Source organism: Panicum virgatum, chromosome 9N, assembly GCF_016808335.1.
Source record: "Panicum virgatum strain AP13 chromosome 9N, P.virgatum_v5, whole genome shotgun sequence".
NCBI classification, from domain to species: Eukaryota; Viridiplantae; Streptophyta; class Magnoliopsida; order Poales; family Poaceae; genus Panicum; species Panicum virgatum.
The window spans coordinates 74,927,815-74,997,488 of NC_053153.1; the positions used below are offsets into that span (position 1 = coordinate 74,927,815).

At 51.3% G+C, this 69,674-nt stretch overlaps 5 protein-coding genes and 1 long non-coding RNA gene across 12 annotated transcripts in view; 5 read left to right on the top strand and 1 right to left on the bottom strand.

The window, feature by feature from the left end:
* Positions 1–217: 217 nt before the first annotated feature.
* On the top strand, positions 218–3,052 carry LOC120690733 (FAD-linked sulfhydryl oxidase ERV1-like). Of its 2 annotated transcripts, XR_005681889.1 has the most exons (7): positions 218–608; positions 708–791; positions 1,073–1,120; positions 1,609–1,673; positions 2,213–2,290; positions 2,379–2,475; positions 2,618–3,045. XR_005681889.1 is itself a non-coding variant. In XM_039973519.1 (6 exons), exons 1-6 carry the CDS (start codon positions 435–437, stop codon positions 2,727–2,729), a joined length of 561 nt encoding a protein of 186 aa, XP_039829453.1. In that variant the 5' UTR covers positions 218–434; the 3' UTR covers positions 2,730–3,052. The 2 variants fall into 2 exon arrangements, 1 of the variants encoding a protein (XP_039829453.1); XM_039973519.1 differs by lacking the exon at positions 2,379–2,475 and having other exon boundaries at positions 2,618–3,052.
* Positions 3,053–6,016: 2,964 nt separating this feature from the next.
* On the top strand, positions 6,017–7,042 carry LOC120690734. Its single transcript, XR_005681890.1, has 2 exons — positions 6,017–6,422; positions 6,591–7,042. It is a non-coding gene; the product is annotated as an uncharacterized LOC120690734 (long non-coding RNA).
* Positions 7,043–25,099: 18,057 nt separating this feature from the next.
* Positions 25,100–26,746, top strand: LOC120693370 (BTB/POZ and MATH domain-containing protein 1-like). Its single transcript, XM_039976788.1, has one exon. The coding sequence runs from the start codon at positions 25,405–25,407 to the stop codon at positions 26,431–26,433; it is 1,029 nt and encodes a 342-aa protein (XP_039832722.1). The 5' UTR covers positions 25,100–25,404; the 3' UTR covers positions 26,434–26,746.
* A 3,741-nt stretch (positions 26,747–30,487) lies between these two features.
* LOC120690380 (QWRF motif-containing protein 2-like) lies at positions 30,488–44,119 on the top strand. 2 transcript variants are annotated; one of them, XM_039973016.1, is made up of 7 exons: positions 30,488–30,591; positions 39,296–40,621; positions 42,070–42,189; positions 42,299–42,415; positions 42,495–42,584; positions 43,418–43,525; positions 43,617–44,119. In XM_039973016.1, the coding sequence occupies exons 2-7, from the start codon at positions 39,458–39,460 to the stop codon at positions 43,683–43,685; spliced, it is 1,668 nt and encodes a 555-aa protein (XP_039828950.1). In that variant the 5' UTR covers positions 30,488–30,591; positions 39,296–39,457; the 3' UTR covers positions 43,686–44,119. The 2 variants fall into 2 exon arrangements, with proteins under 2 accessions (XP_039828950.1, XP_039828949.1); XM_039973015.1 differs by lacking the exon at positions 30,488–30,591 and having other exon boundaries at positions 35,958–40,621.
* An 11,364-nt stretch (positions 44,120–55,483) lies between these two features.
* LOC120687294 (probable N-acetyltransferase HLS1) lies at positions 55,484–57,510 on the top strand. Its single transcript, XM_039969279.1, has 3 exons — positions 55,484–55,930; positions 56,182–56,330; positions 56,439–57,510. Exons 1-3 carry the CDS (start codon positions 55,748–55,750, stop codon positions 57,289–57,291), a joined length of 1,185 nt encoding a protein of 394 aa, XP_039825213.1. The 5' UTR covers positions 55,484–55,747; the 3' UTR covers positions 57,292–57,510.
* Positions 57,511–67,300: 9,790 nt separating this feature from the next.
* Positions 67,301–69,674, bottom strand: part of LOC120690786 (BTB/POZ domain-containing protein NPY4-like) — a 5,535-nt gene continuing 3,161 nt past the window's right edge. For all 5 annotated transcript variants that reach the window (XM_039973593.1, XM_039973596.1, XM_039973592.1 and 2 more), the window contains exons 4-5: positions 68,447–69,607; positions 67,301–68,096 (exon numbers count right to left, since the gene is read on the bottom strand). In XM_039973593.1, the coding sequence (XP_039829527.1) occupies positions 67,560–68,096; positions 68,447–69,607 (1,698 nt within the window). In that variant the 3' untranslated portion in view covers positions 67,301–67,559. The remainder of the gene's footprint in view (positions 68,097–68,446; positions 69,608–69,674) is intronic.

The following is a 69,674-nucleotide window of genomic DNA, read 5'->3' on the forward strand; positions in this document are numbered from 1 at the left end:
CTATAGCGAAACAGCTTCAAAACCATACGAGGGAGGAAAAATGCCACGGTTTGAAAAGTTAAGAGAGGTGAAGTGTCTGATTTCCTAGTTGCAGGAAGAAAATCAAATTTTCGTGATAATTGAAGAAGGTAAAACAGACTATTTCCTTTTCCGTTTTACCCTCAGCCCAAGGCCCCAATCTGAGACAGACACTGGTGGAAATCTGTGATGCCCCCCCCCCCCCCCCCCCCCGATTTTGCCGTGCTCCTCTGCTGCTCATCCGCTCCCCTGCCTGCTTCGCACAATCGCGCACCGTCTGACGGTGGCCGTCGTGCCTGCGGACGCCGCGCGCGCACCACCTCTCCGCTCTCCCCATCCATCACCCAGCGCCTTCGCGCGATTGCGCTTGCAACTCCGGGTGGCCGCGCGCACGCGAGCCCGCGCCGGGCGCCTCGATGCCGCTGCCGGGCTGGAACCCGCTGGCGCCCGTCCTCCAGACCGTCGCCGCCTTCTCCCGCCATCTCCTCATCGCCCCGGACGCTGGCCCTGACGACCACCGCCTCCGCCCGCTCCTCTCCCTCTCCCTCTCCCCGCCGCCGCCCCCATCGCCGCCGCCGGAGATAGCGAAGGCAAGTTGTTTCCCTCCGTGCTCGCCCGTTTGTCCTTTTCCGTCTGGCTGGAGCCGGAGGTGGGTTGTTAACTCGTAAGGTTTTCGAGTGAATGCGCAGGAGAAGGATGCCAAGGCGGCGCCGCTGACGAAGGAGGAGGTCGGGCGGGCCACGTGGATGCTGCTCCACACCATTGCAGCGCAGGTGCTCGATCTCTTGCCTCCGTGAGTAGCACAACGAGGCACAGAATCAGTTCGTCATTTGCTTTTGAAGATGCTTTCTGGTTCACATTATGGATTGTGGACAAACTGTAAATGGAGGGCACAAATTATTCATGTATCATAACACAGCCTTTGACACATATTGAATTATTGATCTGTGTACCTGAGGGATGTGGAAGGGAACAACTTGTTTGATTTATGAGTTTCTTTTGGATCTCATTAACTATCAAATTCGATTCCTACTAAATATTTGACTTGTTTCAGTTCCCTGATGAACCAACGAGGCAGCAAAAACGAGATGCAAAGGAGCTGGTAAGCACGACAGTCAACCCTACTAATTTGAGTTGGAGTACTCTGGAAACCTCTGCCATTGTTTTGGAAGAGGTGTAAAGATATGAATGTAACAAGTAATTTACTCTCATGGTCGAGCAATAGTTGTTTTAATTCAGAAATGGGGCTTTTTTGAGTTATAGCCTGAAAAATCTAGAGGATAGGTTTCATGATGATTTGTGTACATTTACAACATCCTCCAGGCTCAATCCTTTTCATTCCTAGCTTAGACTTGCTTTCATAGACATGCGCTCTTGGTTTAGCATGATTCAGATGTCGCATTTAGAAATAAAATATCATAAGCCATGTATTACTAGACTATCACTAAATTTCCATCAAGAACAGTAAATCGGAAACATTCTTTTTTAGGAGGGACAAAGATGACATTCATATGGCGCGTTTCTATGCTGCATTGCCTGTTTACTTGATTTACACAGAAATATAACATTGCTACTGGTTTGCATGTTCAGATGCATATAATCTCAAGACTATATCCTTGCAAAGAATGTGCTGAACACTTCAAGGAAGTTTTGAAGTAAGCAATCCTCACCAACATCTTGGATAAATTGCAATAGCTATTTAATAGTTTTTTATTCCTTGCATTACATGTTTATTCCTTTCGAAATATTTTCACTTGATTCCTTGGCAGCCTGTCATTTTATGATGCAATCCAAAAACAGCACATAATAACTGTGAACCTGTGGTACTGCAATACGAAAAATGTGTTTGAGTCTTAGATTCTGACGCTCTAAATCTATTGTTTTGGCTGAAAATTGTTCCTTCAGTGTTTAATGATGCACATGATGATTAAACTCTTGTACACACACTAAATTGGCATCTTATAGGTGACACTGGTGTTTATATCTATGATAGCTGACATCAAACATGGCTGTGTTGTCTTTATTTTTTGCTGTTTGAATGTTTTAGTAGATGAGGGCCATTCATCACAGCTGGGCTGCTGGATATGTTCTTATCCTGTTTTCTTTATCCCATTACTTTCTTCTTCTTTGTTCTTTGATAAAAGTTATGTTGAACATTAAACTGACTTAATTATTATGTGTTTTATTTTTTTAGAGCAAACCCTGTTCAGGCAGGATCTCAGGCTGAATTCTCCCAGTGGTTATGTTATGTGCACAACGTGGTAAATCGAAGGTAAGTCCATTCAGTCCTCTCCGAGCTGTTGCTTGGTGTTGCCTTCAAAATCATCTAAGGCTTTGTAGTGTTGAATCTGTTTCTATAGAATCATAGGAAAAATAAGGTCTCAGGGCCAAAAGGAGGAAAATTGATGCGCTATACCTATTTGGCACCCTTTTACTCCTACGGTCCTACCATTAGGGGTATGTCAGTATGCGGTTTAAGAGTAGATGTTTCCATTCTAATATTGTCATGATTTTGCAAAAGTTTCCGGTGTTCTGGCCGCTACTGTTCAGACTGTTCTTATTTGTTTCTCATCTGAGCGTTTGTGGTTATCTCTTGCAGCCTTGGAAAACCAATATTTCCCTGCCAAAGAGTAACTGCACGATGGGGTAAGCTGGATTGTCCTGAACGCTCGTGTGACCTAGAAGGCACCAGCGACATCATGGCAAGTTGATGACGCAAACAAGAAATCCTCTGGAATATATACTTTGATGAGGATTCTTAAACAAACTAATGTATGAGCACTACTACCAGGGAGATGAGGAAATAGAATTCAGGGCGCCATGCCGAGTTGCCGACATTTTAGAGCCTCTACCAGAATTTTTGTATCCTTGTCAGTGATAGTAGTAGTAGAGTACGTTGGATATGAATCAGGCGATGTTTGTACTTTGTACAGTTTTGCCATGTTAACAGTAATCGGATTCCTGCATTTATTTTTGGCTAGGTTCTGTGTACTAGTATGTTCCCTAGTCTGAAGTCTGCTTCTTCTATCTACCAGACCATAGCAGTCCGTATAGATTTTTGTGCAGCTGTGAACTAGTGTATCACAGGAGTCAGGAGTGTACTTTTTATAGAAATAGAAGAGAGAACCGATATTAGAAAGTCTGGACCAACAACGCCTGCAAGCATGGCCATCAATGCATGGAGGAATGCATGTAGGCCACCTTCCTCGCTTTCCCCGGCCATTTTTCTGCAGCTCAGCTCCTCGTTGTTGACGATGACATAAATTCTGCCGTCTTATCACATCACTATTTTAATCCCATGCAGCCATGCTGACATCTAGCAGTACTGCGAATGAAATTCAGAAACTGCATCACGCATGGACCTCTAGCTATCTTAAGAAGAGGAGTCACAGGAAGCCAAAGGAAACGAATTGCATGCGCATAAGCGTTTGAAACTCTGAAGGGATTGTGCTTGCGCAAGGGTAGGAGATGAGGCATCCTTCTCCGTTGATTTTACTGATATTTGCATTTGTTGGCGGAAATCTGCTCATGGCCATCTCCTCTAATGCAAGAAGAGCCAAGAACACCACAGGTACATTCAGCAAACCATCCTGATCTTGGCTTTGGCAATCTTCCTGTATTCTCTCCTGTCACTTTGTTCATACGGTTCCTGTTCGTTTCCATCTTTCTCCAGCAATTATCTTACCTTGAGTTCACGGTTTAATGATGGATATTTTAAAAGATCGTTGATGGATCTGATGCTATTTTCTCAAAATTACAAAGAAAAGAAAATAAGATCTGAATCATCTGACCATATTGATAGCTCAACATGACAAGAAGTTTGATTCTTCCCTTCTCCATTATGTGGTCTTCTCATGAAGCAACAATACCATTGAAGCATATGCTTGGTGGAACCTGTATAGAACTTAGTAACTTAATTGTCTCAGGAGTTAACTTTACCAATTACTGACAAAACTATATTTTGCAAAGCTCCATGTATATATTCATATTATCCGTGAAAAACGCTTGCTACTCCCTAACTCCCATCTTTTCAAAATGCAAGGCTGCTCTCTCCAAAGGTCATTTTGTTTAGGGATCTCCAAAGGTCATTTTGATTGTCAATATCTCATATATTATACTGTTCGAGACTATGAAATCGACATCATATGAAAGTGCATTCAAATCGAATCCATTGTAATGAATGTGTATTATTCAACTTGAATCCATGTTAATATTCTACAACTTATTAGGCTAATTGTTTAAAGATTAAATTTGAGTCTTGAAATGCATGTGCCTCTTAAAAAGGAAAAGGTGGGACTAGTTAGTATGAACCAATTTTGGCTGCCCTCTAAATGTATGGACTTCCGACAGTTGTGGGTGCAGTCCTGGTTATTTATGCCCTAGATGCTGTTTTGACTGGTTGGTTCTGTTTTTTTCTCCCAGCATCATTGTTATTCTGAATCATTGAGATTGTATATAGGCCATATATGGCCTATCGCTGACATTTAATTGCATTCATTGCAGATCCTGGTTATGGTAGCATTGAGTTAAACGGCAGGAGACTAAAGGTGTATGCTCATACAACATGGAACATGTCCGGCATTCATAGATCACTAGAAACATAGACCACCAATGATAGTCTGATACATTCAGTTTTTACATGACTTTCCTTAATGCTCTCTCTCTCTCTCTCTCTCTCTCTCTCTCTCTCTCTCTCTCTCTCTCTCTCTCTCTCTTCAAATTTGAATATTTATCAGAGCATATCTCCTCAACTTCTAGTGTTGACATGCTAACTTATTACTATTAGTAATCAAATATAACGTGTTCTTCTTGATATATTTTTCTTGAGGCGCAGTTATATTTATATTCCATTACTAATCTTAACAGGGAAACCAAGTTCTTACAGACGATTCTTGTATCATTTGCAGGAACGATACTCTTTTACTATCCGAAAGACAAGGGAGCTGGAAAATATTAGGACGGATGATTACCAACCTATGGATCCGAGCCCAAGTTCCAAAGCCACTATCAGACCAGGTCCAATTGAGCATGGCACACCTATTCTTCCTTATGTGCCACGGTACCCACCACCTTCTGGTCACCCTAAGGATGTGCCTGCTGCTGAATCCCCTGGATCCCCATCAACTTAGATGAACGCTGAAATTATCCAAATCTGCTATAACACCCCAATGTGGTCAAAGTCTGCTTTTGTTATGATGTTATTATGGTTTACTACTGTACCATACTACCATATGTCTGAAATGTAAGTGTTTTTGGTTTACTACCTAATGCTTGAGTGACGCAATATGTTCTGGGCTGTTCGTGAAACAGCTAGTAAGAGCCAGCGGTAACTTGTGCATTGCAGCTTTAGTATGGAGTTGATCTTTTAATTAGTTTTATTTTATTTTTGCTGTGGTGATTTAGGTTACGGCTAAAATCCGGAGTACATGCTTGTAGGAGTATTTTGTACTTGGACGACATGGCAATTGCACTGAAACCGTGTGTCCGCCTTGTCTAAGATAAGGCACTACATTAAGCTTTTTACGGTCAATGTTAGGTAGATTTAGATTTAAGCTGAATCGGTGCTGAATTCTCATGTGGCCATGCATCGGTTGGAAAGCCAACATGCTCCTTGGGGTTTTCTCGTCTGCTCCTGCGAGGCTGCGACGTCCTTCCTCGTAACGAGGGCGACGGCCAGGGCGCCGGCGGGAGCCGGCCTGTAAGTCGCCGAGGTGATCGAGACGGACCCCGAGAGGACCATGTCCGTGAAGCTGGCGCACATGGGCGGCGGCGCGTTCTGCCTCGTGGAGCACCGGAGCAGGAGAGGCGCGCCCGGGTGCGCGCACGACTGGCGATGCCTGCTCCACGCGGCCACGTTACGCCTCCGATACGGCAAGGACGGGGATCCGCAGAGCGCCGGGCGCCCTGCTACGCTGTCCTTGGGGTTTTCTCGTCTGCTTCTGCGAGGCTGCGACCTACTTCCTCGTGTCCGAGCCCAGATTAGTGGTAGTCGGCCCATTTAGAAAAAAAAAATCCAACTTAGATATCTCTTGCTGGGATTCATAGGAGTTATCTGCCAGCTAAAAAGCCCTGCAAAGTACTCCTCCCGTCCCTTTCCTCTCGCCACAGTAGCTTCCAGGCGATTCCCAGGCGATTTCGCGTTTCCTCCGCCGATTCGCCGTCAACCTCGCCTCTGGCGCCCTCGTCGGCGTCGGAGGAGGGTGACCGGTTGAATAGGTGGTGGATCGACTCCCCTGCATATATTAACTATATAGTAGGGTTAGGGTTACCGGTGGGGTTTGCTAGGTCGCCGGTTCTTTTGATTCCCTGGATCAGCATCGGAAGAGGCGGATGCGGCGGACCCGGCTACGGTGTTGGCGAAGCTGAAGCTCTTTCCTTTTGCGTTGGTCCATGGAGAATAAAAGGTAACCTTGCTACTTTTGGGGTCTTGTGGGGGCTCTGGTTGTTGGCAAGGTTGTGCTACCTGTGCTGCTGTGGCCGTTTTGCTCAACGATGGCGTGGATGTGGTGAAGCCAGATCGAATTACGGTGCGGCCTTCTCCGGTATCTTTGCCGGCTTCCCTGTTTATGCAGATGGCGGTGGCATCAGCATCAGGTTCTTTCTACCAATTTGGGAACTAGGTTAGTTTTAGCTCCCACCTCTTCTGGTGGTTTCCTCCCCCTCCGGGGTGTTCTGTTGGCCGGTCTGCCGGGGTGGTTGATGGTTGTGGCGCCAGGCTTCCTGTGGTCCGGCGATGTGAGGGCCATTGGCCTTCTTTTTTGGCATGTGCGTTCAGCGGGTAAAAAGCATGTCAGTGATACTGGTGTTCTGCTCTTGATGCCGTTTAAAACCTTTGAATCATCTTCGTCGAAGGGGTGGTCGGCTTCAACGCGACTGTTCCGGCCGCCGGCAACGAGGATGACCGGGAAAAACTTACAAAGACTGGAATGTAATTTTCTTTTTTCACAAGGATATCTTTGTAAGAGTGGGGTTGTAAACCATCAAAAATATTTGTGAAATGCAAGCCCGGTTTCTCCACAAAAAAAAAATCTGCCAGCTTCCTGTTTTACCAAAAATGTTGCTCTTTGTATTTTGGTCAAACGCTGAATCGAATTGACTGTTCTTTGTATTTTGGTCTAATGCTAATCGAATTGACTGTCTTAACGCTTAAGCTATATGTTACTTAAAACCAATTATCACATTATTCGAGTTGGGTTTTCGAATGACTTGCAATGCAGGGTTTGATAAACAACGGTTTGATAGGTTTATCATCTTAGAAGGGCTTGATCACGTAGAGAGACTGATCCAAAAAAGAAAATATGAGGGGAGGAAGGATTAGGAGGACGTGCATAGGAACATTGAGAGGGAATTCTTTTTGTTTTTACTATAGAACTAATTTTGGACTTAATGTGGTCCGTAGTGTTAGAATGAATAATATACTAGTCCGACCAAATACTGCACTTTTAATCCGACGGTGTATAATTCATGTACGAATCACAAACATTTTTTTTGGCAGGGAATACGAATCACAAACTTTTTTTTTTGGAATAGAGGGGGGCGGCGGCGGCGGCTGGTACACATGATCGTCGACCCGCACAATGGATAGGGGCCTCGTACGGCCCACTGGGAAGGCCCCCGGCCCATCCGGTCGATGACTTTCGACTTGACCTTGCTCCCGTTCCCGTTCGTTCCCGTCGTCGTCCCCGTCCCCGAGAAATTTGCGATTTCGCCATCACCAAAACTGGGCTTCGCTGGAATGTCATCAAGTAAATGGACTTCGCCGGAATGCCATTATGAAGTTAGGTCAAAACGCTGCAATGCCTTTTCATCCTTTTCCAATTTGTTTCTCATTTTCTTGATGATTTGGCTATGTGATTGGACCATTCTACCCTTGGACTACACAGCCATCCTTTCCCGTCGACAACTCGACATCCTCCTCAGGCTCGTTGTTCTTTCCCGCACAGTCAGGCAGCGGCGGCGCCAGCAGCTCGCCGGCAGCGGCCGGCACGGCTCGCAGCTGGGCCAGGGTAGCACGCGTGCACGATTGAGAGGGAGAGGGGGACCGCGAGGCCGGGGGCAAGGAGAGGGGCAGCGGCCGGTGGCGGAACGGGAGGTAGGATGCGGCTGGAGCTAGGGAATAAAGGAGCCAATTTGGTCGTTTTTCGTTACATCGATTTGAGATGAAATTGAGGGGCCGCGGGAGCTTCATTGGAGTGCGCTGGTTCCGTTTTGAGGGCTAGTTCGGCCAGGGAAGGCTTGGTGGTGACCGGCGGCCATGGTGGTTCCGTGGTGGCGCGCAGGGCTGGGCCAAATGGAGCACGGGAAGGCGCAATAGAGAGGTCTAGGAGAAAGAGGGAGGTATGCAGGTGCTCACCGACGTGTTGGTTGGGCTCTAGGTCGACCAATGGAGCTTGCTTGGGAACAATGGTGGTCACTGTTTTTTGGATGGAGAAGAACAGAGAAGAAAGAAGAAAGGGTGCTGGGAAGCTCAGTGGAGAAGAAAGAAGATAGCGTCTTCGCCAACGGGAGCGGCGGCGAGTGCCGCCTCACCGCCATGGCATCGCTGCTCGTGGATGTGTGGGGCCGCCATGGCCAGACCAGTGCCGGAGATGCCGCTGCAATACTACACGGCCGCGTGCTCCGGCCGGAGAGGAGTTGTCGGGTACCACGATTAGGGACACCCTAATCGAGGTACTAAGATCACTCTAAAACGCAAACACATGATTAAGGCAATTGGGCCCACGAAGGCCCACGGCCTCCTTCCAATCTGGAAGAAAGGAAAGGATTCAAAGAAGCCCAGCATGCGGCCCATTCGCACCCCTCTCGGGCCCACGGGACGATCTCCGCCTCGCTCGAGGGCTCCCATCGGGACCCTCGACTGTGCCCCATATCTCCGTCTCGCTCGAGGGCAGCGAACCCCCCTCGAGCAGGTAACTCATCTCCGCCTCGCTCGAGGCCACCCCTTGGCGTAAGGGACAAACGACCCCGCCGCTCAACCGCCCGCCGTACGAAGGCACTAAATGCCAACTACTCCTCCACAGTGCTCAGGACAGACGGCGTCAGGCCGCCATTCCCCACAGTGGCTGTGACCGGAGTCCCATCCGCCAACTCCTGTAATTGCTCCACCATCCCAGTCTCTGTGGCAGCACTGTGGGACCTACGACGCGGGACGCAGCGTGCTCGGCACTGCTCCCCGCACTATTCTGCCAACTCCAGCCGACCGGACTCTACCTCATCACACGTATGGCCCCGGGCCCACCTCCTGCTTGGGAAGGGGTCCGACGACGCCACGTGCCCCTCCAAGAGGGACACACAGCACACGCAGCCGAAGTCCCGGACCTCCCCCCTCGAGGGGTTCGGGACCTCCACGTGTCTCCCGGACCTCCTGATGTGCACGCCAGCACTCCGTCCTGGAGGGTCCGGGATCGCCGCGTGCCCCGCCACCGCTGGAGCACGCAAGGCCCTGACCTGCAGGACCCACGGAACGCCACGTCTGGAGGACTGAACATCCTACAGCGACGATCACGCCGCCTGCTGGGGTTGACAGGAGGCTGGCGCGATCTCCGCAAGGTCAAGGACGACGCCCAGGACGACCACCATGCCCGACGCCATGCCCCACAGTGTACTTTTTACAGTGTTTGACCACTGCACCCCCGTGATTCGGGGGAAGACGACGACTTCCACGTTCCCCCACTCATGTACATCGCCCCTCCTTGTGACTATAAAAGGAGGAGGCAGGCTTCCTTTAAAGGGAGACGTTCTGGACATCAGCAACCACGGTCACCCACACTCGCGATTATTCTCAGCACCACTGAGCTCTCACCTCAACCAACTCCTCTTCTAGTGGAGACTTGGGAGCCTCCCTCCCTCTCTCACCTCGCTTGTACCCCCCTACTACAAGCAATCCGGGTGCAAGATAATACATCGCCCTCGCACACCCCTTTGCTGGACGTACGGCCCCGTGGTCGGAACCAGGATAAACCCGTGCGTTATTGTGTTTCTTCTTGCATTAACATCTGGGACGAGGAAACACGCGGCATTTACTAGTTGGGATCCGGACCCCCGGGTCAGGACGCTGACAGTTGGCGCGCCAGGTAGGGGTCGGCTGCGTGACATTTTCTTTTTTGTTCCCATTTGATCTCCAGGGATGGCGGGTAGATCCAACCCATACCCCATGGGCGTTTCGGATCCACTCCCCGCGGGGTGCGTGATCTGGTTCGGGAGTCTCGAGTTCAAAGCAACCGGCAATGGTTACCTCATGCAGCTCCTCTCGCCCGGATGCAACCCCATCCCTCCGACTTCACCAGCCCAGCGCGACAGGCGCTCGGGCCACAGCTCCCCCGCGTGGGTTGAGGCTGGCCTGTCGCAGCTCAGCATCGCGCCCAACGGGGCCACCGCTTCGACATCACGTGCATCGATGTCGTCTATGTCGGCACCATCAGCTGCTGCAGTACCAGTGCCTCCCAGGGGGGGCTCGACCTCGCCATCGTCCTTCCCCTTCGGGATGCGCAATACTGCGACCTACACTTCTTCGATCAGTTCTAACTTCACCGAGTATGAGGATCTGCCGGGTCATCATCTTCTGTCGATCTGCAACCTCATCACATCGTCCCCTGACGAATCCTACCCTGAAACGGCGAGCTCAGTCACCGACGACATCCATTTCTTCATGAACAACTTCACGGGCGAGGAGGCCGAGGACTACTCCGGGGTCCGCGACCCCGACGCATTCCGCTCGTTCTAGCTTGCGACGGCTTATTGCCTCGCCTGCTCTGAGGACTCCAGTGAGGGGGAGTACAATCCCACTCGGGAGTGCTTCATGGCTGATCTTGCGGACGAGCAAAACGACAACACCCTGGGTGACGACGGGGACGGTGGGGCGGATGCACAGGCGAACCAACCGGTGGTGCCGCCTGCGGCCCCTTCTTCTTCGTCAAGCTCGGCGGCACGGCAAGCACAGCTCGCACAGCTCAAAGAGCTCCAAGCCAAGCTCGACGAGCAGCGTCAGCAGACCCAGGAGCTGCGCATCGCGCTCGAGCAGCAGCGCTCCGCACGTGGTGCACATGCCCAGGCGGCGGCGCGCGTTGCCCGGGAGCGCATCCTGGCCGACGACAACGTCGACAAACCTTCGGAACTGAAGACGGCCAGCGAAAAACTCGGCGCTGCGGCCTACCTACTCCAAGCCATGCCCGAGCCATCGACGCTTTAGGGCCGCAACCTGCGCCGCGAGGCACAGGCACTCATCGAGGAAGCTGCCGTGCAGCAAGCCGAGAGCTCTGCGTCTCGAATGCGCTCGAAAGCTCTGGAGCAGCCCGGTGGGACTGCGCACCAGGACCACGAGGCTTCTGTGCACACTCCACCGGCAGGGAAGGGCAAGGCAGCCGTAGCACCCGGTTTGAAGGCACCCTCGGTGCACGACCGCATCGGAAGGCCTCCCGCGAGGGAACGGCTCCACGACACACGCGGGCACACCGAGGACGGCGACGCCCGCTACATCGTCGGTGGCAGGAAGTACACCCCTTGGCGGGGTGGACGCTTCGACCCCGAGCATGACAGGGATGAGTCACCGGAGCCTCCGGGCACCTGGGTGTTCAGCCGGGAGATTCGAACTGCTTCTTTTCCCCCCATGCTTTCGACAACCCACCACCCTCGTCAAGTACTCGGGCGAGACTGATCCTGCAGTCTGGCTTAATGATTACCGCCTAGCGTGCCAGCTAGGCGGCGCGACGGAAGATGCGGTCATCACCCGCAACCTTCCTCTTCACCTTGCTGATGCCACACGAACGTGGCTCGAGCACTTGCCCGCGGACCAGATCCACAACTGGGCCGACTTAGTCAAGATCTTCGTGGGCAACTTCCAGGGCACATACGTGCGCCCTGGGAACTCCTGGGACCTCAAAGGGTGTCGCCAGAAGCTCAACGAGTCCCTGTGCAACTACGTGCGGCGCTTCTCCAAGCAATGCACCGAGCTCCCCAGCGTCACCCACGTCGAGGTCATCAACGCCTTCCTCGAGGGTACGACATGCAGGAACCTATTGCACGAGCTTGCGAGAAGCCGACCCGCCAACACCAACGAGTTGTTCGATGCCGCCACCAACTACGCCGCCGGCGAGGAGGCTGTTGGTGCCATCTTCGACGACAAGCCGAGCAAGCGCAAGGACGATGCGCCCGCGGAGGGCAGCAACGTCAAGCCCAACGCCCCCACCAAGAAATAGAAGCGGGGGAGGAAGGGAATGAAGCCGGTCCCACCGAACCAGTGTGCATCGGGGCGGGCAGAGGACTCCGAAGAGGCCTTCGCTATCGCCCCGGACCGCAAAGGACCTTGAGGCGGTGGTGGCCTATTCGACGACATGCTTAAGAAGCCGTGTCCTTACCACAAGGGCTAGGTCAACCACACCCTCGAGCAATGCGAAATGCTCAAGAAGTACTACAACCGCGTTGCGCATCGCGACGAGGATAGGAAAAAGGATGCTGGCGACAAAGGTGGAGATGACGAGTTCCCCCCGGTGGAGAACGCCTTCTTCATCTTTGGTGGACCAACGACGAACATGACCTCTCGGCAGCGCAAGCGTGAGCGTCGGGAAGTTTTCTCCGTCACCAAAGCCACGCCATCCTACCTCGATTGGTCGAAGGATACCATTTCCTTTGGCCGCGAGGATCACCCCGACTACGTCCCACACCCGGGACGGTATTCGCTCATTGTCGACCCCATCATCGGCAACACCCGCTTCTCCAAGGTACTCATGGACGGAGGCAGCAGCCTGAACATCATGTACGCCCACACCTTGGAGCTCATGGGGATTTGACTGAACAAGCTTCGTCCCAGCAAGTCGCCATTTCATGGCGTTACGCCGGGGAAGCGCGTCCAACCCCTCGGCCAGATTGAACTACATGTCTGCTTCGGCAGGGCAGCCAACTTCCGCAAGGAAGTACTCACCTTCGATGTGGTGGGGTTTCGGGGATCCTATCATGCCATTCTTGGTCGTCCCTGCTACACCAAGTTCATGGCCATCCCCAACTACACCTACCTCAAGCTGAAGATGCCGGGTCCGAAGGGCGTCATCACCGTCGGCTCTTCGTTCGAGCACGCTTACGAGTGCGACGTTGAGTGCGTCGAGCACGCGAAGGCTCAAGCGGAGGACGAGGCCCTCGCAGCCACCCTCGACAAAATGGCAAGCGAGGCCTTGGACCCCACTCACCGACACGCGGGAAGCTTCGAGCCCGTCGAGGGTATCAAGAAGGTGCCCCTTGACCCGAGCCACCCCGATGACAAGGCGTTACAGATCAGCGCCACCCTCGACGGCAAATAGGAAGTGGTGCTCGTCGACTTTCTCCGCGCCAACGCGAACATCTTTGCGTGGAGCCCCTCGGATATGCCTGGCATACCGAGGGAGGTCGCCGAGCACTCCCTTGATATCCGACTCAACTCCAAGCCGGTGAAGCAGCGCCTGCGACGCTTTGACGAGCTCAAGTGTCGGGCGATCGGCGTGGAGTTGCAGAAACTTCTGGCGGCCGGGTTCATCAAGGAGGTATTCCATCCCGAGTGGCTAGCTAATCTTGTATTAGTGAAGAAAAAGAATGGAAACTGGAGGATGTGTGTAGATTACACTAGTTTAAATAAAACATGTCCGAAGGTTCCCTTTCATTTGCCATGAATTGATCAGATTGTAGACTCTACTGCGGGGTGTGAACTTTATCCTTTCTTGATGCTTATTCCGGCTATCACCAAATCAAGATGAAAGAGTCCGACCAGTTCGCGACTTCTTTTATCACACCATTTGGCATGTACTGCTACGTTACGATGCCCTTTGGCCTCAGAAATGCCGGAGCCACGTATCAGCGGTGTATGCTCCACGTTTTCGGAGACCATCTCGGGCGAAACGTAGAGGCATATGTCGACGATATCGTTGTAAAATCCAGAAAGGCGGACGACCTGGTTGCCGATCTCAGGATCGCATTCAATTGCCTATGGGCCAAAGGGGTAAAACTCAACCCCGAGAAGTGCGTGTTCGGGGTGCCTCGAGGCATGCTCTTGGGCTTCATTGTCTCCCAGCGGGGCATCGAACCCAACCCTGACAAAGTCTCGGCCATCACACGGATGGGACCGATCCGAGACCTAAAAGGGGTACAAAGGGTCATGGGATGCCTAGCGTCCCTTAGCCGGTTCATCTCGCGTCTCGGCGAGAAAGGCTTACCCTTGTATCGACTCTTGAGGAAAACCGAGCGCTTCACGTGGACCCCCGAAGCCCAAGAAGCCCTCGACAGGCTGAAGGCATCACTCACTCATGCCCCTATTCTCACACCACCCACGGACGGCGAGCCCCTCTTTCTGTACGTAGCCATAACGACTCAAGTGGTCAGCGCGGTGGTCGTTGTCGAAAGACAAGAGGAGGGCCATGCTCTGTCCGTCCAACGGTCGGTGTACTACATCAGTGAGGTGCTGTCTGAAACTAAGACGCGCTATCCGCAAATTCAGAAGCTACTCTACGCGGTGGTTTTGGCTCGGCGCAAGTTGCGCCACTACTTCGAGGCCCATCCCGTCACCGTGGTCTCGTCTTTCCCTTTGGGAGAGATAGTCCGCAACCGGGAAGCCGAGGGTAGAATCGCCAAATGGTATGTGGAGCTGATGGGCGAAACTCTCACCTACGCCCCCCGCAAGGCGATCAAGTCCCAAATCTTGGCTGACTTCGTGGCTGAATGGACGGACACTCAGCTACCCCCACCGCAAATCCAGGCCGAATGCTGGACCATGTACTTCGACGGGTCGGTGATGAAAACCGGTGCCGGCGCCGGCCTCCTTTTCATCTCACCCCTCGGGGAACACATGCGGTATGTGATACGCTTGCATTTCCCTGCGTTGAACAATATGGCAGAGTACGAGGCCCTCCTCAGTGGCCTCCGCATCGCCATCGAGCTCGGCGTCAAATGCCTCGATGTGCGCGGTGACTCTCAACTCGTCATCGACCAAGTAATGAAAGAGTCTAGCTGCCACGACCCGAAGATGGAGGCATATTGCAATGCAGTGCGCCGCCTCGAAGACAGGTTCGACGGCCTAGAACTCAATCATGTCCCGCACAAGTTCAATGAGGATGCCGGCGAACTAGCCAAGACTGCGTCGGGGCGGACCACCGTCCCCCCAAACATCTTCGCTCGCGACATCACCAAGCCCTCCATCGAATTCAAGAATCCGGCGGAGCCGGGCGCCTCGACCGCCGGGCCCTCCGGCGGGAGTCCCCCGGCGGACGAGGCCGAGCCCATGGACATTGACTTTGGGACCACCTCCGCGGACGAGGCCGAAGCAATGGAAGTCGATGAGGCCCCCACCTCGCAAGATTGGCGCGTCCAGTACCTTGACTGGATGATTCGAGGGGTTCTACCCTCGAACCATGCTCAGGCACGGCGCCTCGCTAGGCGGCCAAGTCCTTCGTCCTGATCGACAACGAACTATATAAGCGCAGTCCCTCGGGTGTCTTGCGGCGATGCATCCCCATCCCCGAGGGCAAGGAGCTGATCCGCGACATCGACGCTGGCGTCTGCGGCCATCATGCTGCACCGCGCACCCTCGTGGGTAACGCGTTTCGGCAAGGTTTCTACTGGCCCACAGCAGTCGCCGACGCCACCGACGTCGTGTGGACCTACGAGGGTTGCCAGTTCTATGCTCGAAAAACACACCTCCCCACGCACGTTCTGCAGACCATCCCCATTACATGGCCCTTCGCTGTGTGGGGGCTGGACCTCGTTGGTCCGCTGCAGAAGGCACCCGGGGGCTTCACCCATTTGCTGGTGGCGATCGACAAATTCTCCAAGTGGATCGAGGCTCGACCCATTGGCAAGATCAAATCCGAGCAAGCGGTTTTATTCTTCACCGACATCGTCTTCAGGTTCGGGGTCCCGAACTCGATCATCACCGACAACGGCACTCAGTTCACAGGCAAGAAGTTCTTAGTGTTCTGCAACAGTTTCCACATACGTGTGGACTGGTCGGCTGTGGCACACCCACAGACGAATGGGCAAATGGAGCGTGCCAATGGCATGATCCTCCAAGGACTAATGCCAAGAATCTTCAACAAGTTGAGCAGATTTGGCCGGAGGTGGCTCACGGAGCTACCCTCGGTCATTTGGAGCCTGAGGACGACCCAAGCAGAGCCACGGGCTTTACCCCGTTCTTCCTCATCTATAGCGCCGAGGCTATACTCCCCGCGGACTTGGAGTACGGGTCGCCGTGGCTCAAGGCATACCAAGAGCAGCAGAACCAGCGAGCCCGCGAGGACTCGCTGGACCAAGTGGACGAGGCTCGAGACGCTCCTACACTCTACGCGCTACCAGCAGTCTCTACGAAGGTATCAGGCGCAGAGAGTCCGACGCCGAGACCTCAACAAGGGGGACTTGGTGCTGAGGCTTCGACAGGACAGCAGGGGCCGCCACAAGCTCTCACCGCCATGGGAAGGCCTGTACATAATCGCCGAGGTGCTCAAACTCGGCACGTACAAGCTGGCGAACGAAAACGGCGAAGTCCTCACCAACGCTTGGAACATACAACAGCTACATCGCTTCTACCCTTAGAATTCCGAGCTATTTGTACATCGTTTGTACTCGCATTTTCTATTTCCTGAAATAATAAAGAAGTACGCTTTACTTGTTTATTTTTGGGAACCTTCCGGACCCTCAAAGGCTCGGATGCGCACGAACACTGAGGTACGCTCGGCTTTACCCTCGGCAAAGCCAAGCCTCCCTCGGGGGCTACTACAGGGGGAACCCCCGAACGTCCCCAAAAATCGCCAATATTTTTTCGAAATATTTCCGTCTCGACCCTAAGCTTCTCGTATACTTGGAAAAAACGGGCGCGAGGCATAAGCAACTACGATACGGGGCCGGCCGAGTCGTGGGGCCGCCTATGCCTCCGGGATATGGCACCCCCCTCACCACTCCACGCCTACGTTGCTTATGAACACGAAGTCCCTCGCAGATGTTTATCTAAGTCACATACGAGAACACGGAAATAAAGTAAAGAAAACATAGGCTCGAACGCACAAGGCCTCGATGGGCCACACAGTCGATTTAACGGAATGAATTTCTTATACTCATAAGATACGATTACAAAGTGTGATTACGACAAACACTAATCTATTACATGGGCTTCGAGGCCCAGATTTTGTACAGGCTACCAGCCCCCCTTGCGGGTCTTCAGTGGCGTCGAATTCAGCAATGGGAGGGATGTCGGCTTCGAGCTTCTCGGCGAGGATTGTGGCGAACTCCTCCGCGGCTGCGTCGGCTTCGTCCATGATGGCCGACGCGGCGTCCGCATCAGCGTCATCGTGAACGACGTACCCCAACGACACCCTCTGGAGATCCATGAGGTAGTGTGTCGAGGCCACGGTGAGGGCCTGCAGGACACCGAGGCGGAAGGTGCTCTTGGCGTGTTCGGCAATCCGACCGCCTAGCGCACGCAGGCGGCTGATCACCGAACTGCCCGAGACGGCACCCTCTACCTCGAGCCCTTGGCACACGCTCACGGCGGTTTGCTCCAGCTCAGCAAATTCCGCCTGTGCCTCCGTGAGCGCGGTGTGAACTGCTTCCTTCGCCGCGGACTCGTCCGCCACCTTATGCCTCAGCTCTGAGCAAAAGAAATCAATGTAAGCTACGAAAAGAAACAAACCAACGAAAATTCGAAGGTACTTACCCATGATGCTCTTCTGCGCTTCCTCCCTCTGGACTCGGGCGGCCTCTTCGAGCGAGGATAAGGAGTTTTCCTTCTCCTTGAGGGTGGTCCCCACGTTCTGGAGGGCCACCTCCTTCTCCTCGAGGGCCTCGCCCTTTTCCCGAAGGGTTCCGGTGAGCGCGACAACGGCCACCTCCTTGTGGAGGAGCTCGGTCCCCTGTCGCTCGAGCGATGTCCTGAGGCGCCGTAGCTCGGCGCTCTGTGCCTCGGCTTCCCGAGCCTTCTCCTCGAGCGCTGTTCGGAGGCGTTGCAGCTCGGCAGCCTGCGCTTCGGCCTCCCGAGCCTTCTGCTCCGCTGCGACCCTCTGGACATCCCGCTCACCAGTAGCCCGCGCCAAATCCTCCTCCAACGCCTGCTGACGCGCTCCCAGATCCGTCATCTTAGTGTTCGCCTCGATGTTCTTGAGCACTAGCTCGGCGTTGTGTTGCCCGAGCTGGCTCATCTGGGAGTACATCTGGGTCATCTCGGCGCTCTTTTCGCGTGAGATTTCCCTCAGCTGCTGCAAGTGGAAGAGTGGGGGTAAAAGCATGTTAAAGCCGAAATCGAATCCGAGTAATTTTCAGGGGAAAGTATTTACCTGGCTGACCTGGTAATCCGTTCTCTGATGGAGCTGGAAGGCGCGATCGAGGGCTTGTAGGATCTCGCGGCCGACGTCGAGCTGCGCGTTCAAGGCCTCCTCCTCCTCTTGCTCTTTGCGGAGAAACTTCGAGGGGAGCCCGGACGGGACGATTGCCCCATGATGAGGCCCCTCGGATGTCCCCGCCTCGAGCACATCCGCGTTGGCCGATGCGAACTCGGCGATGTGCGCGGCGGCGCTTGCCGCAGCAGCAGGGTCGATGTCCATCGAATCCCCATATTCCTCGCTGCTGTCCGGCAGCTCCACCACCGCCACCATGCTCCCTTGCGCCGTTGGCACTGGCACCACCGCGACGATACCCTCGTCCCGGGCCTCGGTGGGCTCCGAGACGGGGGGCTTCGTCCACCCCCGGCGCCCCTAGCGCCGTCTCCTCCTCTGCGACGCCCTCGGCCTCAGCCCTCGGGGGCTCGAGAATGAGGGTCTCCTCCTCCGCATGGTCGGCGGGGCGCTCCTGCGCACCCCCACCAGTTTCTCCTTCTGTAACCGGCCGGGCGGCGCTGGCCGCGTCGCCCTGACTGGCCTCAACTTCAATGTCCGGCCGGGCGGCGCCATCCGCACCGCCCCGACCAGTCTCCTCGACGTCGTCGGCTTGGGCGGCTGCTTCAGCACCGCTCTGGCCGACATCGCCCTCCTCCTCTTGAGCTCGAGCTTGCTGGGCCGCTTGGGCCCCTCGAGCCATCGCCTCCCGCGGCTTCGCCGCCTCCGCCGCCTCCGCCACAAGGTCCACGGCAGGCAGGGGCTGCAGCGCCGTGTGCGGCGTACTGCGTGCCCCGGTCTTAAGGGCCTTGGTCGGGGCGAGCTGGACCGCATCCTTGGCGACGGCCCCAGGGCTGGAAATCGAGGAACAAAGGTTGAGGACAACGAGATCGAGAAATGGACCAAACACACAACAGAGATGAAGTCTAAGACACATACCCGGATCGAGCACTCATGCTCCGCTTCCTAGTGGTGCTTCTTCGGGCCCGCGGCACCGCGCCGCCCCTCGAAGACTGCCCCGAGGGCGCCCCCTCGTGTTGGCCTGGTGCCTCGAGGCTGCCAGCACGGACGACTCCGCGCCCGCCGCAGACTCGTCGCCACGGATCAGCACCTGGGGCGCGGGCGTCTCCTCACCCGCCGCCGGAGGGGACGACTCCCGCTCCGTCCCCTCGAGGGACAGATCCGCTGATGACTCCGCCACGGCCCTTGTCTCTTCCGGTGCCGCCGGCGCCCCCTCGCCGTCATCCCACCGGTAGGTCGGCGGGGAACTCGCACCCGCTGCCGCCCCGTCGTCCCCCAGAAGGTGGCCCTCGGCGTCCGAGGCCTCCTCCTCCTCCTCGTCCGTGGACTCGGGCGTGGCAGGCCGCGGCTTCCCCTCCGCGCGAGCGATCTTGCACGCCTTGTCGTGCTTTGCCTTCCTCCTCCTCTTCCTCTCGGCCTTCGCCTCCGCCGCGTCTTCCGCCTCTTCAACTTCTCTGCGTGCAGGCGGTTGATCTGGTGTTCTTCAGGGACCGGGGGCCTCGAGGAGTGGTACTTTAACCCCTGCAAAGTACAACCGAGACAGAGTCAAGGGCAAGGAATGGGGCTGCACAAGACATAACGAATTCGGAATCAAAACTCACCAGTGAAATGTACCCCGCCTCAGGGCGCATCTTGATCCTCCAAAGATCCTCGGGGTCGTGGGGGAAATCCGCCACCGCGTACCTCGCCCTCCGGGCGGCGGTGGTGTGGGAAAGCAGCTCGAACGCCGTCCTCGAGCCCTCAGCCTGGCTCCCGGGGGTGAGCTTGAATATCGGCAGGGCCCTCTCCATGAGAGGGATCACCCTCTGCCGATGAAAGTTTGCGTTGACGGCCACCGCCGTCAACCCCTTCTTCGTCAGATGTGCCAGCGCGTCGGTGAGGACTCCGAGCTTGGCTTGTTGCGCCGGGGGCGACACCCCCCAGTCCCACTTCGGTGGTCGCTCCTGGAGCACCCTGTTGGTGAATGCCGGGAGTGCGCCGCTGTAGTTCCGAAGGTAGAACCACCCTCGACTCCACCCGGCGTTGTTCGTCGTCATCTTGCTGGGGATGTAGAGGTTCTTCCGGTTTGGGCGCACGTGCAGCGTCAAGCCACCGGCACGCGCGAACCGCTTCGGCTGGCCCCGCGCGTTCTCGACGAAGAGTTTGCCGCGGAACAAGTGGATCCATAGATCCCAGTGGGCTTCGATGTCGAGGTACCCCTCGCAGACGGCGACGAAGACCGCCGCCTACGAGATGGAGTTGGGGCTGAAGTTATGCAGCTTCGCTCCGTAGTACTCGCACAAAGCCCGCATGAACCTGCCGACGGGGACGCCGAAGCCTTGCTCGTGAAGGCGCACGAAGCTCACAACGTAACCCTGCGGAGGCTTCGGCTCGGTCTCCTCCGGCCGCAGGGAAATCCACGCCTGCGCCCCCGAGTCGGGGTTCCGCGACAGCAGCCGGTCGGCGACCAACTGCTCCAGAACCACCATGGTGGCGGAGGATTTCCCCCACGGCAGGGGCTCCTAGATATCCGACATCTCTTCGATTCAAGGGGGAATGTGGGAATGAAGGCTCCGGAATGGCTAAGGTGCGCGCTCTCTCTCTCTCCTTCCTCTTCCTCCTTTCGTTCTTGACTGCGGGCTCAGGATGCAGGGGAGGCGGAGAAGGCAAACTGAGACGAAGGCAAACAGCCAGGTGAGCCCAAACAACCCCCTTCTCTTCGTTTTTATTCACCGCGATGGGCGGACCCGCCGCCACAGCCCGAATCTACCGCATTGAATGCGGTAGATTTTGCTGTCGCTGATGGCTGGGCCCCACGACCGCGGAGTCCCACGTGTGCACATAGCAATAACTGTGGCGCGGTAACCGGCGGGCGCGGCGCGACTGTTGCACTATCCCATCCGTCAGCCACCGCCCACGCCGCTTCGTCTGCCCGAGGCTGCTGCCTGAAAAGGCGCGCCCGCACCGCACCACACGAATCAGGCCACGTCGCCCACAACCAGCAAAAGACCCGCGCGCGTTACTCGCGACTCCACGCCATTCTCGAATCATGACGGAATATTCCTTCCGGGGTCTCGTTACCCTCGAAGGAATCGCATTCCGAGGCCTTACTGATCAGGGGTTCGAAGCCTGGCCCGTCCGGGGTACGACAGGCACCCTAGATCGCCAGAGTCAGGGACTGCATGGATGTGCCGTATAAGCTACCCTCAAATGCGGAGTTCGAGACATCCTGCGCAGTGTTCAAGGCCAGTCGAGGGTGCCTAGAAGGGGGATCCCATCGAGGGAGAGCATCGAGCCCTCGGACCCTATCGAATGGGTCCGAGCCCCGCCTAGCGAACCATAGCAAGCGCTTTATGAGACGTGTCCATGGACCACGAGCCGACCCTTATCGAACGGGGCACGGACGTCCACTTGAATTACCCGCTAATAGCTCACCGAAGTAGCCATAGCTCGCGGCCCGGGCATGGGTAGCATGGTGCGCTTCACCCCTCCTCCCTGCGGAAGGGCGACGAGGGTCGTAATCAAAGTCGAGGGTTCCCCTGAACGCCTTCACACGGGCCTGGGCTCGGGGGCTCCCCGCACACCACGGTTCAGACCGCACCCTCGAATAAGTCGACGACCGTCAATTGCGAAGCTCCACGTGTATAACCAAATCCCCCGCTATTAACGCGCGCTCTCCATATGGTTAAGGTTAACGCCGGGTCACTGTACCAGCACAAAGAATGACGAGGGCGGCTGAAAGAGTGCCGTTGCCGGCTGAAAAAGACGCTGGACGGCCACCCCGGTGAGGCAACCCAGTGGGGCAACGTTTATAGCCCTTGGACGAGCACAAACTCTCCTCCAAGGCCTCGGGGGCTACACCCGCGGGTGCGCTGACGCGCCCCCACGAAGGAGACTTCACACATATTCGAGGACTGTAACCCTCTGTATATCCCTATACCCTTGGTCATCCTCCCCGTGAAGGAGAAAGGGACTTTATTGCTCCATGCAAATAAATGTTACAAAGGGTTACCGGCGCGAAGCCATCGAAAAGTACAAACACGTTGCCACCTGTGTGGCAATTTTCCCTGTCTTGGGGAGGAGCGAGCGACGAAGAAAGGCACCGAGCCCCTGGCTGACGCGATAGCCAGACTGCTAGGGATGCGAGCAACAGCCCCCAGACCGCACGGGTCCGGCGGGATGCTCTCCTCGCAAGCTTTCTTCTAGCATCTCCTCCACCGAAGACTATGCGGGGGGTCGAGCTGGCGGACAGCACCCTCCGCACTGTCTCCCCGAGAGCAACCTTGTTGCCGGGGGGGACGATGCGAAGAACAGCCACTAGACCTGGCACTAACGCCATGGTCAGGCGGCTCCATCCCCCTTTAGGCTAGGGGACATCGCAGGAGCAGGACCCCTCGGGCCCAATGCTCTTCTGCTGATCCCACTGAAACTGAGGGATGGTGTGCACGCCCTCTCCGGTCTTCCCCCACCTCTCGCAAGCATTCTTCTAGCACCAAAGCCTAAAACAGCCAGGCCACCCCATCTGGGGGCCGGTCACGAAAGACAAAAGAAAACATTAGGACTTAGGCGATGCTGGGAGAAAGTGCAGGGAAGTTGGAGTGGAAAAGGGAACCCCATGACCCCTATTTATAGCTGCGTTGGGCGCCAAGCTTCAAGCCTGTCGAAGGACAAGGGTTTGGACCGCCTGTGACGGCGCGGCGCTCCACGAGCAAAGGATGCCCTCGGTTACTGCGCCGAGACACGACCGAACGAAATAAAGCGAAGCTGAGCCCCTGGACGCTAAGCGGTGCAGCATCGGCTCAGGCCGACCACCCTCGAACGGCGCGCCACAAGACAACCAGGAGAAGCAGGGCCAAGGCCCTGAGCGCGGGACAACGCGATGAAAGCGCTAGCTGCCGAACAGCAAGCACCATCGTCGCCCTGGCCCCCCTCAGCGCGTGGACACGTCTTGTCCCCGGAACAAACAAACAAAGAGGCATGCGCCTCGAAGTACTTCCCCCGTGGGCGCAATACCCCGGCCGACGAGTTTTCACATCCACCGGGCTGGCGCTCAGGCGCGCCTGGCGGGTGCACGACATTGACCGATCACGTCAAGGGAGAAATTGCCGAATTACCCTTTGGCTGAATCCCTTGACTCGACCAAAGCCTCGGGGGCTATTGTCGGGTACCACGATTAGGGACACCCTAATCGGGGTACTAAGATCACTCTAAAACGCAAACACATGATTAAGGCAATTGGGCCCACGAAGGCCCACGGCCTCCTTCCAATCTGGAAGAAAGGAAAGGACTCAAAGAAGCCCAGCATGCGGCCCATTCGCACCCTTCTCAGGCCCACGGGACGATCTCTGCCTCGCTCGAGGGTTCCCATCGGGACCCTCGACTGCGCCCCATATCTCTGCCTCGCTCGAGGGTAGCGAACCAACTCTCGAGCGAGCAAACCATCTCCGCCTCGCTCGAGGGCAGCGAACCCCCCTCGAGCAGGTAACACATCTCCGCCTCGCTCGAGGCCACCCCTTGGCGTAAGGGATAAACGGCCCCACCGCTCAACCGCCCACCGTACGAAGGCACTAAATGCCAACCACTCCTCCACAGTGCTCAGGACAGACGGCGTCAGGCCGCCATTCCCCACAGTGGCTGTGACCGGAGTCCCATCCGCCAACTCCTGTCATTGCTCCACCATCCCAGGTTCTGTGGCAGCACTGTGGGACCTACGACGCGGGACGCAGCGTGCTCGGCACTGCTCCCCGCACTATTCTGCCAACTCCGACCGACCCGACTCTACCTCATCGCACGTATGGCCCCGGACCCACCTCCTGCTTGGGAAGGGGTCCGACGACGCCACGTGCCCCTCCAAGAGGGACACACAGCACACGCAGCCGAAGTCCCGGACCTCCCCCCTAGAGGGATTCGGGACCTCCACGTGTCTCCCGGACCTCCTGATGTGCACGCCAGCACTCCGTCCTGGGGGGTCCGGGATCGCCGCGTGCCCCGCCACCGCTGGAGCACGCAAGGCTCTGACCTGCAGGACCCACGGAACGCCACGTTTGGAGGACTGAGCATCCTACAGTGACGACCACGCCGCCTGCTGGGGTTGACAGGAGGCCGGCGCGATCTCCGCGAGGTCAAGGACGACGCCCAGGACGACCACCATGCCCGACGTCATGCCCCACAGTGTACTTCTTACAGTGTTTGACCACTGCACCCCCGCGATTCGGGGGAAGACGACGACTTCCACGTTCCCCCACTCATGTACACTGCCCCTCCTTGTGACTATAAAAGGAGGAGGCGGGCTTCCTTTAAAGGGAGACGTTCTGGACATCAGCAACCACGGTCACCCACACTCGCGATTATTCTCAGCACCACTGAGCTCTCACCTCAACTGACTCCTCTTCTAGTGGAGACTTGGGAGCCTCCCTCACTCTTTCGCCTCGCTTGTACCCCCTACTACAAGCACTCCGGGTGCAAGATAATACAGCGCCCTCGCACACCCCTTTGCTGGACGTACGGCCCCGTGGCCGGAACCAGGATAAACCCGTGCGTTACTGTGTTGCCTCTTGCATTAACATCTGGGACGAGGAAACACACGGCATTTACTAGTTGGGATCCGGACCCCCGGGTCAGGACGCCGACCGGAGCGCTCGCTCGCTTGCTGCGGAGGGGGAGGGTGGAGGGGCGGCTTGCTGCGCTAGGGGCATGGCGCGTAGGCGGCGGCGGCCATGGGAGGAGCACAGAGAAGAGGCCGAGCAGCAACAGCAGTACAGACTGGCTCTCGTGACCCAGATAGAAGAAAGAGAGGGCAAAAGAGTCAATCATGTGCCAAATAGAAAAAGAAAACACAAAATAAATTATAAAAGAGTGAAAAAGCATTCCAGCGAGATGACCTTGTTTCATAATAGCAAACTGACAAAGCCCACTTGATTGATGGCATTTTGACGAGGCTCCTTCTTGACAATGGTCAAATTCCAAATTTCTCCCCGTCCCCCACCACAGACCAGAGACCACAGTCCCCAGTTCCCCACTCTGCTGCAAAACCCTCGTCTGCACCTGCAACCAGCGATCGAAGCCGATCTGCGCCATGCCGTCCGCCTCCGGCCGCCGCAATCCGTCGCGGTCCGCCTCCTCAATCGTGGCCGACAAAGAGCGCGGGCGCCACGAGCTCATTGTCGACGCCGGCACCCTCGTCGCCGCCGCACCCGCCGGAGCAGGGGGGCTCCTGGCTTCCTCCCCCTTCACCGTGGGTGGACACCGCTGGCGTGTCCGGTACTACCCCAACGGGAACGGCACGGCGAGCAAGGGGTGGGTGTCCATGGGTACCTTCCTCGACGAGGACGTCGCCGAGCCGGTGAGGGCGAGGTTCCGGCTCAGCATCGTGTCGGAGGCGCGGGCGCTATTCTTCATTAAGCGCAAGGAAGAGTGGCTGTCTCATCCCGAAGTGCAGCACGATTTCACCAGCCGCACCGGTTGGGGATATTCGAAATTCTGCAAGAATGAGGATCTGGCTGCGCTGGTGCGTCGCCGCGGGCTCGACCGATTCAGCATCAGGTGCGACATCGTCGTCCTCAACGGGTTCCGCACGGAGGAGGAGGCGCCGTCGGCCGCCGTTCCCCCGTCCGATCTGCACAAGCACCTCGGCGATCTCCTCCAGGCCGGAAGGGGCACCGACGTGGTGTTCGAGGTCGGCGGCGAGGCGTTCGCCGCGCACCGGTGCGTTCTCGCGGCCCGGTCGCCGGTCATCAGCGCCGACCTCCTGGGCGCGGCGAATGACGGCGCCGCAGCAGCCGGCGTCGTGCGCGTGGACGGCGTGGAGCCGCGGGCGTTCAAGGCTCTGCTCCGCTACGCCTACACCGACTCGCTGCCGGAGATGGACAAGGAAGAGGAAGACGCCATTCTCCGGAACCTGCTCGTCGCGGCGGACAGGTACGGCTTGCCGAGGCTCAAGACGATCTGCGAGGACAAGCTGTGCAGGCTCCTTGACGTCGCCACGGTGGAGATCGTGCTCGCGCTCGCGGAGCAGCATCACTGCGACAGACTGAAGGAAGCATGCCTGCAGTTCCTCGCTGTTCCAGCGAACCTGCGGGCAGTCATGAGAGCTCGTGGCAATTAGCGGTCTGGATCGTGTGCTCCTCACGTAATGCTGATGTCGGAATCATCGATCATGGCTCCTGCACTTCTGATTGTCTTATGTTATCTGCTAGAGTTTAGTAATTACTAGGGTGCGTGGCTACTTCGGTCCTTTGGAGGATTACTGTCATCTGGCCTCTGAATGATACTCCTAGTTAGTAAGGCATCCCTATGACTGCTGACTGATCAGGATTCAGGAATAACTTTGTTGTTATGTATCTCTGCACATTGAATATTCACTAGGCATCTCTGGTTGTTTCAATGCTTGTGCTGAAGAAGCTGTTTGCCACATTGCATTTTTGTTCCTGTTTTCAAGTTATATGCTGTCAGGTTTATGACTGCATCTATCCTATGGAGATGCAGAACACTGAAAATGCAATTTCAGTCTCTCATGTAGCCATCCATGACTCTGTTTCAGTCTCTGTTTCTTTTGTTGGTCACATCTCTGAAACAGGTAGGAGGACTACTTGTATGATTGATGCAGGAGAAGTGCTTTTAAATAACACACTCAGGTAGCTTTGTCTATAGACCAGCAAGCAACTAAACAGAGGAACTTGTTGCATTGTATTGATCACATGCTGATTCTTTTATTGCTGATTTGCCTTAGAAACAACGAATGTTGAGTTTCAGGAAGACCCTACTACAGTCGACGAATACGATTGATAGTCAGAAAGGAAGTCTACTTTTAAACAGTTTTGCCGACCTGCAACATGTGTTGAAATGTAAAGCATCTGTGCTCTAGTGGCAATGAAGTACCATCAGGACACAGTTTTGATCGTGATAAAATGTCTCGGAAAATCGAGTTTCTGTTTGCCCTGATCCATCTTAAAGTACCCATCTTACCGACAACAGAAAAAGGAAATAAAAATGCAAGATTACCCAGAGAAATAATGAACTAGCTATTTAGGTGCATGATACCTGAAATCATTTTGAAACATAGATGTTACTAGCCACCTATCTGATGCAATCTTCCAGTTCCTTAGAGCTGGTTGTTAGGATTTCGAGGGTTGCTTTTCACTTAAGCTCGGACAAGCAGAACAAACTAATGGTGATGGTTTTCATTAGTGGCCTCTTCCTTTCAATCTTTTTTTTCAATTGTCACACTCCCACTGACACAGACACACCACACGATGTCACATATTTTGTTCAAAAAAGAATCTTAGCGGGGTTTATTTAATGATATATGTCACTGATCAACGAATCAAAAACTAGTACATGTCAAAAGCAAATTTGACCAAAATGAACTTTATGCCAGAAAGTATATATGTTTCTGTTATGCTACACAAAGACCTCTGTTTAGGTAGAAAGAAAGCGTATCCCAAGTCCAAAGCAAGTAGAATGAACATGTAGAATACTTCACCCTGAACATAGAAGAATATCACATTTCATTCACATGCTGAGCAAAGAATCAATGTATTTCAATCAACTTGGATAAAGCTAGAATGACATGAGACCTAATCACCAAGCATCCTTGCAACAACTCTGATTACCATCATGACATGTATGTTCCTTCTGTTTCAAGGTATAACACCATTAGCATTCTAGTTAACTCCACACACACCATGCATTACCGAATCTTTAAACCATGAAGCATGCAATCATGCCAAGAAAAAACTACCAACCTTGCTTATCACTAGTGAGTGAGATATAATTATCTCTCCACTGGCAACCTCCATCAGAGTCCAGAACTGAAGAATGCAGAAGAAGGGCTCCCTTGGGTTCTGGTGCTAAGTGACCAAATTGTGCTTTATTGGTGACACTTACCTTCAGTGATGGACCTATTACTACTAACTAAATAGCTAACAAACATTATTATCGGACAACTTGATTGTTGAGCACCAGTGTTAAAACTCAGCAATCAGCAGTCGCTGCTGGGTGACACCTCAGCTAATGCTGACCCTTGTCGAGGTGAAAGCCTGATGGTGTTGCTGTTGTATCTTTCAAAAGTGTCCCTAGTACCCAGACACAGTTAGATAGGTTGTTTTTTTTTCTCGAAAGGCCCAGTCAGATAGGTTATTAAGAAGTTGTTGTTGCAATGAACAGTTTATCTTTCTTCACAAAATAGATGTGCCCATTGATATCTCCTGTAGTACCGTGACAGACATTTCTCGAACAGCATCAATCACATCGCGTATTAGACCTTGAATCCAAAGTAGTTTCTTGGATAGTTAACATCATAAGATCTTTTTCATGATGCATCATTTTAAATGGCATCATCCTGTATCTTGAAACTGAAGTCTTTTTGTACTTTCTGTTGTTCATGTTGCTTGTTCATCCAAATCGCTGTAGACTATGAACTCCATTATCCAAAAAGGAAATATTATGACAGATCTGGATGACATTAGTAATACGAATCTTACTAGTTTAGAAATGTGTCAGCGATATTTCTTCCCAAATACAACAAGAAGCACATATCTCACTGATCTTCTGTGCTGTTAAGGTTGCATTATTCCACTTAGCTGAGCTTTCAAGGAGAAAAGTAGATTCCACTTTGACAAATTCCTAAGTTTTAGATGAGAATAGATTCTAATACAAGTCAAACACTGCAAACAAGGTCTACTTTTCCTTGGGCCATTGTGAAGCAACTGCATTTCAGATTCTTTGAGTGGTCTGTTCCCAGTATAAGCAAAGATGAATCTCAAGGCTAGAGAATGGATACTTGCTTGACATGAACAACAAATTGGAGCATTGAACTCCAAGCTTTTGGAACTTTATTTTGCTCTATCTATATCTTCAAATGAGACCATCCTTTGTAACTTGCAAGCATGGGGCATGGCAAATGCAGAGCATCAAGCAATGCCAAAGATGTGTACACAAGATGACCTTATCTACTTCAGAATAGTCGCAGTGGATGTAACTGCAAGCAAGGTGTAGGTTTCGCAAAGGCGGCTGAAGAACTCTCGTCTTTCATTGATAAGGGCATTCAGAAACTGACATACTCAGAAGACCAAGTCAAGTTCCACGCGCACGCTTATCTGTTGCCAATTGCGATTACAAATTGTGGTGCTCGTCTGAAAGTTTGTGCGCGTAGCTGTTGCCAGTGCAAATTGTGATGCTCCTTATCTGAAAGCCACTCGCATTCTTCGTAGTCACGCCGCGCTGATGCAAAGGCATACGCATCATAATGCATAAACAATTATTCCAGCCGTGCACAACTTAGCAACTGGAGTATGATTGCACATATATCCCACAGCTCTCTTTTTTCTGTAGTAGTCAGTATGAAGCCATGTAAAGACATGGTACTCAAGTCCTCTTTTCTTTCCCTGTATGCCACTTCTGCTTGGTAGTAGTACATAGTAGAAATTATGAGCTTGTTAAGAGTGACAGTCTGTTATACGAGTACATCAAACTTAAATGCTCGCGTTCAGTGAAGGTACCTGAATACAATACAGTGTAGTAAGAGGCAATTCGTCAGTACAGTACCTCAAACTGAACTTTCGGGCTACTACTATGCTGGTACATTAGATGAGTGGCGAAATGCCTGGTTTCTTCAATGTTCTTGTTCTGAATCTCCACACCGATCGAGGTCAGTAAGTCACATGCAGTGACACTGTTATGATTCCATACCTACTTTGGTCCTCTCAAGTTTAAACTACTTTAACACTGCATAAAAAAACTGCAAATCTTCATGAACTCTCTCCAGTGCAATGGTCCAGCTCTTCTAAGATGCTGTCACTTTTACTGTCTGGAGCAGCAGGCAGATGCCGTCCCTTTGGCCTTTGTGCACATGCCCTAGCACATGGCTAAATGCCAATGCGGTTCCGTATTTGCAAACCAATACATGTCTTTGAGAAAGTAGATACACTGTTACATACAATCTGTAAATTAACAAAGATGCATACTAATGTGACCCCAGGACTGAATTGATTAAAGGCATTAAAAAGATAGTAGAACCTCCTTAGAAGCAAAGGGGGTGAGGAGGACAAGGAAAGGTATACAGTGCACAGTGAGGAGGGAACAGTGTGGGGCCTCACAAAGCTTAATCTGCAAATAATGGCTCCCTTTAAGGGCCCTAAAGCTGATGCTTGCTGGGTTTTGGAGCCTCATTTGTGAGGACCGGTCGATCAATCAGGAGGGGCTTGGGAGGCCGGGCTGCAGCTGCCGAGCTCCTCCGGGTTCGCGTTGCCACCTAGTCAGTCAGGTACTGCTGAAACCTTTGCAGCCTCTGAAAGTTCAGATTTGCTTTCTGCTCCTGTGCAGATTGGTCTCTGATTCGTTTTCTTTGGAATCTAGAGATGCTCGATCTTGTGATATTTCGTCATTGTCTTTGCTGTTGCTTGCTCCTTTGTCTCACTTTTTATCGAGCATCTCTGAATATATGAGCTTATGAACTGGATATGCAGTGCATTTGAGCTGGAAGCTTTCAGCAAGATACAGCTCTTTAATATTTTCCTACCTGGCGAGTATTCATGCCCTTGCAACTTACAAAGCGATCGTAGGCCCAGAACCATTTTTAATTTAGGAGACCTCATCCCTTAGTTTCGCAAGTTCTAGAATGAAGAGAAAAATCAAAACTTTCTGATTGCAGCCTTTGTGGATGTCGCTCCTGACACTTCAGACCAGCAAGAAAAAAAAAACATTACCATTCAGGATCTTTTTTTCATTGAAGTTGATGCTAGGTTTTCAGAGCAACCACGAATCCACGATGGTATAAAGAGCAGTTAATTCGCTCCCAGAGCATCCAAGAAACTTTCGCAGTGATGGCTGGTGACCACCACGTATTCTACAAGAGCATACATGTGATGCTTCCCTCTCGTTGGGATCGATACAGCAGTTGCGGCCATCGGTGTCAGGCGGGGGGTGGTATTTTGGCGCTTTCAGGGAGTCGTCGTCGGCCGGGTGTGGTAGCAGTAGTTCTTTGCGGCCTTTTCTGACGTTTACAAACGCGCATCAAAATACTACCAGTGTGTGAAGCAAGTGCGCATCGACCCAGCCACAAAAGCCAAAGAAAATACGCGAACGGAAGCGTCCCCGAGAGCTCCCGATTGTTGTGGCATCCCTGTCGCTGGGGATCGTTGCCCGTGTCGTCATCCTGGGCTCCTTGGCGCGGCCTCAGTGAATCGCCATCGGAATGCCTGCATAGCTTCTTAGTCACTGATGCATGGTCCTTCCGTGAATTGTTTTATGTCGAAAGCAAGATGCAGGAACGCCTAGAGAAGTAGATATGCTGACAAGCTGACCCTAGACTTTTTTTTTTGCGAGGAATTCTCCCAAAAAAAATGTGTTGAATTTGCAGAGCTGGATTTCTCGTGCTGCATGCTACTACTTGCTCTTCGCCGTAGCCTGAGCGAGTGATGCATATGAGCCTGTCTGCATGTGAGTGAAATTTGACACACACGTATGAATTTTTTTCAGACATGTAGTTACAAGGCACATGGTTAGAGCACTAGAACCTTATCCCAGCTACAGTGCCTAGAGGTACTGCATACAATACATGCACATTGCAAATGAGCACAGGGCATGCATGTGTACTGTTGGGAGCATTAGCGATTCTGAACCGCAGGAAAACGCAATCATGGATCTCTGGCGCCTTCCCCTGTCCGATCCTCTGTCCATTGCCATCGCCGCCTTCACGCATTCGCCACTAGCCACTAGTGAAGCCGAGCTGAAACGAAAGTTTTTTTTTTCTTTAAGAAAAGAAGAAACTGAAGGGCGAAGCTGATCATTGGGATGGATGATGGATCTGTTCCTGTCCAAGATCTGGGAGAATATGCAATGTTTTCGGGCAGAGTATGTGTACTTCAACTAGATGCACGGCCTTGTGAGGGGGCGGAATCTTTCCCGGATTACTTTGCCTGGAGGTGCCCTCATCTGTCAGTGCGCCATTGGCCGATCCACTGCCCTCGGACAAAAATTCAGACCACATGGTTCTTGCATGCTCTGCGACGGATCACCGGCGGTGGATAGAGAAGCGTTCCCCGTAGTTTCTTCCGGCAAGTTCGTTCGTTGTCGCCACGTTGGCGGCGATGTGCCGACCAAAACACCAATTGGGTCAACCAGTAGGTCAATTTTGATGGATCGAGAGCGAGGGCTAGAACTAGAAGGTATAGCTGCGACCGTAGTACGATTTCCCCTTGAAGTCACTCACAGTCACAGTGCTTGCAGCGGTACCCGTGCTGGGGATGCGATGCGACGGAGGAGAAGGCGAGGGGCAGAGCCGGCGGGGAAGGCGGCGAGATAGAGTCCTCAGTCCTGGCAAGCCTGTTGGTCGGCCGGCCATGGCCCTGGGCCCTGGGCCCTGGCCGCGGCCGGTGGTCCAGCGCCCGCCTCACCGGGAGCAGGGAGGCACGCGGCTCTTGGCCGGTTGGCCCCGTTCCCCCGTCCGTTCCCGGGCTTGCCTCGGTGGCGCGGCGTGCCGTGCGGCTGCTGTCTCGGCGCATGTGCGCCCGCTACCTCCGTTCCGTTGGTCTGGTCCCCTGGCTGCCTGGCATCAGTGGCATGGCGACAGGCGACGCCGACGCGCCGACGCCCTTTGCCTTCCCGCACGATTGGACGGCAAGGCAAAATAGATACAGTGGTAGTGGTAGGGTAGTTCTAGCAGGGTTCGGTCCGGGTCCTTCTTCCCATGGCCATGGCCGCCATCACCGCACTGGCCAACCACACCACAATTTCGTTGGCCTGCAACTGTAAAGAGCCATGGGCCAATCCGTGGACGGATCCATGCAACCCGTATCCTTCCGAGTTGACCCGTCGCTTGTGAACGACAGCCGGTCTCCACTCTTGCTCAGCAATAGTGTCGTGTGTCGATGCTGATGCTGATGCTGCATTGCAATAGTTGGTCTGTGATCCCTGATCCCTGGAGAGCTCAGACAGAGCTGGCGAATTTCACCTCGAAAGACGAGTATTCTTAATGCCATCTAGAGGCCCCGTAGCTTTACAGCGGCAGCGGCGGCAGCTTTTGCATCCGGCAAGCGCTGTCGCGGCGCGGGAGCCCGGCCCGCCGCGGCGGGGACCATGGGCGGCGGCGTGGCCGTTCGTGTCGCGGACGACGCGGAGGTGGAACCGCCCGCCCCGCCGGCCGCGGCTGGGTGGAACAGTCTTACCGCGAACAGTTCCGGATAAGTTCGCCGGCCGGAACGCCGGAAAAAAAAGGCGGCCGGGCACCGTGCGGCGAGGGTGCTTTGTGCTGTGCCGGCTCGTGCGAGCACTGCGCGGCGTGCTGGCGCGTCCGCTTTACAGCCTCGCCGCGGGTACCACGGGCGGCGTGAGCTTTCGGCTCCAACGGTGGCGACGCCGGCCGGCCGGCTGCGCAGCTGGCCGGGGCAGTCGTGGAGCACCGAGGACGGCGGGTTGGAGGACGGCCCGGTTGACCTTGGACGTGACGCCGACTTGCCGAGCCACCACCTGCCTCCGCGTTTAGGTGTGCCAGCCGGGTCATAACGAGCAGCCAAGCCCACGCGCCCGAGCGCGAAGCAGCTCGACACGATCAGCGCGGGTGCAGTAAGCCAGTAGGCTGAACACGTATGGCACTGTACGTTGGGCTACCTAGCTTTCCGGCGACCATGTTTCCTTTAAAGCTCGCACAGTGTGCAGAGAGGCACACGCCACCTTGCCACACTTTTGAACGTACACCCGCTATACGTGACACGTACAGTGCGTCGGTGGTGTCTAACTAATAAGGAATCATCTCACAAAGTTTAGTCGTTGATTGAAGCAAGCCGCAAGCGTGGTGTGTGCACGTACGAATTAGTAAAGATACTTATCGCCACGGATAGCTAGCGTAGGATGCAAAGCAGCGTGCGACCGTTCGAGATACACTACTGGTCTGGTGGTGCCTCTCGAGCCGTCTCAACTGCTCCCCTGGCCTGGACTACCTGTACTGTACCGTGCCGCTACTTTTTTTTTTTTGACTTGCTCACACGCCTAACTGAGCGTAGGGAACCCTGGGCGGGAGCTGTGATGCTTACGCTACCCCGGGCCCTGACCGAAGCGTGTCGTTCGCCTGCCAGTGCAGGTTCGGTAGGAGCCGGCGCCGGGCGCACGGACGCGTTGTACACGGCGCTCGCTTCACGTGGTAAACGGGAGAGGAAGCAACGGCGGTCTCAGCTGACCTCGCTTGGGGTACAACCACACGCTCGTGATTAGTTAAGACGACGATGAGGACGACGCAGCGCAGTGATCAACGGCCAGGCCCTGAGCTGAGCCCCTGACGACCGTCCTCGCGGGCTGCCCTTTCGCGTCGCGTCGTTGGCATTGCCGGTGCCAACGCAACGCGAGCCCGCTTGCTTCAACGGCACACCGCGGCAGGACCGGCCGACCCGTCCTGGCCTAACAATATATACGGGTGACCGCGGGGCGACGATGGGTGGTGGTGCCGAACGAGTTGGGTGAGCTGTGTGTTGTCCAGCTGCACTTGCTTGCCGCCTTCATCTTTTTGTCGGGTACACAAAAGTTACCATAAGAGCGTTGTAGCATGTAGCAGTGCCATCAGAATAGTGTCATATGGAAATGACGAGCCAAATAGTGGCTGCTGCTAGAGGCATTTCTTTTAGGGAGAAGTCAAAATTACATCCTCGAACTATCGCAGAAGTCCGATTTTCAACTTTCAACTATAAAACCGAATAACATAGACCATCCAACTGTTGAAGCCGGGCAAATTTGGCCCTTGGGGTGGTTTTCAAGGTGATTTTGTATTTTTTTAAAAAAATAAAAATTCTAATTAGCTTTAGAAAATCAAAACTAATTCATTTAGAATCAGAAAAATATGAAACTAGTACTAATTTTTTTCTAAAAATGTAACATATTTATTATTGCTCTATTTGAATCTTAGTTATTTAAAAACAATAGACATAATTACAAACAATTAAATATTATAAAAATAAAAAATAGATGTTTATAACTAAAAAGTATCATACCAATATATATGTTACACTTTTAGGAAAAAAAATTATACCCATTTTGTACTGTTTTGATTTAAAATTTATGATTTTTTAGTTTAGATTTGAATATTTTAATTCTCACAAAATAGAAAACCACCTTCAAAACCACCTAAAAAGAGCCAAATTTGTAAGGTTTCAACAGTTGGATAGACATTATTATCCGATTTCGTAGTTAAAGGTTGAAAATCGAACTTTTGTGATAGTTCAAGGTGTAAAGCGGACTTTTCCCTTTCTTTTAATTTGGTCATGGAGACAGGATGTTGGCCATCATAACAGTTTGGCGAAATAGCCAGCACTAGCTATTTTTTCTTTTTTCTTTTTTTCTTTTGCCCATGAGTCTGTTCGGCTGGCCTAATGAACAGTGCTTGACTGGCTTATTACGACTTATTCCCTCTCACAAAATACTATTCATTCTACCAGTCGAACATGCTCCATGTATGAGGCGCCAGGAATTCCATTGGGTCCACGACTAGCTAGCTAGACAGCCTCCATATATATGTACTTCCTCTGTGCCCATATTCCTACGATGCAATAATGGGTAGTGCTAGTACGTGCATTTTTCTTTGTTACTACGTATATGATAGTGTGATAAAAACAAGTCGATCTGCCGGGCAAGTCACATGGCTATGCGATAAATGTATTTATGTTCCATATTTTATATCGTGGCCGATCGGCTTGGAGCTCTTGGTTTGGTCGGGAAATTGGCATGTGATTGACGTTTAGGCCTCAGCCATGTGGCTTGCTTTTGGCTGGAGAGTGGGAACAAGACTGCCTTGCGGTTCCCGAAGATAAAAATAAAAATAAAAATAAAATTCAATGTGCTCGGTGTGTGTGTTCGCGCGCGCTCTAAAACACCCACTTGATGAGCATTACAAGTTTAGATACACAAACCAACTGCTATGTTCGTTTGGCTGTGACTGGTGGCTGGTGCTGATTTGTTATGAGAGAACAATACTGCTGACTGGCTGGTAGCTGATGGCTGGTGCTGATTTAGTATGAGAGAATAGTACTGCTGGCTGGTTGGCTGACAAGCCAAACGAACACAGCGATGTGTCACCAATAGCTGGGTGCAATTTATATTGCACAGGAGTCACAATTTTTTGAAGTAAAGAAGTCATTGACAAAGCAACCAACATCTGTACACACATCACAGAGAGTCAAAATGGTTCTCATTTCCTTCTTCTTCTAGGCGCAAGTAGTGTTCGAAGGAGCTTCGTTGATATATATAGTTAAATTTAAATTGAAGATCTTTCATGACCACTCTCTCACACACACACACACCATGACATGATCATCTTTTTGGACAGTGGACCAAAACACCCTTTCTGAATCACTGTTACTCGACAGGCCAGTCTCCTACGCATTGACTTCCTTTTACTAGGCCCCCTAGCCAGTGGCGCCTGCTGGACCTAACAAGACACTCTCAAGAAAAGCAGCCACATTAGGAAGGTTAGATCCTAAGCAAGCATGCCATTAGGAAAAGAAAGTGCCCGTCTGAGCACGACTCCTTAGCGAGAACACTATAGGCACCGCGGCACAGATCTGGCCACGCATAACAGAGGGATTATTGGAGCGAGCCTAACGTTGCAAAGCGTATTGCCAAGCCGTTGCTAAAAGGCACTGTTTACCTAAAACCCAAGAAAGGGGCGAAAATGACGTTATTATGCGCAGCAAATAAAGCGCTAGCTTGGGCTCTGTTACAATATTTACGGAGTACTCCATAGAATTAATGGTGGATGCTTATGGTTTGTTTAAGAATGATAATAAACCAATTAACTTTGTGAATTGATTTTCTTTCTATACATACAGCAGAATTATCACAATTATTGTAGCCGTGATGATAGCAACTTTTTAATCGTGAAGAAAGCAACTGACTGGTGAGTGGTGTGTGTGGTAATAGGCTGACTTTTGTGTATTGATCTTTCTCATGGGTCACATAAGCAATCATATTGCGAAAACCTGATAATTTAAAATTAGTTACTATTTATAATTAAAATATCGTCCAGTACACCCATCTAAGAATTTTGCAGATTCAGTACAAAAGTTCCGACAGGAAAACTTACCTAATGGAGAGCTTTATTTTTTTAATTAACTTAAGGCCAGCTTTATTTCCTATAAATCCACGGCTTTTATCATTTGCGAGAAAAAGGGAGGAGTTATACTGCATTCTAAATTATCATGCCTGTGGCCATATGTTCCAAGCCAGTCTTGTTTAGGTCATCTTTTTTTTTTCAGAAAAAGATAATTTCCGTGTCGTTTTAAATTATGCGCGCCACATGATATACACCATATCTTTTTGTTAAAAAAAAGGGTAGCTCCGGTGGTTCATCCATCAAGGAAAAGGGTCGGGTTGTGATTAATGAATACATATACACTCAATAATTGTGACGTTTAATCTAAGTAAACTGAGACCGGCTCAGGAATTGAGATCGCAGGTAGCCATCAGGACCAGACCACATGTGTGCATGCGGTGCACAAGCCATGACATGAGGTGGACTCGTGTCATCGCCATCGATCACATCGCGATCCCCTTTCGATCGGAGCGTCCAACCATAAATCCAGCTCGCTAATCAGTCCACTATTCGGTTAGAATCGTGCAGCGCATGGTGGATGACAAAACTGCTTTTTCGATGCTTACAAGGAGTTTAATTTTCCATATCTAGCAATATTTTGGTGCTATATATATATATATATCCAAAAAATGTTAGGTCGTAAAGTTTTTTTGACATAAAAAAAGGAGTGCTTGCATCAATATTTGCACCTTCAGCCACTCTTCACGATAGTACTAGTGAGATACCAACTCTAAAATGTAGAGTGAATATACTAGTATGCCTTTTTTTTGTTTCTTCTCTTGTAGAGAATTCGGAATATGATTTGGGACTTCATTTCTTTATTTTAAATCCTGAAATGATGTTTTTTCCCTCGCAAAAAAATTAATGAATTAGGTTGAGATCACTGCAATAACGAACTGATCGAGTACATGGTGCAAAACAATTTGGTACCAATTCATATTGGTGTTGGTACATGAACAAACACCAACTATAACAATGTAAACGTGGACAAGTGTGTCCGTTTACACTTGAATAGCGCTCTAAGCAAGGGTACCGAGTACGGTACTGGTAGATGACCACAATTTAGCTAACCTACCCAAGCTCTCCAGATCCCGTAACCCACAGCTTCAAATACCATTTCCCCTGATATTTCTGGTATATTAAATTATTTTTCACCGTTGCAATTTTCTCCAATCATGTTTGCATCTTCTTAAACTTTTGGTATGATAGCTAGAGAAGTAGGGAATCTAACATTCCGCTATCTTCCTTCCGACGTCTGCACACGTGTCGTATTCGAGCCTAAGTAGTAATAAATTGGTTAGATAAAAACATATCCTCATGTTTTCTTTTGTTTGCTTCTAAATATGTACTACCCTTTGACAATTCCTGTTTCCTACAACTACCAACTCAAGAAAGAACTGTTTCTTTCTTCAACAACCCTAGTGGCCAAATTCATATTTTTTCACATGCTACCCCACCGAGGAGTTGTTTTCCAAAATTGGCACTGTCACTCTCATCCAGTACAAATATTTTCATAATCATTTTTTGATAAAGTTTTTAAGAAAAAGAGAGAAAAGGTCACACCAGCCAGTCTCGCCCTCTGGGACAGCGAGGAGCACACCAGCCAGTCTCGCCCTCTGGGACAGCGAGGAGCGTCATGGCCACACCGGAGGATGGGAGGCCACACCCACACAGCCGCAGCAGGCCAGAAGAATCAGCAGCAGAGCTGCGAGCTGCCCAAGCAAAGATCCCCAAACCCAAAGCAAGATACAAAAACGAGCAAAACAACTGCAAAAAAAAAAAAAACTTGAAAAAACTCGGGCAAAATCCCCCACTTCACTCCTCCCATGCCTCTCCTCTGCCTCAAACTGTAACACTGCCTCACCAGTTCGCTGCGGCTCCCTCGTCCTCGCAGGCGCGTCGATCCGGAGGGCGCCCGCCGCCGCCTGCTGGAGCGGAGGCCCGAGCCGGAGCGGGAGCGGGGGCGGCGAATCTGGAGCCCCGGGGACCTGCATTGCCGCGGGGCCGCCGCGCGTAGCCAGATCTCCCTCCCCACCTGCCGCGGCAACGGCACGGCATGGTGGCTGCCGCGGCGGCGGCCACCGCGCCAGATCCGGCCCACCCCGCCCGCCCTCCGCTCACGCCGGCGCTTGACAAGCCCAACTCCGCCGCCGCGCGGAGGAACTCGCGCTCCAACAAGCCCGTCTCCTCCAGGTACCTGTCCGCCGCCGCCGCGTCCCCGACCTCCTCCACGTCTTCCTCCGCGTCGTCGTCTTCCTCGTCCTCGTCCCGGCGCTCCCTGTCGGCGCAGCGCACCCGAGCGTCCACTCCGCCGCCGCAGCACTCCACGTCGCCCACCACCACCGCGTCGGCCGCGGCCGCGGCCGCGGCCGCGGCGGCGACGGCTACCGCGACCACGATGCGGAGCCTCTCGGTGTCGTTCCAGGGGGAGTCCTTCTTCTACAAGACGTCGCGCGCGCCGCGGGCCTCGTCGCCGTCCTCACCCGCTGCGCGGCGCGGGCCCACGCCGGAGCGCCGGAAGAGCGTGTCCTCCGTGCCGGAGGCCGAGAACGCGCGGCCGCACGGCCGATGGCCCGCGGCCAAGCCCAAGGCGTCGGACCCGCTCGCGCGCAGCCTCGACTGCAGCCTCGACCGCAAGGACTCCATCCTCGCCGCCGTTCACCTGCTCCGACGCTCCATGGCCTTCGACTCCACCACATCGCTCTCCCCGTCCGACCCGGCAGCTGCAGCCGCTCCAGACCTCTCCGCGTCCTCCGACACCGACAGCGTCTCGTCTGGTAGCAACTCGGGCGCCGGTGATCCCCCGCGCCGTGGCATCAGCGTGCCGGCGAGGTTCTGGCAGGAAACCAACAGCCGTCTGCGCCGCCTTCCGGAGCCCGGGTTGCCACTACCGTCGTCTGCTCGGAGGTCGTTCTCGGACAGTCCAATGTCGCCGAGGCTGCCGGGGCGGTCCCCATCTCCATGCCGTGGAAGCAGGGGCGTCGCCAGCCCATCAAGAGGACGTGGTGGGGAGTCATCGCCAAATGGGCATGCGATGCAAGCTCCCGCAAATGCGCCATCTATCATCAGCTTTGCTGCAGAGGTCAGGAGGGCGAAGAAGGGGGAAAACAGAATCGAAGAGGCACACAGGTTGCGGTTGCTGGACAACCGGCATTTGCAATGGCGGTGCATCAATGCACGGACAGATGCGTCACTTCTGGTGCAGAGATTCACTGCCGAGGTAAATCAAACTTTGATGTTGGTGTTAGGTTCGCCCATGCTTTTCACTTTGTTTATCATACATCTAGTGCTCTAGTACTAGATAACAAAGTCCATTTTGTGTGAGTTGGGGCTTAAATGTTGCAAATCTGTTTCACATCCAAGGTATCTATGATCTGCAGTCTAACATTATGTTTCGTATTTGTTACTTTGAGTGCTTTCTTGATATGATTTCTTAGGTATAGTATTCAATACATTGCATGGATAAATTTGGTAACAGAAACGACTTGAATTTTCTGTATTTTCCTCTTTTAGTACCATGGGTTTGAGAATGTTGTAGTAGCCTGAGACAAAAGTTGATGGCTGTGGACCACTAAGACTGAGCCTTGCTTGATACTGCTTTCAGTTATTGCATTGGAAAATTGGGGTGAATTATATTGCAAGTCTGCACTAAAAGAGAACAAAGGAATTATCAATAGCTTGCTTATTGATTTGCCAAGAATAGATTTTAGCAACAGTAGATGGTTTGAGCAATCATAAATGGGAATCTACCAACTATGTATGGACCAGCTATCACACACAAGCTCCTGCAATTTGTCATTCATGACAATAGCAGGGATAAAATTTGGCACCTTTGGATTTTTGGCAAGAAATTGTAAATTTTGTGTCATCTAAATATGCATAGATTTAGTATATACCTAGACTTAGATTATATGAAGTATATGGAAAATGAAATATCCGGTCATGTCCATGCTTTTCCTCTTTATTTACTTATGTTAACCCAAACATTGATACGTGTCACTTTGATTTGCCATTAGTACAATCCCTAAGATTGCTTGGTGCTACACTGCTACCCATTACCACAAGATTATGAAATGGTAGGGGAGCCATCGGTAGGTGGGGAGAGATTACACCAAGTCAACATTTGCTAGTTTCATTTCATATGCCAGCACATGCTCTTGTTGATACAAACATTTGGCAATTATCTGAGAACTTGGCCTCTGGACTAAAAGAAAAGATCATCTGCAGCAATTTACTGAATAATGGTATTAATGGCACCATCAGTGACACAGCCCAGAAATCTGTTTGTGATACATGTCTTGTGAGTACTTTGCATGATCTGAGTCTTACTATGGTGCATTGTGGTACATGGACCAAATCTATGCAAGTCTACTCACCTCAAAGGCTCAAACCCCTCTTTGGTCAGTGGTCACAGTGTGCTTATGACTCAAATATTTGCTAGATTGAATTGTTAATCAAGTCTTGTTGATTGTTGAACATGGTGATATTTAAGTACAAAAGAACTTGACTAAAATATGTGAGTTTTTTCCTTCTCATTGCAGTACACAGACTTCAAATATACAACTAATCCTGGTCAAAGTGTGTTAGAAAAATATGATAATGCTGTGAATAGAAGAAGAAAAGGGTCAAACGTTTTGAACTAAAGTTTCTTATTTCCCTATTCTTCAGAAAAACCTTCACAGCGCATGGAAAGAAATATCGAGATTACGTGACAATGTCAGTTCCAAAAGATGCAGACTCCAACTTCAGAAACAAAAACTCAAGCTATTTGCTATTCTTAGGGGTCAAGTAAGTGATATAATATATTTGCTGTTTTAACTGTTTATGTGGCTTGCACTAGGACTTCTTGTGGTTCCCTCTGTATAGCTAATGTATCTATGCCATTTGACATGTGCAGATGTCATATCTAGAGGACTGGTCTCATATAGAAAAACATCATTCAAGTGCTTTATCAGCGGCAATCAAAGCACTGAAGGCTAGTACTCTTCGTCTTCCGGTTGTTGATGGTGCAAAGGTTGGCCAATGTCTCATAAGATCTTGCTATGTGGCTTGATTTGATATGCACAAAATAATAGTCACCTATCTGTGTGCAGGCTGATGTGCATGGTGTGAAGGAAGCTGTTAACTCAGCTGTGGATGTAATGCACACGATGACATCCTCAATATGTAATTTGCTGTCTAAGGTGTGTATATATATACCTTATCTTCCTTCAGAGCTTGAATTAATATTTTCCCCCATTGGGCCTTCTTTTTAGCATGATATACCAATAACAAAAAATCATTAATCCCAATTTGGAAGATGCTTCTAGATAAATCATGTATGCTCCATGCCTCCATCCTGGTGGATGGCTGTGTTCAAACAGAAATTAGTATTTACACATTACGGTTATGCTGTATAAAGTAACTATGAGGATAATATTTTTGAAGATGTGTTTTGTTTTCAATAGCCAGTGTTGTTTCTTCTCTACGGATGTAACAGAGCTGCGTTGATATTGTAATTCCTTTATCATCTCGATACGGACTGTAACTCCAGATCTTGATCTATGCCTTACCACCTGAAGTTTAATAAATTCAAATTAGATAAGGGTGATGTTGCTATTTTCGGTAAAAAAAAAAGGACAGCAACATGGAAATTGCTCTAAGCGAACAATTTTTCATGTAGGTTTAATGGAAACAGGAACATTTCCACAGATGCGTTCAAATGTGATATCATTGGTTTCTATCTTAATAATTAGCTTACGTTAGCTACCCACTGGACAACTAGTATCTTGAAATCTTTGGCAATATATTAGATTGCATTCTTGTGGTTGTAGTGAGAGAGATGCAAGTTTTTGCATTGAAATTGTAGCATGCCATAGTGAACCTTTTCGATTGGTTGCCAATTCGGTTAGCGATTCGACTTATTGCGCCATGAACTCAGTTTCACATAGAATTTAATCCTACATGGACATGCATTCACATGTTTGGTGTTTATTTTCTGTGGAAATGTCTGAATGATATATTTATTCATCTTCAGGTTGAGGGAACAAGCTCTGTAGTGTCTGAGCTTGCCAAACTTGCAACACAAGAACAAATGTTGCTGGACCAATCGAAGGATCTCATGTCCACGGTTGCAGCAATACATGTAGGAAGATCTTCCATGATCTTTTTACTCAATTCTACTGTTGCTCAATTTTATTTGGCTCACCTTGTTAATTGTTTGTTTTGGAAAACAGGTCAAAAAGTGTAGTTTGCAAGCTCACATGCTACAACGAAACCAAAAGCAGAGCCCGGCAGAGTTTTAGATCAGTTTGCCTCACCACGTTGGGTGGTCACTAACATCACACGGCCTCGCCTTTTCTCACCGGAGACTGTGCTACAGGTAATAAAAAGCTGTAACCATTTGTTGGGTGTGAAGCGTGTCCTAATCTGCTTGATCGACCTCACCGAGTGTAGCTGATTCATGTAATTTTTTGAGTGCATATCAACCCATAGAAGCAGCCCCCTCTTTACCTGCAGTCGCTGCAGTTGGTGTATACAGAAATCCCTAGCCTTGACCCAAAGATAAGCTTCCTGTAGATATGAAAAAAAAAAGCTTGTCGTTTGCGTGCTTACTCTTACGTGTGGAGTGCTCGAGTGGTGATGAGTGTTTGTATTGTGAAAGGCAGACATTTTGTTGGCTTGATACAGGGTGTTTTTCATGGCAAAATTAACAAGGAGGTTGTTTATCCTGACTTAATGCTCATGGAGTCAGTGGCATCTGCTTTCATGCAGCCTGTTTCATGAAAGAGTGGAAATATATAATCCTTGGCGCAGTAAAGGTTCTGCTTGCTGCAATGACCATCAGACTTGTGTTGCAGTGTTGGTCCCAAGTTTAGGGCCGTGGTTGCTGCGGATGTTTTCATCGTGTTCTGCTGTGGTATGCTGATCCGGTTGGGATGCAACTAAGGTCTAAGGTGATGAAACTTTAATCAACATTTTCTTTAGAAGAAATGGCATCTCCGTGTTTTTTTACACTGTAAAAGACGGGGATCATCATATTCGAATACGTGAAGAAAGGTCCAGTGGGCGTCCGTTTGGTGCTTCGTCACATCGCCATGACGTCGTCTGCCTGGAAGCCGACGCGGCCGAAACCAACTCGCCACCGCGTTCCCTTTACCGGCTACCCACGCAGGCCCCGGCCGCCTCCGGCCCGAGAGCGACGCGAGACGACGAGCGGGCGGCGCTAGACTTTTTTTTTGAAGCCTCTTATCTGAATACAGATGTAGCATATGTTCGTATACAAACGCACACCTCACACACACCACAAATATACAACCAGACCTACAACTATACACAAATATCAAGACGCATCTTTGGAGAAATCACTAGAGTCATCGAGGCTCCGGCGATAGACGCATCGTAGTCCTTTTGTGGCTCCACGCGTTGAGAAACTTAACTGAGATTATTTTAGAAAACCTACTGTTCCCGGATGCGAAATCCACGTCGAGCGGCGCTCGAACGCGGACGGCGGGCGCTCCACCGAGCGGACCCAGCCAACCGAGCTACGGCTCGTTCGCAGGGCGGCGCTAGACTGCTACTGGGTGGTAGAGGTCTAGAGGACACGGACAGCCGCCGCTGCAGCGTCGCGTCGCGTAGTGCTCGCCCCGCACCCAGGCGGGCACGTCCATGGCGTCGGTCGCGCCTCCGTCCGCCGACGGGACGGAGCCACCACCGCGCGCGAGGAAGCTCCGTCGGGCCGTTCCCCGCAGGCCGTCGGCTCGTCGCCTTCTTGGGTCTAGAAAAGCCCAACGGCCTTGCTGACTTATGAAAAAAAGTCCAACCTGCCAAGAGCACCTCTAGGTCGGGCCGGCAGCCCAGACTAGTCAAGGGCTTGTTCGGAGGGTCAGTTTTTTTTTTTTTTTTGAGAGGTCACCGGGGGGACGAAAAATCCCCACCTGAATTCTATTAAACCACGGATGCCGGACTAGCCGGTGATAGTTTGATACAAGTACCTTACAAGTAGGGACTGCCACACAGTCAGATGAGCAAAGAACTAGAGAAGAACTCGAACAACTGGATACAACACCAAGAACAACATGTAGGAGAGACACAACTCACAAACTGTTCAAAGACAAGGCACGACACGACTGTGAGATAACCGCTGATCGCCGATTAGCGCCCCCCACCGAACATCATACTCGCCGATTTCGTCATGGCTGATGCACCCTGCACCACCCCTTGTAGCTACGCCGCTCCGCTGTCGCCCTCCATCTGAGGGACCACCCAACGGAATGGGGACTAAAGGCGGCGAAGGGTGCACAAGCCACAGCTCACCGGATACGACGACATTCCTTGAAGCTGATGGTGACACCGACAGCTCCTCCAGGCTCCACATACCACCATCCAACGCCATCCATCCAAGGGGAGGAATCCTTGAAGGGGAATGGCGGAAGCGGTGGAAACACCACCCGGCATATGATTTACTGGCACCATCAACAAGGAGAGCATCGACGGAGCAGAGGTGCCGGAAGAGTGCACTCGCCGAACCACGACACCACCTGACAAAACCAGTGCCGGCCTCGCCCTGAAGAGCAGGGAGGAAGAAGGCACAAACATGCACACAACCAACAAGAAGGAACAGATCATGCACATAGCTAGCAGAGACCTATGTGGCGATGCCTGCAGGCAGGGTACGACGTCATTGCCGCCGCCGCCATTCTGGGAGAACCAGAACCGGGTTTTCACCTTGAGAGACTCGGTGGTTGCAGGGCAAAGAGAGCCAAGAAGGACGACGCCTCCAAGAAGGTGAGCGACACCCGAGGGCGCCACCGTCGTCGGCGCCGACAAGTCGACGGGCGTGGCTTTCACCTAAGGCTCCCACAAACCCCGACCACAGACTGAATCCGCTTGTCCGAAAGCCGTAGCGGCCGATGCACACCATGAGAGTGTCGTGGTCACCACTCCGGCGAGAAGCGTGCTCCCCAATTGGATCTACCCATCCCGGAGCAGATCAGAGAGGCTCCGGCCAAGATAGGCAGATCCGGCAGGGGCACACCGGGGTTGCCCGGATAGAGAGCTCCGCGCGGGATGGAGCAGGGGGCGACCAGTAGCACCACGGCCAGCAACGGCCAAGGCTCGTGGAGTCCCGACCCACCGGCCAGCAGCTCAGCACAGGGGGGCCCAACGGAGGAGGCACCCTAGCGGCCAAGCTCGAGCAGAGCCATGCGCAGGAAGTGCAGATCCACCAATGGAAGCTTCAATCTGGTGCCCAAGCTGGGGGGAAGGATGAGTATGGAGGAGGGGAAGAGATGGGTGGCAGTGGGGAGGGAGGAGGAAATTGCGGAGGCCGCCGCTTGGGGTCGCCGCCGGCCGCCACCGCCGCCGCCGTTGCCGGCCAGGGCAGCGGCAGCGGCCGCCCGGGGGATGCGGAGGGAGGGGGTGGCCCGGCGGCGCGCCTGGGCTCCCTCGCGTCGCCTCGCGGGGGAGACGACCGAGGGTCCTCTTGCGGGGCTTCGTATGGACACTCCCCCCTCGGAGGGTCAGTTTGTTTGCTTTCTAGTAGGTTCAGACAAGTTAGAAACTCGAATAAACAACGATTTTTTCGTGCAGTTACTGGAAAATTGGAAGTCTAGATAAGCTGATTTTATATGGAAACAAATTTTCTGAAAGCTAGTTTTTAATTTTTAGAATAAAAAAAAGACAGCGGAAGCTTTTCAGAAAAGTAAAAAAAACTCAATCAAACCTAACTGACTGAAGATTAGTTTCGAGCCATCAGCTGGACACCAATTTTCTCACTTACTCCCTCCATCCCAGAAAGAATGTAGATTTAGCATTCAAATTTTGTCCCACAAAGAGTATAGTTTTATCTTGTAGTGAGATCTAATTAACTAAAGTAATATTAAGTACCAAGAAAGCATTGTATAGGAAAACATATAGAGCTAATCAAATATTTAGTAGATATTATTTTTCTAGATCCAATGCATATGCATTCATTGAGGATCCAGAAAACCAAATAAATAACACGGTTTTCAATCATAATTGGTAGAAGTAATTAGGGGCAACAAAGTCATTTCTTTGGATGAGTAATATGTCTGAAATTTTCTAAAACTACACTCTTTGTGGGACGGAGGGAGTACATTACAATAAATCCTAGAAAAGGACACCCACCGTCGCGTATGACGAACACGCATGATCACGCTACGGCAATCTACATCAGTTTTAACTGTTAATTGCCTTTTTGTCTCCAAGAAAAAAAAACTGCTGAATGCTTTTGCACTTGATTACCGTTAAGCGTCTTCCCCATCTTTTTGATACAGCAAGGCCTTTAGCAAGTCGTCTCCTTCCCTTTCGCAAATTAAGTGGCCTGTCTGGCAGAGAGCATTACCCCATAAATGTGCTCCAATGGGCCATGGCAGTGCACTCAAGCCAGTCAGAACTCCCGAGCTTGCCTAACACCCGTCAGCCCACTCTTTTCTGCATTCTTCCAAGCCTTTCGCCTTTCACTCTAGCAGCGAGGCGCTCAGTTTTCCAAGCTAGCGAGCTGCAAATCGCGGCTTCAATCATGAGATGCCTCCTTGGCCCCTAGCTGACGTTGATCAGCCCACTTGCCGAGAGAGACGACGAGACTGCTGCTGGGTCTCTCTCTAGCAAGCTCGCTGAAAGCAGAAAAAAAAGGCAGGGCACAAAACGTCTGAACAAACCCTTAAACGCGGGCGTGCACTTCGGCCTCGCACACTTTGTTGACCCAGCAATTGTAACGAAGTTGCCAGAGATTCAGATAGAGTGCATGGTACCGAACGGTAAGCACAGCAGCCATGGGCATTCTCCACATGGAACTTGGCCTCCCGGTCCCGTGCACCGCCGACCTCGCCCGCTTCAGCTTTTGCAATTCGAAATCAGACTGACTGACTCTTCTGGGCTCCGGGCTTCTGTCAGTTCGACGAAGCGTTGGATGTTGGATCCCATGCTGCGGTTGTTACCCACGGTCGACAGCAACGCTCGTACTACGCGTTCGGTTATACAGTTCTGTTGCTGCAACGGACGGGTGACGCGGGTGACGACCTGGAAAGCGCCCGGGCGGTTGCAAGGCCGGCAAGCTGAGCTCATGCCTTGCCAGCCGGCCTGCTCTGCTCATCACGGCATGCATAACGCCTTTCACCTGAAGATCGTGACGAGAAGAAGGGACCCAGAGTTAGTTGGACGGTCGCCGACAGTAAACTCGGTCCCCGGACCCCGGCCTGGCCTGGTCCACTGGCGCAGCAGATGCACCTACACCCGCTCGTCGTGGGCACTGCGCGTGCCATGCGGTCAATGGTGAATTGCGCTGGTGACCCTGACCAGTGACCGTAGACCGTCTGACCATGGCATGGCATGGCTGTTGAACTAGCAAGCGTGAGGAATGGTGGTGCTTGGGACCCGCTAGTTGGCACTACGCATGGCGCGCGTGATCGGCGTTCTGGTCGACTGCTCAGCTACGTCTCCGACCCCGTTTCGCGTTTCGTCACCGCGCACACGTCAGCCGGAGCATCTTCGATTGAGTTGTGACGCCACAGCTAGCTTATTACTCCCTCCTTCCCCGTTTATAAGGCATGGTGGAACATGACACGGTCTTCTAAACAACACTTTGACCATTTATTTATCATATATTATATCACTTTTGATTACAAACTTATAATCATTGTAAAATATATTTGATTATGAATCCAATCATATGAAATTTGCATTATAAAAATAAAAATTTAATAGTCAAATTATTGGTCAAAGATGACAAGGTTTGAATCTTGATATACGTGTATGCCTTATAAACAGGGAAGGAGGGAGTAGTTGAAGTAGTGGCGGATCCAGACGGGGCTCAACTACACACTGTTCATCTTCAACCTTGAGCTTTCTTAAATGGCAGGGGAAAAAATCAAGGAGGGACTCAGGGGGGCTCCAATGAAGTTTCCGGGGGCGGGGGGGGGGGGGGGGGGCTCGAGCCCCCAGCCCCCCTGCTGGATCCGCCCCCGAGTTGAACATAGTACTAACTATATGGTATCCAATTACGAGCTCTCCCCTCTCCCTCCCCTGGCGACACATGGTACAATGCGCGTGCGAGCAGCGCGTAACACAAACCGGCCGGTGTCCGGCGAGGCAACGAGAGCACGGCGCACGGACCCGCGGCGTGCCGCCGCCGTGCGCGCCCACATGTCGCCCGTCCCGCGCATCCTGCACGGCCTCAACACGCGCCGTGGACGCACGCGGACGCGGGGAGCTCTGCTGGTCCGCCGCCGCTCTAGGCTCGACCGCCTCCGTCGCGGTCCCTCCTCGGGCGCGTCCACGTCGTAAGGTGGCACGCCTGGAGTGTGTTTAGTTGGTGAAAAAGTTTGAGTTTTGGAGCTATATCACATTTCATTGTTATTTGATAAATAATGTCCAATTATAAATTAATTAGATTTAAAAAATTCATCTCATGCTAATCAGTTAGACTGTATAATTAATTATTATTTTTAATTATATTTAATGTTTTATACTCCCTCCTTCCCTGTTTATAAGGCATACACGTATATCAAGATTCAAACCTTGTCATCTTTGACCAATAATTTGACTATTAAATTTTTATTTTTATAATGCAAATTTCATATGATTGGATTCATAATCAAATATATTTTACAATGATTATAAGTTTGTAATCAAAAGTGATATAATATATGATAAATAAATGGTCAAAGTGTTGTTTAGAAGACCGTGTCATGTTCCACCATGCCTTATAAACGGGGAAGGAGGGAGTATATGTGTCCGAAGATTCGATGTAATCAATAGGGTAGAAATTTTTTAGGAAACTAAACACACCCCTCCTCGCTTCCCCCGACGCTCGTCTCTGATGCAGCAAAAGTAAAACCCAGCCAAGCCCAATCATCGGGCCCAACCGAGTCCGCGTCACGTGGAAAGATCCCAAGCCGCCGTGCACGCTGCCAGCCGCCAACCACGCGGCTACCCCGCTCCGCGCGCGCTACGGGACACCGCCCGCCTTTCCACTTGTTCGACCAAGCTGGCGCTGGCCTATCCCTCCCTCGAGCAATCCGAATCGGCGAAAGCGAGGAGGAGGGCACCCCAGGCCCAGGGCATAGGGTGGTGCGACGGCAGCGCGCGCGCACGGGCGGGCATCGGATTCGGCCGGCTAGCTTCCGCCGGCAGGCAGCCGCCACTTGCCCCGGCGGCCGCACATGTCCTTTCGCCCAGCCCAGTGCAAAACCGGTGGGAACCAGTCTGGTTTAACCAGTTACCGGTCAAACCGGTCCGGTCCGGTTCCGGTTTGGGCCGGTATCAAACCGGCTCAAATTCAAAATTCAAATTTGAATTCAAAAAAATGAAAAAAATTCAAAAATTTTCTAAAAATACTTCAAGGTGCGACGAATCTAATGGTGTCAAATTTTCTCAAAAATTCGTTCGTTTAACATATTTTTTAGGCATTTAAAGTTAAACCAAAAAAGAAAAGGAAAAAAATGAGACGGCCCATTAAGGCCCACTTGGTAAACCAGTCAAACCGGCCGGTATACCGTTCCAAACCTGTTACACATGCGATTTTGAATTTGGATTTGAATTCAAACCGGTCAAACCGGCCGGTATACCGGTACGAACCGATTGAATTGAGTTTTTTGAATTTAAATTTGAATTCGACCGGTACCGACCGGTTTCCGGCCAAACAGGACCGGTATACCGGTACCGGACCCTGGCGGTTTGGCCGGTCCGGTCGGTAAATTAAACCCTGTGCCACGTACGATACGAACTAGCGTCGCACGCATGGCGCTGCTGCAGGAGGTACTAGTCGCAACCAACAAAAAAGAGAGGAGGGAGGGCGCCCGGCAGGCAGCGGACAGGGATGTCGCGCAAATAATGGCACCGTGGCAATCCCGACCTGTTCCGACCGGCAGCGTCCAAGATGCATTTCGATCTAGGCCTTCTTTAAATGCGAAAGGTCTTAGGTGTAAAGTATTGTAGCATTTTCGTTTGTATTTGGTAATTATTATCCCGCCATGGGTTAATTAGGCTTAAAATATTCGTCTCGCAAATTATAGTCAAACAGTGTAATTAGTTATTTTGTTTAGCTATATTTAATACTTCGTGCATACGATTAAAGATTCGATGTGACGTTGAATCTTGTAAAATTTTGAAATTTGGAGTGCATGTAAACAAAGGTCTAGCTAGTGATGATCTGGATCCATCCATTTGCAAAAGACGTCACCCTGCGTGGCTCTGCCGCGTAACTGAGCCTACATTCTTGGCAGCTTTTGTCTAGATGTTTGATGAGAGGAAAAAAAGACCTATTTTACAGGGTCGCACAACTCAGAGCCTCAGAGGAGACCCCCACTGTTCGGGGAATGAGAAAAAACGGGACAGTTGCTGGTAGCCAGTCAAGTCAAGGGGTCAAACTAGCATCAGCCACGACAAGCCAGCAATACGTAGTTGGTCCGTCGGTACAAGTCAGCAATAAGCACTTAAAAAAAAGGTCAGTTACCTGTTCTTCTGGTCCAACTAAACAGAATCCAAGGAGTTTTTTTTTTGACAGAGAAAAAAAAAGAAAAGGAGAAGCCTGTCAGAGTCTGTCATACTACGCAGCTCTTTGCCTGACCATGCTCACACTTGCATCGGGATCTACAACTTGGATGCTTCAACAGCTTGGCAAGCCAAAAAATCAATTGTAAACCTGGCTCCTCAGATAAGGTTAACAATCCGGCGAGTTGCGTTGCGCTCGCGCCCCATGGAGCCAAATAGCCAATACCGAGCACGGTGCAAAAATCCACTCCCTCCATGGCAGCGCGACGTCACGGTAAAACTAGTCGTTGCTGGCATCGTAACGACACCGGAGGCAGAGAACGCGCTGTAGCAGCGAGCTTTACGCCGAAGTGCGGAGCATGAACCTGAACCAGCACAACAGTAACAACAGTAGTCCTACTAAACACGAAAAAACCGCCAGTGTTTTGCCCGCTGGTGCTGCCACTGTTGGGAACCGAGGTGGCCCTAATATCTACTAAGCTGAAGATCTACACTTAAGACACACCAACTCACTTTAGAGCCGGTTATTCTTTTCATTTTCTAGCTACTTAGTGTATAAAGTCCTTTCGACGGCAGAGCCGCCTTCTCGCTTCCGGGTGGCAAAGCCTACCAACAAATGGAGCTGGCTTCCGGGAGGCATAGCCTTTTTATGATGAAGTCCAGACCTTATGTGATCCCATGTGACAAAGCCAATCTACGATAAATCACAACTTGTACACTAAATACTTAGAAACTGAGACACTAATACTTACAAGGGAACTCAAATCTTTATTCATAACTCAACATGATACAACACAAAGTAACATTTACAGTTTTTATGTGGCTATCCTATGACTCACCATGACACGCCTACACACTCACACCAACCATGCCATGCTAACTAGGACTCAAATGGCACTCCAAGTTGCACTTGGGGGAGGGGTGGCACCCCTATTTAAACTAGTACACGACATGTAGGATGTTGCCATGTGGCAACATTCCACACTATTCTAACTAAAATATCCAAATCTAGAATATTCTCATACTTATTCTAATATCTAGATTTTTCTTACCATACATAAATATCTAGGTTCTAGACTCTTTTTTACTTTGCCATGAAGAAACAATTCCAGATTCATATTCTAGAATGTTGCGCAAGTATGCATCTATTATCTTATTATTTGACTAACAAACGGAGTCTCCACGACCTAAAAATTCCCACGTTAATCGGAAAAAAATAGAAAATAAAAATTACCCATCACACCCATTACAATAAAAATTAGACTAAAATACTAGTGTATCCAATTAAAAATTACCCACCAATGTCATTATGAAAAAATAAATATAAAATACCACTTAGCTATGTATCAGCTACAATCATACTATTGATGAAAACTAAAGCTAACAACAATCAATCGAAACAAAAAGAAAATAAGAATAATTATATGCACAATATTATTAAAGCGCAATAAATTAAATTTTGAATTATTTTAACCAACAATAAGACATAATTTATGATAATAAACAGGGCGATGTATGGTAAAAAATAATATAATATTTCAAAATAATAGTAACGTCATACAATTTTTTAAATTTTCAATACTAGCCACACGCCTAGTTGTCATAATTGAATAGCCACTAAGCCCAAGATTTAAGCGGGGGGTAATGCGCAGTTAACCCCGCGTGCCAATCATATGCTCCACCCGCCACCACGACCCCCCGGACCGGCCGCCGACAATTAATCACCGCACCTCCGCCGGCGGCGAGCCCGGCAACGGCTGACGATTGTGGAGGAAACGGATGAGGCCGCGGCCAATCCGACAGTCAATTGGGCGGGCGGACGTCTCATTTCCTTTTCGCTCGCTTCCTCGTCATGGGCCTCATGCGCTGCGCTTCGCTTTGCTTTTGCTTTGCTCCATCTGAGCGAGCTGCATGGCCCCAGGCATGATTCAGGAGGAGTAGTGATATGATCTAGCCGGTAAATGAGGGGTCGGGATGGGGACTTTAGGACTTGCTTGTGCGCGATGGTTTCCTGTTTTTAACCCTCGGAACCTGAACGGTTCTCTCTCATGGGCAACGAAAGGAAACCAGAAGGCCAAGGAAAGGAAACCGGAAGTCCGGAAGATCAGGGGTGGTTTACAATACTAGAATGATAAGGTTTTGGACCAAACTTGACATGCCTTATTGCACTAAACAGGAGAAGAAATATTGCATGTAGCATCGGAATGTACTAGGGTACTCTAGTAGTGAGGCCATCTTTATACATTAAATACTTAGAAATTGGGAGACTAACACTTATATGAGAACTCAAACCTTCACTTATATGAGAACTCAAACCTTCACTTATATGAGAACTCAAACCTTTATTCATAACTCAACATGATACAATACAAGATAACACTTACACTCTTTATGTGACTATCCTATAACTCACCATGGCAAAGTCATAGCACTTGGGGCAGGGGTGGCACCCCTATTTATACTAATACACGACCAGTAGGATGTTGCCACGTGGCAATATTCCACACTATTCTAACCAAAATATCCAACTCTAGAACATTCTCATACTTATCCTAATATCTAGATATTTCTTACCATACATAAATATCTAGGTTCTATTTTTTTTACTTTGCCATGAAGAAACAATTCCATATTCGCATTCTAGAACGTTCCACAAATATGTATCTATTATCTTATTATTTGACCAATAAACGGAGCCTCCACGTTCGCTCTTAAGGCCTAAAAATTCTCACGTTAATCGGAAAAAATAGAAAAATAAAAATTACCCACCACTGATATTACAATAAAAATTAGCCTAAAATACCAGTGTGTCTAATTAAAAATTACCCACCAATATCATTATGAAAAAATAAATATAAAATACCACTTGGCTATGTATCAGTCACAAACATACTATTAATGAAAACTGAAGCTAACAACAATAAATCAAAATAAAAAGAAAATAAAAATAATTATATGAACAATATTATTAAAGCGCAACAAATTATGTAGATCATATTTGAATTATTTTAATCAACAATAAGATATAATTTACGATAATAAACAGGGTGATGTATGATAAAAAATAATATAATATTTTAAAATAATAGTAACGACATATAATTTTTTGAATTTTCAATAATAGCCATACGCCTAGTTGTCATAATTCAACAGCCACTAAGCCCAAGATTTAAGCCGGGGTAATGCACAGTTAACCCCGCGCGCCAATCATATGCTCCACCCGTCACCACGACCCCCGGACCGGCCGCCCACAATTAATCACCGCACCTCCGCCGGCGGCGAGCCCGGCAACGGTTGACGATCGCGGAGGAAATGTATGAGGCCGCGACCAATCCGGCAGCCGATTGGGCGGGCGGGCGTCTCGTTTGCTTTTCGCTCGCTTCCTCGTCATGGGTCTCATGCGCTGTGTTTCGCTTTTGCTTTGCTCCACTTGAGCGAGCTGTACGGCCACAGGCATGATTCAGGAGAGTAGTGATATGATCCCGCCGGTAAAGAAGGGGCCGGGACGGGGACTTCAGGACTTGGCCTGTGCCCGATGGTTTCCGCTTTTAACCCCCGGGAACGGTTCTCTCCCTCATGGGCGTCGCGTCGAAAGGAAACTAGAAGGGGAAAGTAAAAGTCCGGAAGACCAGGGGTTAGTGGAATTCCGGGGTTAGTGCCGTAGGGGTAGCTTTCCTCCTCCATCTTCGCTGCCGCCTATATATATACTTGCTACATGCGTATGCAGTGTCCCTGGCTAGCTCAATCATATTCCCGGTCCCGGCTGCCGACGAGAACTCGAGAGGGTGCAACTGCAACTAGCCACTGTACCTAGAGAGAGGTGTGTAGTGGACACGGACGCGCGATCGCCGCCATGAGGGACGAGGAGGGCGAAGCGGTGGTGATCCGGGAGTACGACCCCAAGACGGACCGCGACGGCACGGACGCCGTCGACCGGGACTGCGAGGTCGGCCCGGGCGGCGGGATGTCGCTGCACGCCGACCTGCTCGGCGACCCCGTCGCTCGCATCCGCCGCTCGCCGCGCTACCTCATGCTGGTACGCGTACCGTACATGTGTGTCTGTGTGTGTACGCATGCTGTATTCGTGTACGTGTATACCGTATAGTCCGCCGCGTTACGCGGCGAGCAATGCGCGCGGGTACTATGCTTGGCGCTTAATTGCACGGTTGGACGCAGCTATTAGCGGGCGAGGCGGTGATTGTGTTGGGTATTGAATTTTCGCTGCTGGTAGTGGGTTGCTTTTTCCCCCATGCGCCGCTGATTGTTTGTTTGATCTCGACATGACAGGTAGCTGAGACGTCCGGCCCGGGCGGCCGGATCGTCGGCCTCATCCGCGGCACCGTCAAGTCCGTCGCCACCGGCGAGAGCCTCCCCGGCGCGCCCGCCTTCGCCAACGTCGGGTACATTCTCGGCCTCCGCGTCGCGCCTTCCCACAGGTGAACTTGTCACCAGGCTCGCTCTGCTCTATGTTGGCGCCGACACCTGTCGGCATTGTAGCTCGAGCTCGAACGGTCGATGGATCAATGTGCTTTGTTCGCGCGCAGGCGGATGGGCATCGCGCTGCTGCTGGTGCGGCAGCTGGAGCGGTGGTTCGGGCTCATGGGCGCCGAGTACGCGTACATGGCGACCGACAGGTCCAACGAGGCGTCCCTGCGGCTCTTCACGGCCCGCTGCGGCTACTCCAAGTTCCGGACGCCGTCGCTCCTCGTGCACCCCGTGCACTCGCACCGCCTCAGGGCGCCGCGCCGCGCCACGGTCGTCCGCCTCGGCCCCCGCGACGCCGAGCGGCTCTACCGCAGCCGGTTCGCGCACGTTGAGTTCTTCCCCGCGGACATCGGCGACGTGCTGGACAACGCGCTCTCCCGGGGCACGTTCCTGGCGGTCGTCGACAAGGGAGGCTACGAGTGGCGCGGGGTGGACCGCTTCCTGTCCTCGCCGCCGGCGTCGTGGGCGGTGGCGAGCGCGTGGGACTGCGGCGGCGTGTTCCGGCTCGAGGTCCGGGGCGCCTCGCGCCTGCGCCGCGGCGCCGCGGCAGCCACCCGCGCGCTGGACCGCGTGGCCAAGTGGCTGCGCGTCCCGTCCGTGCCGGACTTCTTCCGCCCGTTCGCGGGGTGGTTCGTGTACGGCCTCGGCGGCGACGGCCGCGACGCCGCGGTGGCAGCGGAGGCCCTGTTCGCGTCGATCGTCAACATGGCGCGCGGCGCCGCGGCCGCCGTGGCCGTGGAGGTGGCGGCCCTGGACCCGCTCCGCAGCCGCATCCCGCACTGGCGTCGCCTGTCCTGTGCCGAGGACCTCTGGTGCCTGAAGCGGCTCGGCGGCGGAGGCCACGCGGACGGATGGGATTGGGCCAGGTCGGCCCCTGGCCACTCCATCTTCGTGGACCCTCGGGAGGTCTGAGAGTGACTCGGCGTCCACTTGCAAGCAGAGCTTCGTGCTCTTTTTTTTTTTTGCCACTGGACTTCAGTTTTGTTCTCCTTTTTCTTCCTTCAAATTTTGCGACCACTTGTCCATAAATCTTAGTTTTTGACGGCGAGTTTTCGTCCGGTGACTACCTTTTTGTAGAATCAGGAAGTACGGCAATGGAATGCATCAAGCAGATACATGTCTCTTCTCGTCCTTGTCATCTCCATCTTTGCGCCATGACAAGTGTGCGGTGGCGAGGCGATCGTTCCCACCCAGCCACGAGTATCATCGAGGCATCATCCGGCGAGCGCCACTGCAACCACCGCCGGAATATATGTTCCCGGCTCACGTCCGCGTCCGTGTCGCCCCGATGCCTTTCGTGCCGTCGCTGCCGCGATGGTGCCGCTGTGGCTGATGACGATCTTGAGCGAATGAATGCGTGATGCAATGGCTGACGGACGGCGCTCGAGCCGACACCTAGGCTTCGTCGTCGTCCTCCGCCCGTTTGACCGGTCACTGGCCATGGCTAGCTACCCTACCTTGTCTGCGCGCCGTGCCTCGGTGCGGGCATGTGCTGCGTAGCCTCGGGCCCTCGGCGCCGGCGCGGACGATGCCCGGAAAAAGCGAGGGGTTGTCGCGGCGCCGCGTAACGGCGAGCGCCAGTGCGGGCCGACCGGCGGCGGCGGGGCTGCGCTGCGCCGGGGCCTGGCTGCGGCGCAGTGTGGTCTAGCTGTCTTGTAGCGCCTGCAGAGCAATGATTGGTGATCGGACCTGTCGCCGCCGCGCATCGGCTCTTCCATCTGGCCACTGCATATCCGCATTGCATTTTCACTGATCCCTGCAGCCGTGTGGTCTCAGTTCCAGTCACTCGTCGGTCGTCACTCCACTCCCCGGCGCGGCGTTCTCCATTCATCTTCGGCGCAGACGCGTGCGACGGCGATGCAGGCAAGTAGAGGCCATGGGTGTACGCATCTGTCGAGTTCCTGTCACGAGGGTCCGCCGTCGATCGTGTAGTGCCGTACGCTCCAGGCAACGGGATTCAATTCGGCTTCGGCGAGACGACCGGTCGCCACCCGGAAAGCGCTGTCCGCTCAACGATGATATCCGTGGCGTGATGCCGTGATAGCACGCAGACCCGGTCACGGAAGATGGGTGACAACTGTTAAAAGCTCGGCCAGGGTCATCAGTCATCACGGACTGACGCCCGATCCTGCCGGTCCGAACCGTTTCGTCTCTGCACTCTGCAGTCTGCAGGACACGGACACACTCGGACAGCACGACACGGTCAGAGTCAGGCAGTGAGACAAAGCCGCGATCCAAACGCCCCGGTGCCCGCGCCGAGTAGCTGGCGGCTACGCGCGACACATGTGCCATCTCCTCCTGCACTACTACTAGTAGTCAGTAGTGTACTCCTACATGTGACCGACGGATCAGTCGCTCGCACGCACGAGCTACTCGCCGTCCCGCCCTAGCTACTCGCCGTCTCGCCCTAGCTACTGTCCTTTTCTATACAGGTGCTTCTAGCTGGTTCTCTATTGTACAGTAGAAAAAGTGGCGGACGCATACGCGATTAGGAAAGGCATGTGCCTCTGAAAACTCGGGCGCTTATAGAAACCCCTGGCGCTGACGAGCTACCCGCCGGCCGGCGAGCTGGCCGGCCGGCCTCGTGGTCGATTTCCGGCCGGTTCTTTTCCGGGTCCGTCTCCCTCCGAAACGTAGACAGCATTAACAATCCAAGGATCATCCACCAGCGGATAAGGATTTCCGGATGCGCGCACGTCGGGTCTGATAGAGCGAGCACTCCTGATTTGGAGATCGAAGTGGATAGATGTGTCTATATAAAGAACGAAGCACTCCGAAGAAGACTACAAAGTGGCCATGGAATTGCGAGCGCTGATTTCCTGGGTGATCTGATCACTGCTACAGAACAGTCCTTTGTTCCAGGCCATTTATCCCGACTGTCTTTGGGCCCGGGACAAAAGATGGCTTTTGTCCCGGGTCCAACGGCTGGCCAGGCCAGCGGAGGGATATGGGCCTTTTGTCCCGGTTGGTGTTACCAATCCAGACAAAAGGCCCCTCCACGTGATAGTTCAAAAAGAAGTTATTCTATACTGAGTCACATGTACTACTTAGGTGAGTTGGGAAGAAAACCATACGCTAGACAAGAAGTTTTGGGATCGAATCCCGCGGGGTGTAAAAAAATTTTTAGCGTCGGTTCTGCCACCCGGGACAAAACCAGAAGCCACCAGGACAAAAGCCAAGTTAGAACCGGAACAAAAGGCTAGTAGTGGATGACTGTATGTAGTGAGCTTGGGGGCTGACAATGTCCAACTGCGACTAGAGCACGTCCGGCATTGTTTTTTTTTTGCGCCCTGTGTGTTGTCGAAACAGTTGGTGAGCACTATTCACGCCGCCGCCGGTGGTTGTGCACCGCGTCGCCGTTGATGGTACATTCCTGTTATCTTGCGTTGAGGATGAGGATGAAGGTGGGTCTAGTGATGAGCACCATTTCGTGCAGCACTTTTGCGAGTCTGTCGAGTGATGAGTGACGATTTCCGGAGTAGCACCAAGCGAGAGCTGGGGATCAACATTTGATGTGATTGTTGTAACCTGGGTGATTTGCAGGAAAAAAAGGAGGATATATAGGAAAGCCATTATCGGTCATTTCCTGTGGTCTTCAAATTTTCGTGGTCAATTAGACTGAGCAATGTTCAATGTCTCTATGGTGGTTTCATTGCTTAGGTTTTTTTTTGAATAAGTATTGCTTAGGTTTATGAGAAGCATGGGTTCTTGTCATTACACCAACCTGCCAAATCCTTGCATGATGAGAAGAATGGTAGCAGGCTGTTAAACTCTACTAATGGAGAGGATAGGCCAATCTGGAAAAAAACTAAAGTACTGATATTTTTTAGGTAGAAATTGTTTAAACAATGGGCTTGCAACTCAAGTCAACCGCAGTTGACATCTTTCAGGATCAACACATAACCACACTCGAACGTGCGGCGCGAGGAGGAGCTCGCTGCAGCGTCTTCTGCGTAGACCGGTCAGACCAGGTTATGGCGAGCGGTCAGACCGGTCACCGCCGGCGAGAACGACGAAGAGCCTACGAACGTTAGCCCGGAAAAACCCGTTGAGGCAGGCCAAACCGGCTACACGGTCCAGACCGGTCAGACCGCTCGCAGGCACCGGTCAGACCGGTCTATTCGACTGGTGCCAATTTTAATCGTCAACAACCGCGTCTCACTATTGACAGACAAGCCTCGATCGGTCGCACGGGCTGGTCTATCCGCATTCCGCAACCGCCTCCAGCAACTGTCTACTACGTGACGTGGCCAGCAACTGTCTACTACGTGACGTGGCCGGGCAGGGCCAGACCAGGCAGGCAGCTAGTGCATGACCCACCACCACTTTCTGCCTGTGGATCCGCCCGCACTACCGGCAATCCAGGCACGTCCGCTCGTGGCGATCGCGCGGGAGAGCTGGGCTGCCGAGTAACCGTCGGGGTTGGCCCCGACCCGCCGACGTGTCGCCGTGCGCCGCCGCCGAGGAAGGCGTGGCCGGCGGCGCACGACACCGCGTGGAGCCCAGGCGCGCGCGACATTTTCGCTTCGCTTCGCTTTCGAGCGCCCCGGTGGTGGTGATGATCGCCGGTACGATTTGCCTTCCGGCATTCGGGGTGGTCGATCAGCGGCATTACGACCCGGGAGATGGATACGTGCGGTCAAAAGAAGAAACCGATCCATCCTGCAGCGGCGCAGGCAGGTGCGTGGCCACGTAACGGGGCCCGACTTATCGGGCGGGTGACCACCAGGCCCACTAAGGGGCCGCCGGCCGGGCGGTTTTTTCTTTTTTATATTTAAAAAAAATTAAAATTTCAAGAATATACGTCGGTTTTGGAAAATTTCAAAAATATACCCCGGTCGTCTTATGGGGGCGACAGGGCTCAAATGTGATTTTTTTTCTTCAAATTTGCAACGAAGTCCCTGGAGAAAAAAAAGAGGGGGGCCTGTCGCCCCCCCCCAACGGGCGACAGGCCCCTGTCGCCCACCCCAGGGGCGACAGGCCAGTGGGCCCGCCAGGGGGGCCGGTCGCCCCTCCTGCGGGTGACAGGGGGGTCCTATCGCCCCCCCCACGGGCGACCGGGTCAGGCCGCCTATATAAGGCCTCCCCCTCATTCCCTCGTCTCATTTAACCTCAAAAAATCCAAAAAAATCCAGAAAAAAGAGAGGGGTGATAAGAAGGGAAGCGGCGAAGCTCTGCCGAATTCCGCACTTGTGATCTACCGGTAACTTTCGTATAAATTCGTTGATATTGTATAACAATTTAATTTAATTAGCAGATTAGCTGAATTAGATTTGGTGCTTTAGAACACTGGTTTAGTATTACAATTTGAGTACTATTACAGACTTTTTCAAATAAAATAATTATACATTAGAATAGAATTATGATAGTACCTTATTGATATTGCAGTATAAGACAATAGAATTATAACAGTACCTATATTTTCACGCATCGATTTGGTATACGATATGTGCATTGCTTAAATTATGTTTTGTTATTTGGCGCACCACACTATAGCGTCAATGTCTTCGTCAGGATCAACCTACATTCCGTGGAGCAAGTGTAAAGCCACCGTACCCAAAGGAATTGATGTGCCAATGTGCTTCTGCGGTTCGTTATGCAAGTTCATGTAATCTGAGGTTTTAGGAGATGACTACGGCATGAGGTTCTTTATGTGTGAGAACTACGAATATGATCCACCTAAGCGATATGGCAAAGACCGGGCCAAGGTAGCAGGACAACATACGCTATTTTTCTATATGACCTAACATTGAGTTATGATTCTAACTTGTGTTGGACAAAGTCTCCTCCGCCTCTTTGTGATTTTATGCAGTGGTTCGACACCGTGCAGTCGCAGCAGGCAAATGACATTGTGGAACAAAAAGCAAGATGGGCTGCAGAACGTTGGCGCCGAATGAAGCACGAGGAACAGCAAGAGGAGAAGCGCAACAAAGAGCAAGAAGAGATCCGCAAGAGGATGGAGGAGGTGGATCGTAAGGTGGCGGCCGAACGTGAAGCTGACAGGGAGAGAAAGCGAGAGAGGGCACGCCGTGCGAAGGAAGCCGGGCCCGAAGCAATTAGGAAGGGCAAATATCCTAGGTGCACTCAGTAGAGTAGTACCATGTAATCCCGGCATTTTATATTCCAAGGCATGGTAGGTTTAGATGCAACAAGAAATTATCTTGTCGCGTGCACATGCCACTGCAATTAGTTGTTTATGTTTTAAGTTGAGAGCTTAACTCTGTGTGTTGTAGCCTTTACCATTAATTTGCAGTTGTAGCCGGGAGTCTATGAAATCTTTGAACTTTTGCTTAATATTTTCGGAGCTTTTCATGTCAATAGAATACTAAAAAACACACATTAATATAACGATAATAATTAAGAACTAAGAAATACATCAGGGTCTGCTGCTAAAAAGCTCGAATAGCTCAAAATAGGAACCATAGTGTATCTAGCTACGAGTACGAGATCACAGGTTGTCACTGCTCAGCACGGCGATCACGGGTTTCCCAAATGTCGCATTCTTTGCCCAGACATACGTGACAAAAGACGACAACCCAATAGCAGTGCTCTTCCAACATTTCAAAAAGATGTGACAACACGGCAACCACACCAGCTCACCTTCAAAGCAGTCTCTCTGGCGAGGACGACGGACCTGTCATTCTACAGCGAAGGTCTGTGGCGTGTAGTGGGGAAGGCGGCATCTTGGCGCGATCGACCGAGCGGCAGTAATGCAGTGCTGTGAGTCTGCATGCACAGAGATGCATCGAGTAGTCATTTCGAGAATCGAATCTAACCTTTTCAGTGTTAGGTCAGCTAGCCTCTTCACTGTGTTGTCATGTAGGTTTTTTAGATGCATTTACACTCCACACTCCGGGTATCAGACCTTTGTGCGCCTATAAATACTCCCAAGTTTGTGAACTCCCAGCACAACTCAAACATCAAACCTCATTGTATACACAATGTCTGGAGGTGGGTCTAGCAGGAAGAATTACTATGGTTTTGGGAAAGGAAAAGGGGGAAGAAAGGGAGACCCCATAATATGGGAGGGGCCTCTTGGACTGATTCCTTTCCGGAACCAGTGTTTGAGTTTCCGCCACAGAACAAGAGTGAATTTACCAATGAAACTCCTCTTCGACAATACGATAACCGTAGAGAACCGTGGCCAAAATGCAGACATGGTGAGGACTGCTTAGTGCAGATGTGCACCGACGGGATGGATGGCGGTCGGCGTTTCTTTAAATGTCCACACGCATGGGTAATACTCGGTTGTTTCATTTTTTTATCTTCAATGAGACACCTTACATGGAATTTGTTTTGCAGTCTTCCGATACTACAGAAAACTGTGGTTTTACTATGTGGGTAGATCCTGCACCAATTGATTCTGTTCAGGAGTTCATCGAGTACCTCAAGATAAAGATCTTTGATCTGGAATGTAAGGTGAACCATTATGAGGAAGTGAGCGAGGGTAACAAAGACGACAAAGTTGATGATATCAGCAATGCAGCCGGTTCACAGGATGAACCATGCACTATTCCTTACTGCAACTGCCCTTGTCACAAGAAGAAGGGTCATGCGCCTCCGGCACCACCGCCTGCACCACCTGCAATGGGTGGATACTGCGGAGAAGGCTCAACGCAGTTTGCTACGTGGGGGTACGGCTACTAGGACTACCCTAGTGCTAGTGACATGCTGCATCATTGTGTTTATTCTGTTTTTTTTTAAATTACCTAAGGCATGTTAGGTTAGTCCGGAATTTGTTTACCGTAGTTTGCAACGGGTTCTGACATGCCACTGCATGTGTGATGTGTGTTTCATTATCGTTGTATTATGATGTAAAATTTGGTGGTTCACATTACGTAATGCATTTATTAGTTCTTATTTCTTATCGTTATATTAATTACATGTGTGCTTTTAAGTTACCTGTAGATCAGGATTACGCAATTCGGCAGAGCTTCGCCGCTTTTCTTCTCCTCACCCCTCTCTTTTTTTTCTGAATTTTTAGGCTCAAATGATAAAGGAAATGGCGGCGAATGATGGCCAGGGTTTAAAACACAGGGGGAGGGACCCTGTCGCCCCCTGGGGTGGGCGACAGGGGCCTGTCGCCCATTGGGGGGGCGACAGGCCCCCTCTTTTTTTTTCTCCAGGGACTTCGTTGCAAATTTGAAGAAAAAAAATTACATTTGAGCCTTGTCGCCCCCCATAGGGCGACCGGGGTATATTTTCGAAATTTTCCAAAACCGACATATATTTTTTGAAATTTTAATTTTTTTAAATATAAAAAAGAAAAAACCGCGCCGGGGCGGACGCGCTGACCGGTACACCGAACTCCTTTTGGCCGACAACCTGACCGGACGCACGGATGGTCGCGTCGCGTGGCCGGTCGCCACTCATCAGCACACCTGATGAATAGACAAGGGCAGCAGACACCTGGGCTTTGACTTGGGTCCTGTTTGGTTGCAATGTAAAAATTTTGAAAAAGGCATCTTTCTATATTTGAAGTACTAAACATAGACTAATTACAAAAATAATTACAGAACTCGTCTGTAAATCGCGAGACGAATCTAATGAGCCTAATTAATCCGTCATTAGAGGTTGTTTACTGTAGCATTACTGTAGCAATTTAGCGTCTGATTACAGCCTAATTAGGTTCATTAGATTCGTCTCGCTATTTACAGATAGCAGTCGCAATGCGTTTTTTATTTTATCTAGATTTAAATCTCCATGCAGATGTCGGAATTTTTTTTTGGAATTTTGATTTTTGTAACTGAACACGGTCCTGTTTCGCTGGGCAATGCAGAGCGGACGACGCATATCCTGGGCATGACGTGCTCTACACAGTAACTCATTTAGAGCAGAGGCAGTATATAACAATATTCTCCTTTTATGCACAAAACAAAAGATTTATGCGCATTTGTTGTATAACAATATTCTCCTAGCTTTTTCATCTTAGAGCACAGGCGGTATCATGTCGTGGAGTAGTCTAGCTGGAAAAAAAAACGTACCTACGACACCCATCGCTGCTCGTGGCGTCACGTGGTATTTCGACACGTTCCGCGGCTTGGCTTGGACGTGGCAGTTGGCAAGCCACCAACAAGCAGGCCCGCCCAATTGGCAATGGCAACCCTTTGCTGCTGCCGCCAATAGTGCACCTCACTCACTACCACCACGTGATGCGATGGCATCGTGGGGGCCGAGATCGGAGATCCACCCCCCCCCCCCCCCCCCCCCCCCCGCAATTTGGAGGCGGAGACACTCCGTGTTGACTGGACAGGCCTGAAAGTGAGAGACGCCAAGCTGCATGGGTGGTGCCCTACCGTCCTCGTCCTCATCCACTCGTCCGCCGCCTTGCCTCGAGTCTCGACAGCGGTGAGACAAAGGGCGCGACCTTTCCCCAACCCTGTCCCCGGAACCACGCCGTCCTCCCGAGGCCCCGGCCTACCTCGCGCCGCGTTAACAGACGGTCAATTTCAGTAGGAGTGTTATAAGAGTGTCATGAATATTAAATTTACTAATATATAAAAATAGAATGAGAAGAGAGGAGAGAGGAGTGTTATCATCATGATACTCCACTGTCACAGTTTTCGAATTTTCAGTTTTGATAACTGTGTCGACGACACTCCTACTGAAACTGGCCTAACAGTAGCTTGCTACATGCTATTGCTACATGCTACTCCTAGGCTTACGCCTGGTCGCCTGCCCGCACCCAGCTGCGCGAATCTTGGCGTGGCCCCGCCGGGCGCCGGAGACCAAGGCCGCGTCGTTCAACTCGCGGTCCCGGCCCCTCTCACTGCGCTGACCTGACCCCCTTGTCTTTTGGACGGAGCCGAGGAAACTAGCTGCCGAAACCGACGACGGGAACGGCGCGGCGCGGGCATCACTGCGCGTTTGACCCTGAACCGTCCGGCCGGCCAGCGCCAGATCGTGGCCAATATATGCGATGGTCCAGGCATACCTGCCCCCCACGAGAAAAAAAAAGGTGATCCGGTGAACATGGACCTACTGGATTTTGTTCCGTGGAACCTCGTCGGCTTTCTCTCGAACGGTGACTGCGCAAATGCAGCGCTGCCTGTTTTTTCTGCAACTTTTTTTTAGTCCCTGTCACATAATTTTTTTTATCATTTAAGAGTATCAAATAAAATTTGTTTATAAAACTTTTTTAGCAGATGGGTGCTAATTTGCGAGACGAATCTAATAAACCTAATTAACCCATAATCTGTTACAGTGATGCTACAGTAACCATCCGCTAATTATGTATTAATATAACTCATTAGATTCATCTCGCAGTTTAGTCTCAGTATTCTAAAGTTAGTTTTTTAATTAAACTTTATTTAATACTAATAAATATCAAGATTTTCTTTGATGTGATATAGTCTAAAGTTGAGGGATCCGCACAACTGAAGCGAGGCAGAAACCTGACCAGCGGTCCGGCCTGATTGATGCAAAGGTCATTCTGCCTTCAGGCATCGTAGATTTCGTAGAAAAGGTTTTGGTTTTGCCACTTTGATCGTGAACTGGACGGCTAGCCAGCACTGCCCATGATCCAGCACTGATTTGAGTGAGGGAACCTGATCGAGTGGGCCGGGCCCCGGGCTGATATTTCAAATTAGCAGATGCCCGGGCCCAGGCATTTTGATCTCCTGCCTGCACAAGTTCACATTCGCATTCCTTTGCATCTCTTCAGCTACACTAAATTCGCGGCAAGGCTAGTACGTTATTGTTGGCCTAGCTCATGTGTTTCCTGTGAGGCCTGTGGGTACCTGGTGCCTGAATCTGAATAGGATACCATACCATTCCATCCTGTGTGATCTGAGGTACTAGTTCAGAGTTGAGACGTCGATCCTGTATGATTCTCGCCAAGGTTTCTTTGCTCACGATTGCACAATAACACTAACACATCAAAAGATCTGACAGATATCGGACTGGAACGCAAGAATGCACAGCTCCATAACAGTTACGCTTCAACTCTAACAAAGTACAGTAGGCTTCTTCTTATAACACATAGAACCCCAGATTTCACAGGTTTCGTGGCAAGCCTACACACTCTAACAGCATCACCTAAGAAAAGAACTGGCATTATGACATCCCCTACAGACGTGTAAAAACATCAGTCCTTGCTTCTATGCAACATTCATAAGAAAGAACAGACGACTGCTAAAACCTAGTGCCCTCCTGAAGCTTTCATTCAGTGAGGGCCGCAGCTACGCAGCTGCTGACTTGGTGGTGCTTCTCGCGGGGGTCCTCTTGGGGTGCTCCTGGCTCGGCAAGATGGCGCTGTCCGACGAATCCGAGCTGCTGCGCTCCCCGGCCTGCCCTTTGCTCGACATCATCTTCCCCAGCGCCTTCTTCGGCGTCGCGCCGCCTTTCACCCTGCCGTTGGCTGCCTTCTTGCCACCATGGTTCTTCTCAGCGTCAGTACCAGCGGTGTCACATTTGTCGAGCTTTGTGGTCTTGGAGAGGCTGAGGTCTTCCACAGCCATGACGCCATCCCACTCGTCTTCAGTGTTTGTTGTGGCACCTGATCTTGAGCTCTCGTAGGAGCCGATGCCGATGCTGTCAGCTCGGATGGTGGCTGCTGCTGAAGCCCGTGTCTGCTCGTGGTATAGCACCTGCACCACAATTCTCAGAGGTAGGCGCTCGTTCTGCACAGCATGAGCACATGCATCAGGCGACAACTTCTTGCAGTCCATTAGGGCACAGAGCCTCTTCTTATCGCTCTTGCCCAACCCTGGGTGCTCCTGCACAAAATTTCAGAGAAATATGTTAACTCCACACAGTTCTTTAGAATTACGAGAACGGAATGCATATCCTAATCTGCATGACATACTAGTGGTAGTACATATTAAGTAAATAAGCATAAGACAAGGATGCATATCCTAATTCTTTAGAATTACGAGAACGGAATGCATATCCTAATCTGCATGACATACATTTGTAGTATATGAAATAACGTAACGAGAGAAACTGCCACTATCTGAAATGCATCAGGAGTACATATTGAAGTAAATAAGCATAAGACACGGATTCAATATGCATATGAAGTTTCTCGGAATGGTTATGATATTTTAATTGGTAGTTGCAGCAATACCTTGAGATACATATCAATGGCACGATATAACCCATCATGAACTGGCCTTGAATTGCCGGAAACCATCTCAGCTAGACTGAAAAACTTATAAACTGGTATGTTTGGGTCCTTCGCAACCTCTGCAAGATATCCATCAACAATTTTGGCCACTGTAATCATTGATGCACTAGGAGCGGAAACATGATCATTCACCTCCCCACCATTATGTTTCTGGGCATTCTTACAATCTTGTCTGACAAATTCTTCAACAATGCTAAGAATCAGGTCAATGTCGTAAACAGTGGTATCCCCATCCACTGTAGGGATCAGAAGATCGGACACTGATGCTTCTTCCAGTTGCCGGGCAATACGCTTCATAAGCTCTTTCCTGCACATCTCTCCGCACTTCAACAGATTTGTTGCCTTCAGTAGCTTTAAGAGGAAGCTGCATGAGACTGAACCTTTCTCAGATGGCAGCAGGCATGTGATGGTAACTAGCATCGCCCGAACCTTTGCATCACCATGGATCATTGATACCTTGCTCAACGATGGAAGCTTCTTGTAAGTATAGGCTTTGATTGCCTCACCAATCACATCCTTGGGCACCATACCCTTGGCTTTGATTGCTGTGATGACTTGCTTGTAGGCATCAATGTCGAGATCCGTCAGATCTTCAACCCACCAATCCTTTGGAACTAACTGCTGCTGTTTGACTCCATTCCATGGAGAATCATTGCCATTCTCAGTTGGGAGCTTCTTTCGGTTGTAGGTGTACGACCATTCAACCTTTGAAACATCAATAGAGGCTTTTGAAGCAACAGAATCAATGCAGTGGCTGACCAGCTTAAGATCTTCTGCCCAAGGTAAATGAGCCTTTGTTGTCCCAAGAACAATTATAGAGTCTTTCCAGCTTCGCAATATGCTTGAGCTGAGGAAGACATCGATCTTGTAGATCAGATTGCCCTTGTCAACAGTCTCATTCATCTCCAAGTATTCTGCAGCACAGCGTGCAGCAATCACATTGTAGGCATTGAGTGTGACTATCATGCCATAGCAAAACTTGGCACAGATCTCAAAAGCTTTTGCACCACCAGGAATGTCATGGATGTGGATGTCAATATTTTCATCACCAGTGGTTGGGATCAACTTTTGAAAGCGAGAACACTTGGACAAGAGTGGAAACTGCATGGTTGGAAAATGTAAATAAGAAAAACACCAATAAAATCTCACATTGAACTACTAAAGTGAT

Coding starts and splice junctions, on each gene's coding strand:
- LOC120690733 (XM_039973519.1), top strand. CDS start 435: ATGCCGCTGCCGGGCTGGAACCCGCTGGCGCCCGTCCTCCAGACCGTC. Junction 792..1,072: donor TCCACACCATTGCAGCGCAG/GTGCTCGATCTC, acceptor GACTTGTTTCAG/TTCCCTGATGAACCAACGAG. Junction 1,674..2,212: donor CACTTCAAGGAAGTTTTGAA/GTAAGCAATCCT, acceptor TTATTTTTTTAG/AGCAAACCCTGTTCAGGCAG.
- LOC120690380 (XM_039973016.1), top strand. CDS start 39,458: ATGGTGGCTGCCGCGGCGGCGGCCACCGCGCCAGATCCGGCCCACCCC. Junction 40,622..42,069: donor TGCAGAGATTCACTGCCGAG/GTAAATCAAACT, acceptor CCTATTCTTCAG/AAAAACCTTCACAGCGCATG. Junction 43,526..43,616: donor CCACGGTTGCAGCAATACAT/GTAGGAAGATCT, acceptor TTTGGAAAACAG/GTCAAAAAGTGTAGTTTGCA.
- LOC120693370 (XM_039976788.1), top strand. CDS start 25,405: ATGCCGTCCGCCTCCGGCCGCCGCAATCCGTCGCGGTCCGCCTCCTCA.
- LOC120687294 (XM_039969279.1), top strand. CDS start 55,748: ATGAGGGACGAGGAGGGCGAAGCGGTGGTGATCCGGGAGTACGACCCC. Junction 55,931..56,181: donor CGCCGCGCTACCTCATGCTG/GTACGCGTACCG, acceptor TCGACATGACAG/GTAGCTGAGACGTCCGGCCC. Junction 56,331..56,438: donor CGCGTCGCGCCTTCCCACAG/GTGAACTTGTCA, acceptor GTTCGCGCGCAG/GCGGATGGGCATCGCGCTGC.